Genomic DNA, 72,089 nt, shown 5'->3' on the forward strand with positions numbered 1-72,089 from the left:
GCATAAGACGTGACATGATAATGACAGGACATCTGATGAGACAGGACAAAGACAGACAATGACATCAATCACTACCACCAAATTGACCCTGGGCACCTGGCAGCCTGGGAGCCCAAGGTGCTGTCTACCTGGTGAGGGGAAGCCTGAGTGGGCAAGGCTCAATCAAGGATCTCAGGGTAGCTCAGTCCGGCTGCTTGGGGAAAGGGAGAGCCTCCACCACAGGTCACTCTGACATGTGGCCTGGGAACTGATGACATTTCTCTGGTGATTGAGAGGACATTCAATGTCACAAGCAGAAGAACATGAGTTGAGGGTCATGTCCAGACTCTGAGTTGGTGGATTCTGATGTAGGAGCCCCAGTACTGCAGGAGTTCAGCTGAGGGACTTTCTACCCTGACTGTCGGCTACAGACTGCTTTCCTATAGGAACATGGAGGTAGGAGTTAGGCCTGCCCAGCAGGGAAAACAGAGATGACAGAGGCCAGAGCTGGTGACAGCAGTTGGCTGGCAGTGGAGTGATGTCAGCAGGAACACCTGAGGGTTAATGAGCTCCTCCTCCATCTGAGTACTTGAACTGAATCCTTTGACAAGTCCATGAGGAAGGTGGAATCAACCTCCCCATTGCACTGAGGGTTTGTGAACAAGTTCCTTCTGTCTACAGAGTGGCAGAGCCAGGATTGAACCTGGAGCCTGATGGGCCTATGGGGCCCATCTGACAAGGAGACTGCACCCGGATACCACGGAAGGGACATGTCTGGTTCTGCAGTTCCACGATCTGAAGCCCAAAGAAAAGTTCATCCCACCTGCAAATAAGCTGGTCCTGATAAAAGGAGAGCCCAGGGTCCAGGGCTGGCCCATCCCCATACCAGTGCCCTGTTGGATTTGGTTCATTCCTTTAATCACTCATTCTCACATTCATTCATTCAGCTATTCATGGCCTCTGCACGTGGCCAGCACTGTAGCCTTCCCAGTGAGCCTGAGCCCCATGGTCCCAGCCCATGGAGTTCATATCCTCTGTGTGTTGTAAAAGCCTGGCCAACAATCAGTAGTGAGCACTGGAGTTTAAGCCAGGTCTCTCTGAGCCAAAGGCATATAGGTACTTCCTCCTCTTAGGTACCTCCTCCTCTTAGCTTTCCTTCCCTGGGGAACAAATGGGGTGGGGCTTAGCAGTGACATTAGAGGCTAAGAGGCATATGGCCAAATGTGCACTGACTGAATATCTGTGATTACCACCTGGTGCAACCAGCCAGGAGATAAGGGGACAATTATCCACCACCTATCATCAGTGTGGGCCATTGGCTTGAGGGTGGCTCAGTTCCATCCTCACAGGAGCCTTTGAGGGACTATGGCTCCCCCATGCTCTGAGTGGGAAATGAAGGTGCCAAGATCCCTGCTGGCCAATAAGTAGCTTAAGTCAGGTCCTGCTGGGACAAAAGACAAGGATCCCCTACCCACCGAGCTTCCCCTCCCTGAGGGACGAGGGCTGCCAGGGGCCAAGAGCCATCTGCAGGTATCGGGACTAACTTAGCCCTAACTCCTCCCCATTTCAGACACACCTGACTAGTGTGGCCCTTCTGCTGGTCTTTCTCCTGGCCTGTCTCCTCTCTGAAACACTTCGTGTCTGTGTCCTCAAACACACACAAGCACACAAACATCAACAGTCCACACAACACTGGTGTTGCCTGGGAGGCTGATCTGCAATGTCTATTTTTTTTGCACTCCAGCCTACCCCACTAACCCTGTTTGTGGTCCATTATAGAGTCCTGGTGGCAGTGTGAGGAACCTCTGTCATTATTTAAAATGACTTCCACGTGTTCCCTCTACCAGGGACTACTGGATACTGAAGGTGTCCCACAGAGACAAGAATCCTGTCATGTAAACTATGTTCTTATCTCGTTCTTTCTGCTGGCTTCTGCAAGTAGGCAAACTGAATGACAGATGACACTGGCCCAATTGCTGGGTCACCAACCAGAATTAACTGCTGCTGGAGAGTGAGCCTCTGCCCCCCTCAGCCGTCCCAAAGGTTTTTAATTTCAGGAGCTTGGGGATAATCACTTCAAGTTTGGTAGGGGAGAAATGGTATCTCACTTATCTCATTTCCTTGTCCTGATAAGTTGAGAGGCTAACTTTTCATCTTTTTGTCATTTCAGTACAGTCCCTACCCCAAGCTCCCACTCTTCCTTGAGCCACTGAACACTCCTTTTCTGGGAATGTCTGTCATTAGGGCTTGGTTGCAGCAGAGTAAGGGAGCACCTCTCCTAGGTGCTGGGCTCAGGTTTCATCCTTCTAGCCTCTCTACTCCCGATTTTGGCAGTCTGTGATCTGTCCTGGGGACTCTGAATTTGCTAGCCAAGAAATATACTGGGATCTTCTTGCATCCATCCAGGGTAGTGCAGGATGTAGGCTCTAACATTGATCCTGGATCCTGGTAGATTCTGGGTGGCCATGTGTATGGGCTGCAAACAAACAGGCTAAAGAGGAACAGGCACAAAGAGCCTGGGGGACATGGGTTCCCTGGAGCCCACTAAGCCTGTCATATTTTTCTTTTAGCATTTTTAAGTTATCTCTTTTCTTGTGACTCCCTTTGATACCTTATTTGTTCTCTAACCTTTCAGTTGGGAATTTAATACATAAATTTCATCTTTCATAGTTGATACAAAGTATGCCTTTCCTCTGCTGATCACTGGGTGATCACCTGGGGTACTATACAATTCTGAAATTTCAGTTCGTACTTTTCATTTCACACAAGACTTATTTCTTTTTTTTAGCTGTACTGGTATTTGAATTCAGGCCTATTAATTACTAGGCAGGTGTATCATACACCTCTGCCCATGAGTTTCTGATAAATTCCATTTTTTGCAACACTGGATTTAACTACCACCTTTTTCTGGTCTCTCAGTACCTTCTACCATTGTTCCATTTCTCATACGGTGAGTTTTCCTGAAACAAGTTTTTGGTTGGTTTTTATTTTAAGGGAATACAAGTGCATTCTTAATAAGAGCGTGCTTTGATGACAGTAAAAATATTTGACATCTAACCACTAACCAGCCAAAGAAATAAAATATTTATGCTACCTTCAAAGTTAATGACACCCAGAAATCTTAACTAATCTATAAAAAGAGTAGGGAGTAAGGAAGACATTTGAAGCTTCAGGTGACCAGACAGAAAATGCAAGCTATAAGCTAAAGAATGAGTGACAGAGAACACCATGTTTTATTCATTAAGTACTATACATAAACACTTCACATATACAAAGCCACAGCATCACAGTTCTCTGGGCTATCCATTATATAAGCTCCATCCATTCAGCCATTATAATCTATTAGATCATGGCTCTCCTGACTTCATAGTTTTAGGCAAATATGGCAAGATAAATTTAGCAACTGCTATAAGCAGAGTTTTCAGGACTACATTAGATGCTAATGATACACCTACATAGGCTCATTTAAAAGTGCTCATTACAGGATAATACATCCTGCAGAAGTTTCAGTTTTATAATATCAAAGGTTAATAGATTTACAAATTAAGATACATGAAATTAATATGGAACAATTTAAAACAGAATAAACTCTTCACAAGGCATCTAGTTTCTTATAGGCTTCTTCAATGAACCTTGACATGTTCTCCATCTGGGATGAATTGTGAAGAACATCCAAATCCTTTAGAAGAGCATTCTGGTTTGGAATTAGTGTCAAAATTTCTTCCTGTGAATAGGAAAGCATAATTATTTTTTAAGAATTTTATTATGAAAAATGTCAAATATCTGTCATTTAGACAGTATCCTGTAATAATCTCAAGAACTTACCATTTTAACTTCACTATCATCACCTCACTGACATTTATCTTTCAAATTTACCTTTTCCTCCCCATTTCTGCTCCTCTCACCACTGGTGGATTATAGGTAGGAAAATAAATATTTATACTACAGTATCTACTGGGGCCTTCTGAAGATACATTACCCGTGTAGAGTCCATTACAAATATGACAAGGCTATTTTATAAAGAATTATATGTCACTGTTAGAAGCATTAACAAAAACAACTGTCAGAACTTACTTCCAGAAACTGTCCTGCAATTATAGCTACACAAATATGTAGATATGGATAAGGGTGTATCCAGGATTATCTTTAATATGAAAATTATTTCCATCGTGATTTATAATTATCGTACATCCATGCACTGGAATGTTATGGAGCTTTTAACCAGAATGAGATCACTACATGAACCAATAAGGAAAGATGTTCTCCAAACAGTCAAATGGGAAACGATTAGATTTGTTTTATGAAAGAAACAGGACATGATTTTATATACTCACCTGAAGCATGGGGGCTTTGAGACTTTTCTGAGAAAGTTTTGGAAGACAAAGGACCCCATTACTATCTATTTGAAGCACCTAAAGTAGAAACAAAAAGCTAGAGATGATTTCAAAAGGCTGATTTTGCTCAACTTACTATACTCATAAGTTGTCTTAGTAAAATTTAAGCATTAAAAATTTTATAAAGGCCGGGAACTGCTCATATCTATAATCCTACCTACTTGGGAGGTGGATCTGGAGGACTGCATTTCAGGCCAGGCAAAAAGTTTGTAAAATCCCATCTCAACCAAAACAAACAAACAAAATGCACACACACACACACACACACACAAAAACTACCCAAAATTTGGGTGTGGTGCTGCACACCTGTCACCCCAGCTACGTGGGAAGTGTAACTAGGAGGATCAACAGTTTGGGCTGGCTTAGGTATAAACCTGAAACTCTATTAAGAAAAGGGTTGGGGGCATGGCTTAAGTGGTAGAGCACCTGCCTAGCAAGTGCAAGGCCCTGAGTTCAAACCACAGTATCACCACCAAAAAGGAAAGATTTAAATATTTTATAATAATTACCTGTTTCATCTTCTCTTCCTCCTCTTCTACCTCATGTGCCAGAATTTGAATTTTATTCTTTAGGCTCTGAATATTTCCAGTCACCAACTCTGCATTTTCTATTATTTTATCTATCTCTTCCTGAGTCAGAAAGAAAAAATTCAGTATTTTAAATATATTACTAAACCCTAACATCTTATGTATAAATAACACCTCATAAACTAAAACACTTGTGGAAGAAAATGCTGAATTTATTTTTGTTTTTCTTTCAAAAAACAGATTTCCTAAAAACTTGGTTTGCCAATATAATAATGCATTATAAAATTTTTTAATTTTATTGTAATAAATTGATATATTCTATTTCTGTGAATGTTCCCAAAAACTTACCAAAGCTACTAGTATCAGAGATCCTGGAAGACCCAACTGTGAGTTTTGCAGAGCCTAAGGACTGAGGACAGTAAACACGCAGCGCTGCCTATGTAGCATCTAACTTCAAGCAGCAGCAAATCTCTAACGTGTTCATTTTAGCTAAAACATTGCTTTAACTTGCCAAAAGAAAGCACTGCTGGGCACTGGGGCAGGAATAGTAATAGAAACAATGAATGACAGCTTCCCATATTAACGGAACACATAATTTCTAGGGGAAAAAAAAAGAAAATGAGAAACGAATGAAATGAGTTTAGAAACATTAGGGATGTGCTGGTTGTAGGCCGAGTATGGAACCGGTAAGCTTTCAGGTTTCTAAAGAGCTGTTTGTTTTCAAATCTAGTCTTACTTAATGACAGCAAAGCCTCTGGGGATTAGAGAACAAGTGAATACATCGCAGAGAAAATAAACAGAATAATGCTTAATGCTGCTCAGCAATCTGGTCTGTGCTATATGTATGTCATTCTCCAAATACTGGCAACTATGGTAATTTTCCTCAAGAAATATAAGATTTCTAGCTGGGTGCTGGTGGCCCGCGCCTGTAGTCTTACCCACAAGGAGGCAGAGATCAGAAGTATCTCAATTCAAAGCCATCTCAGGTAAAGTTTGTGAGACCCTATCTCAAAAATACCACAAGACTGGGCTGGTGGAGTGGTGGCAAGTGGTAGAATGCCTGCCTAGCAAGCATGAGGTCCTGAGTTCAAACCATAGCACCACCAAAAAAAAAGAAAAATATATGGTTTCTAAATGTTCATTAAAAAACAAGCAAACAATCCAAAAAACAAACAACAAAGGATACCTGCAGGGGTCAGCAGCTGCCCATGAGCTACTTCGTTCTTAGTTCAAGAACTAAGAATGACTTACATTCTTAAAGGATGGTTAACAGCACAACAAGAGCACACAACACAGACAACATATGAGGAAAGGGGAAAATATTTATTGCCTGGTGTTTTACAGAACAGTGTGCTAACCCCAATGCCTTAGCCTTTGGGACTATGAGCTCCACTCAGTAGAATATAAATTCCATAAAGAAAGATTTTAAAAAATTGTTATCATAGGCTATTTCAAACACATGCAACTGAAAGACTGTTACTACGAACCTTCGTATACCATCACCTATTTTCACTTATCAATTCTTATCATATTTCACCTCTTACTCTGTTTCTCCTCTTCTTGCTCTACTTTGAAGTAAGTCCTATATATCTGACCATTTCAGCATGAATATTTTAGCATGTAGCTCTAAAGACTTATACATAAGACCGTAATATCATTATCACATTTTTTTGGTAGTACTGGGATTTGAACTCAGGGCCTCATGCTTTCTAGGCAGGCACTCTATCACTTGAGCCACTCTGCCAGCCCCTTCATTATCATATTTTTAAAAAGCAATGAATTCCCCCCATCCATCCCTTTTTTCGGTAGGTACTCCTGGGGTTTGAACTCAGGGACTTGCAGTTTCTATGCAAGTGCTCGAACACTTCAGCCATGCTCCCAGTCCTTTTTGCTTTAAAATTTTCAGGTACAATCTCGCCTTTTGCCTGGGGCCAGCCTTGGACTGCAATCATCCTACCTTCGCCTATTATGTACCTGGATTTCAGGCATGGGTCACCACGCCTGACTTGATTTTGAGATAGGGTCTCACTAGCTATTTCACCCAGGCTGAACTTGAATCACAATCTTACTATGTCTGTCTAAAGACTCTTTAAAGACTGTGGGGAAGACTGCCTTTTCTCTTCCAGTTCTTTGATAGCTGTCATCATTCCATGTAGCTTCATCACTCCAGTTCCTACTTCACATGACATTCTCTTTGTGTCTATATATCCTTTTGCCTCTTACAAGAATATTTGTCATTAGATATAGGAACTACCCATGAAAACCCAGGATGATCTCATTTTGAAATCTTTTATATGATCTACCATTTTCTAGGTAAGGTCACACTTAGCTTGCAAGAGATCAGGACTTAGTATGTTTTTAGAGACCACAATTCAACCCATTCCAAAATGGAATGTACACAGCACTGAATGAAGTAGAGTAACATAAAGCAAGGAATAAAATTTTTTTATTACAGTGCAAAGGCTTGGTTGTGCACACCTGCAATCCCAACACGTAGGAGGCTGAGGCCAGAGCATCTCAAGTTTGAGACCAGCCTTAGCAAGTTCCTGTCTCAAAACATAATAAAAAGGGTTGGATGTAGCTCAGTGGCAAACTGCTTGTCTAACGTGTGAGGCCCTGGGTTCAATTTCCAGTGTGGTGAAGTTTTTTTTGCAGTATAATTTTTAAAACTTATTTTATTCCATTGTTTTGGGTTTCTTGGGGTATTACTACTGTATATTCTTCACCAAAATAGTATGCTTTGCTTTTTCTCAATTCTTCTTGTCCAGGTTGGCCTCGAACTATGTTCCTTCTGATCTCTGCCTCCTGAGTAGCAAGGATTACAGGCATGAGCCCCCTGGCTAGCAATGTTTCTAAGTAAGACTAAGAGAGGACTAATGGACAGTTCACAACCTATTTCATGTACCCACTGAGTGATTACCACTGGCGGGATTACCAAGCAAACCAAGACTGTATTTATGCTTCCGTAACACTGTACAACTTTAGCTCTAAACCAGAAACACCTCCCAGTACTACAAACATCACACTATCCTTTAGTGCTACTGACACTTTTAACTGATTTATTGAATAGTAAATGTTAAAACACCATTCACCAATATTAAATTCTAATGTGTTTTTAAATGACCTGTATTGATGCCAGCTAAGCATTTATCAAGTTGTGGAGTAGTGCCCGTACTGAAAAGATGCTCTGAAAAGTAGCAATATTGGAATGATAATTACAGTATCACACTACGAACAGAGTAGGGCAACCACCAAAAGATCAACTTACTAATTTACAATGTGTGTCAACTATAACTTCAACTTTATTCTTAGTACTGTGAAAAAAACTGGAATGAGTATTTGTGAGTTCAAATTCTAGAAATTCTTGGGGATATATTCTTTGCATAAATTACAACAAGCCTGCACTTACTGAATTGCTAACAAAGACTTCAGCACACATCTACAAACTACTTTAAAATGTCTAAGAGATGTGTGGTTTAATTTCTTTTACATTTTGTAATTAATTGATAATTAATTTTCATAGCTGTTCAGATATTAACTAAAAACTTAAAGTTAATTGTAACACTAATGTATTTTCTATTAGGATGCAATATAGCATAATGATTAAAAATTATGCTCTGACTGGGTATAATCCTAGCTACTTGGGAAGCTGAGATAGGGAGGACTGTGTTCCAGTCCAGCCTGGGCAAAAAGTTTGTAAGACCCCCATCTCAATGGAAAAAAGCTTGGTGTCGTAGTGTGAACCTGTCACTCCAGACCCTGTGGGAAGTTAAGATAGGAGCACTGCTGTCCAGGCTGGTCTAGGTGAAAAGCTACACCCTATCTCAAAATTCACCAGAGCAGAAAGGGCTAGAGGCATGGCTCAGGAGACAGAGTACCTACATAGCAAGCTTGAAGCCCTGAATAATTCCAGTATCACCAAAAAAAAAAAAAAAAAAAAAAGATAAAAAAGAATCATGTTCTGAAATCAAAATAATGAGGATTAGCATCTCAACTTTTAAACAGTTTGTTTAAGGCTCAGTTACAAGCATGTACTTTTTTCCAGATTTGGAAAATGCGGAAGGATAACTAATGTTAGACTCTTTAACCAACTCATTGTAAGGACTAAGAGATATAACTATGAAGTGTTTAGACATAAAGTCCACAATGCCATTAGTTATACAGTGTTTAACAATCGCAAGAAAAATCTTGTCATATACAGAATGGAACTAATACATTTTGGAACTGTATAGCATTCAATGATGAGTTTCTAAGACTTGATAATTAAAAATATTAGGACAGTTCAGTTAAGATAGTCTAATAAAAAAACAAGGCTACGTCTTTACTACTTTACCACAAATGTATTAAAACAGCCCAACTTTGGAAGCTCAAAGCTCAGGCAAAGTTTTGCTTTTATTAAAAAAAAAAAATAGTGAGAAAACTGGTCTAAGATCTATTATTTATTACTGGAAGAATATCATGATGACTGGACTCTTTTCCTCTCCTCTCTCTAATTATGAATTCCTTGTTCAAATTTCATACCTGCAATAATGTCAAACCTTCTTCATTAGCTCTGGCCTGTGCTCGTTCCATGTTCAGTAGATTTGACACATTAGCTAAACTGTTCAGCTTTCTGGGAGGGACTTTCAGAGTTTCACACTGTTGTAGCAATCTTAAGAACAGAATAAAACATGATTACCTTATTTTTGAGTACGATTAATATTACTTTTGTTTCAGAATAGTTTTCATTTTGTTCCTGCCCTCATATTCGTAAGGGCTACAACATTCTTTCATTAACAGTGGCTAACTATAGTAGGAGGTCCTCCCCAAAACAGAACTGACAAACTATCACTTAACTTTTTAATTCATTAGCTTCATCTCAATCTATGGGAGATGCGGCTGTTTACTAAAAGAACATTTTCTATTCTACATAAATTTACCACTGATTGTGCACTGTTAGGTAAGATAGAACACTAGTTTAGAATCTTAACTATGATGCTGAATCCCAAGTCTCAGTCTTAAAGAATGCAACCAATAAAGGGGAACTTCCACATTAGTTAATCTAAATGCTTACAGAGAATGAAGCTCCACAGAGTTTAAGGCAAATGACACTAAGATTAAAGTCTTTTGCTCTAAAGTACTGTCAATATGAATGGTATGTGACATTAAATAAAAAATCCTCCTCCAATAATGGTTGATTAGATCACTAGCAGAAACTGATCTGTTTCTATCTCACTTCCAGTAGAGTGAAACAGCTTTCTCAGATTTGGTTCATGAATTCTATGAGGAACAAATCAAGGAGGAGAAACTAAATGTGGTTGCTTCTACCTGTGAATTCTAAAAAGTTCTACTCTTAATCTAAAAATCTGAAATCTAAAATTCTCCAAAATCTGAAACTTTTGGGTGCCGACATGAAACCACAAGGAAAATTCCACGTCATTAAACTTTTGATTCATGCACAAAAGTACTTAAAATGTCATATGAAATTAATCCAGGCTCTATAGATAAGTACATATGACAAGCAAATGAATTTTGTATTCAGACTTGGGTCCCATTTAGAAGATTCCTCATTGTATAAATATAAATATCCCCAAGTCTAAATAAAATCCAATATCCCAAATACTTCTGCTCCCAAACATTTTAGATTACGGATACTCAAATTGTCCTTAAGATTTGAAGGAATCTGAACAAGATTTATCTTTCTGAGACCATGTTCAAAATCTTAGTTTTTGTAAGGAAAAAAAAAAGTTGGCATCATAAACATTACAAATTGTAATTCTCATTAACCTATTAAGACAAACTCCCATTGTCCAGAACATCATCATTAGTCTATCACAACAAGCAAAAGCAACTTATCTGTAGAAATTTTAAGAGGACTAAGGTTTAGCGTTCTAATTAGCATAAAGATTCTACTCATAGGTTTCCTCCGAAATTTATTAAATTAATTATGTGAAAGGGTCAATTAACTATTCTAGTGATTTGGTTTCTAAGAGTCTTATAAACTCTTATTAAAGTAGATTTTGAATATATACTAGTATATTAACAACCATTAACCACCATTTATAACACTGTTTCTATAAGAAGTTTTCTCTAGAAACTAGAGTGGCTTTTCTGTCTAATAATAAGGGTAGACATACAGCTCAGTTTATATCAATCATACCCACGGGAACTCTTGCCACATAATCAGTTCAAGGGTCAGTACATTACCTAAGCTAAGAGACCATCTTCCAAAATTTTCTAACTGAAGATAAAAGGACAAGTTTTCTTTTTCCTCTTTCTTCACAAGGCTGAAAAGATACGTACATACAGGGAGCTGCCTATGTCTATAGACTTTATCTATGAGAACAAACTTAAAAGAATGAAGCCCATATGCAGAGTAAAGCAGAGGTGAGACTAACATATGAAAATGAGTTCTTGTGGTAAACATCAATTTGGGAGATGCTTTCTAGTGCCTGAGATATGAAATAGACTTTATAGTGCTTCTCATATGCAATGAATATGCCACACTTACTTCATCACTGATCCCTTTTATTCAGAGTTTCAAATACTTCAAGAAATACTGCTACAAAAAAATTTATTTAGTGTTCCAATTAGGATCACATGAATCCTAATGCTGCACTCTTGAATAGGTAGAATAATATAAAGAAAATGAGCTGTGAAAGCCAAAATGAGAAAATAGGCAAGTCTTCATGTATCTCCTCAGTTGCTACATGATGAAGAGACATATGTCTACTTGCTGAATATAACTTAGTGTTTTCTAAAAACCCAGGGTGATCACTATGACAGCAACTACTCTGTACTACACTATGCTCATTCATAAACTAAATACTACTATTTGGCCTATATTAAGAAAAAGTCTATTCGACTACATTTTTATTATATTTGTATTAGCTTATTTATGGTCTTTGTGTTCTTTAATATCAGGCTGTCACACCTCTAAGCATTTTATAAGCCTGTTTCTAGTACTATTTTAATCTGTCCGCTGCTCTCAACAAACTTCCACCCTCATCTACCATATCCTATTCCATCACACTCTTTCTATTTTGCTACCCTGGGTTAAGGATTATACTTAAAAGAAAAAGCAGGTAGAATTTGTACTCAAAGGACTTCCTGCAAATAAAATATTAGGCCACAAACATTTCTTGGCAAACATGAATCTGAGATATAAAACATTCTTTTATGAAAAGAAAAAGTCATGTCAGTATTACAGAAAAGTAATCACTGAAAATCATGGGCCGTGGTGGGGCTTTAAGAACACTTGAAAAGGAACCTCCATTAATGACTTGCTAAGATGAAGTGAAATAATACCTTGGCACATTACACCTGTGCTTACATAAATAATGAAACACAATATAAAGTGAAGGAACCTGTAAGGATAAGTAATAGTGATAGGACAGACATTATGCAGACAAAGTTGTTAATGATTAACATCCAATATCTAAAAATGAACCTTGAAGGAGTTAATGTTTAAAGGGTACTTTTCAAAAACACAAAACAGTGAAATGTAACAGTAAGGGTTTTGTAATTTTCTGATTTTTTTTTTTTTTAATAAATTTTCTGAAACTTTGGTAACATATGCAACAGTTTAGGGAAGATAAAATATATTATTTCCTAACTGTTAACTTACTTAAAAAAAAACTTATATCCTATAAACATCTAGTTTTTGGCAATATAGGAGTAAGATTTCTTAAAAATTATAATTAAATAATTTTCAGTTGCATAATTACATTACCTTTTCTTCAATGAGTTGAGATGGTATTGAATTTGTTCTTTTTCTTTACTGCTGTTGCTTAAAATTGTTCTAGGGAAAAAAGAGATTGAGTAAAGATAAATTTGAAACACAAATTATAAATACAATGTGTTTTTTCCCTGCTGAATTCCTTCAAGTGTTCCTCCTTACTAGGTAGGCAGAATCAATCACTTTCTCTTCTGTCAAATATATTTTAAATGAAACTTTTTTTTAAGTCATACTTTATTGTAATAATTTAAATGCCTGGCTGTCCTGATGCAGTTCAGTGTCTCTTATAACATGGTACCTTTCATAAAGCATTAAGCTGAACTCAGCTTCTTCCTGAAGAATACTTATTGACAGAACAAGTTAAAATTTTTATAGATAGGAGACTAGGCAACACAATCAATTCCACTGATTTTTATCTAATGGAATCCCAAGTTCCTAAAACTAATAAAGAGTTTTTTTGCTGAAGGCTATTGCCACCACAAGACATTAAATATATCTTTTTCTGAAATAGGAAATACTTATGACTTTAAAATATATACTAATATTTAGAAAAATGTCTATGGGCAACACGTAAGTGGGAACCAAAAGAATGAAAGGGGAAATATTTACACTCACATTATTACTGGTTCCATCATAGTTTGTAAATGGGCTCTGATATTCTTTGAAAGGGGTTGCCAGGTTTTTCTCTTGTTGGATGCTATCTTTATCTGTTTTAGATTAATATGTTCCATTTGTCCTGTTGTTAGTGATAGAAGAGACCGATTAAACCAGAAACTTACATGCTTTTACTTAAAAAGTGAATGGCCCTCTGAGAATAAACTATCATAAAGCTGCATAAACCATTTAACTCACTTTTTACTGCACTTCTATAACAGGCCAGATGTTGAAGACGAACTTGTTGCCCATTTTTATGCTAACTGAAATACTATTAAATGGTACTGTAATACAAATCCAAATTATTTTAAATCAATCAAGCTATATTTATTAAAGTTGGGTTCTCAGAAATGACTTGAATTCCACAACAGCTTCCGTGAGAAGACTAGGACACTATTTCTACTATATACTGGATGGCAAGTGGAACACAGGCAGACATTCAGTATTGCTTATGCTGTTGGTACTGTTTTACTTATAAGGGATAAAACAAAGGAGGTTTAGAATTGGATCCCTTAAAGATTACTGAGAAAGGATATTAAACTGTAATTTTACAGTTATGAAGAGCATTACTAAAGGAAAAAGTACTGTGTCCTCAGAACCTGGTCTCAGATGAGAGGTAGGGAATCCTTTCATGACAAAACACTGACTAAAAGAAATGACTATTCTAAAATAATTTACTAATATTAAATTACCATTTAATTAATAATGATTCCAAGCTAATCTACACATTAATATCAGAACAGAAAGCATATTTGTCTGGAAGAAAAATAAGCCAGTTCTTTTTTTATATCATAGTTCACTAATAATTCAGATTGTGGGACATCTTGATATTTTCTATTAACTTAGTGGCATTTAAGTATCCATAGTATTTTGTTAGAGGTGTGTTAAGTAAAATTTCAGTTGACTGAAACAGAAACCATTTTTTACAAAAATGTGAATGTGGCTGTTTATTTCTACATTTTTATTCTGGCAAATTTATAAACAATATGTTAAATTTTTTTCATAAATATAAATAACTTGAGAAAGACATACATTAAACAGATATAGATTTGAAATACCTTCAGAAGACAAATGCTTTGAGTGAATTTTATTTCTTTTTGCTTTGTTTCTAATCTAGAGGGAAAAACATATCCATATAGAATTAAACATCAGATTAAAAAAATCACTTTTGCAATAGATTTTTTTTTCATGTATTTCAAAGAGTATCCATGTACCTTCTGATAGAAAAAAAAGTGCATTGCCATTTCTGCAGAATGGTGCACACTTATTACAGGCAGAGAATCTATTAAGGCAATTCCTGGATAATGGTGGTAACAACAGATTTTTATTCAGTGTCAAAAGTGTTTTAAATAAATCACTACTCACTTTGCTATGAAATAGTGCTACAGATTTTACCTGTGAGACAAATATAGGCACTGCCTAATGAACAGAATGAAGCCTAGAAAAAGGTTTTGATCAACTTATTCTTTTATAAAGGGAAGGGAAAATTAAGGAGGAAGTTAATTCTTCCCAAACTGTTTTCTCTGTTAATATAAATCTCTTCCATCAGCTGACAGAATCTCCTGTCTTTTAACATATGAATGTGACAAGAATCTGTACATGTCTCTCCTAACCTTTCTATTTCAACACCTTAGCAATACCCCAGAGATCCTCTCCACCTCAAAGAATTCTAAGGCTAATACTTATTTTTAGAAACTGAAGTAAACAATTTTTTATCTGAAAACTTTTAAATCATGTTATAAATCTGGGATAAAAGTCACAGATTATGATAAAAATTACTATAATTTATAGCAAAACTGACCTTTAGTCTTTACATACTGCTTTTTTAGAATACCCAGCATTTCTAATCAAAGAATTCTAAATGATAGGCTTGAAATTCTCATTACCTTTTTCTCTGATAACTCCACTTCCTCACCAACTTTTGTTTTTGAGTTTCTTTTTAACTGTTGAGACTTTTTCTTGGAAGCATTTGCTTTACCAGGCATCTTGATCTAAAAAGTACAATTGTAATGATGTATAAAACAATTTATGAGGATGAAAAGAACACAGAAAAATGATAATGCCTTGTGCAATGTGTTGTGAAAAAGGCTATAATTCTTCCAAATTTTCCTTTCTCTTAAAAAAATCTTAAAAGTTTGGGGAAAGTATTATATGTTTTTAAAACACTTAAACGATTTTTAAAAACTCTGGCTCTTATCAGTATAAGAATATTAAGTATAATTTTATTTCTTGAAATAGCTTCCATTTTATGACTTTAAAAATCATTTAAGATGTTTTTGGATCTCTCTTTATACTCTCCATACAATAACATTATCTCCATGTTTTAAACTCCAGAAAACAGAAACGTAAAGTGGTCACAGATAAGATCAGTTCAAAGAATAGAACTTTCTTATTTTAAGTAATGGATTTATCATTATTCAGTGTCTGGTAACTCTTCATGCAGTCTCTATTCTATTCTGTGTTCCATTCCTAAAATACCTAATTCCCTCAATAAAGCCTTTTGCTACTTCAAAACCCATCCATATGAGAATGCTTCATATGTGGACTTCTAGAAGAGCTGCCGTGTAAAGCAGTTCATGGTATTCACCAAAAAACAGTGTCCAGGTGAGAGTGCAAGCAAGGGCTGAAATTTTAGATTAAAAATAGTATAAATTCCTTCTCAGCAGTAGTTAATGAGAGGTAGAGTCTATGTCACCTTTTCTTACATCTTCGCAGATTCTGCAGAGGTCTGAGTGTAGAAGGTGGTAGAAGTGACTCTGTTCCAGTTTACTGGCCTTAATATGAAAGACTGGCAGCTTCTACTTCTTTTGCTTGGAAGTACTTCCTCTTGGAACCCAGCCACCACCATATGGAAAGGCCAACAAAGAGAGGAACTACAACCCCAAGTAAAAGCCCTATCTAAGTTCCCAGACAATATAGGCACCTACTTGCCAGTCTGGGACATGTACCTAAGCCAGTGTGCTACAGCCGGCACTGCATGGAAAAAACACGAGCTAGCTCAGCTAAGTTCTTCCCAATCCCAAATTTTGGGACAAAGTAAGTGATTAAAATATCTATTTCAATACCTTTCCTATAACATCCAAACTCTTCACCTTGATATTTGTAGCCCTCAACAGTCTAGCCCAGCTTAGCTTTCTGTACTTCTCTCATACTACTCCTTAGTTGAATTCTCCTTTCTAGCAGGATTGGATTTCTTGAACACACTGAGCAATTTTTCCTCCAGTGCATACACTGTATTCTCTTTCTAAGCTGTTCTCTTCCCTAGCTCTGTCCACCCTCTCAGGTTTTGAGCCATCTTCTTCCCACAGTCTTCCTAACCACTCTACTACATTTTTCTCTAAAAAGTCTGTGAGCTCATATTTGACAGTTAAATGCTATTAATCATTTTCTTTTAATAGTCTTTATTCAATAACAATTCAGTGCTATTCTGAATCTGATTCACAAATTGATACAATCCTCTAAAGTATAGAAATTGAGAATAAAGAAGATTCTATGGCAATTTGACAAAATAATTTTATGTATTTTGACAAAATAATTTTATGGTCTTATTTTGTCAATGTCGTTTTCTAGTAATAATTAAAATAGACTTTTTCAGATCAGCTTTGGGTTTCTAGTAAATGTGAGTGGAAAGTATAAGAGTTCCCATAGGCTCACTGTCCATCGCCACCCACTCCAATCTCCTGGACAATCAACATCCCAAACCTAAGTGGAATAACTGCTGCAATTGATGTACCTATACTGAAACACATCACCCAAATTCACAGTTTACATTACATACACTGTTGATAGTGTACAGTCTGTGACTTGACTAATAACTTTTACATTGTATTTTACAAAGGCATCGGTTGTGACTGATCAGAAAAACAAAGACAAAATAAAAAACCAAGATTGGTCCTTTGCCCCAATTTTGGGAAGTACTGATTTCAAGAAACCTACTTGCAGCTAATAGACCATAGTGCAGAAGTTTCTCGACCTCAGCCCTGTTAACATCTTGGATGGGACAATCGTGCTTTGCTGGGAGAGGCTGACCTGTGTGCTGAGGTCCATTCCTGGACCCTACTCACCAGGTGCTGGAATCCTCCCACTCCCAAGGAATGACAACCAAGGTCGCTTCCGGACACTGTCACATGTACCTTGGGGCAAAACTGCTCCAGGCGGAGAGCCCTGGCACGGTGGTTCAGAGCAAGCCGAGGATGGGGACAAACCGCCCGGGCTTCAAACGCTGGCCCTGTCACCTCTCTAGTTAGGCTTCGCACAGGGAAATTCACTGGATCTCCCCAGCGGGAAAACGGGCTAATAACCGTCCCAACACCAAAGGCGTTTGCCAAGCTAGATGACTTAAAACCGAACATAGAAGGTACCCAGAACAGCTCTTGGGACACAGTAAGAAATCAATAAAAACACAAAAAGCCACCATTTCGATCACTGTTGTGATGGTTGCTGTTTCTAGAAAAACGAAATGCCGTAACTCAAAGCGGGCAGGAAGAGAGCGATATAAAAACAATTATTATGTGCAGTGCGCTGCAGGAAGACTCGAGTGCCTCTCTGTCACTGGCAAGTGCGAGAAGACACAGTATCCAGAGAAATTACCGGTTTGAATTACTTTTTCCAATTTCAGTCAGAAGGAAGAAACACCAGCAAAAACCGGGGACAACTCGAAAGAAACGGGCGTGTTGGGAAACATTCAGCGAGGCTTTTAGTTGTAAATACAAACCACGGAGTTTGTCACAAACGCGCTGGCTGCAAAACCAAATCCCCTAACCTGGACCCACCCGGCAGGTGAAGCGCTTTCAAGACTTACGGGTCAACGATTCTCCGCCGCTCTCTTTAGGAGGTCGCGATCGCAACAATTCGCGCCCAAACAATCAAAATCCGGGAGAGCGGCAGTAGGCGGGAAGAAAGCCGGAAACGCTGGTAGCAGGAGGCGGGCTTATGGCGCTGAGGCTACGCCATAACCGCGCGCCCTCAAGAGTGCTATTTGATTGGCTGGGAGGAGGGCGGTGTCGGCCTGCGCCCCCTGATTGGGCTGCCTAGGGTTTGCGCTTGCTCAGTTGCGGATCCGGCTATGTAGGCGTCGGAGGAGCGTCTTGCTGGGTTCCAGGTCCAGCCGCGCTCTCCCACAGCTAGGTGCGAGCTGGCCTGCCAGTGAGTACGACTCTGCGCCTCGGGGCTCGTCAGGCTGTCAGATCTCTCCGTAGTTTTCTGACTCATTTCTCTTCTCTTCCTTTCCTTGTTTTTACCTGTCCTTCCGTCTTTGCCTCCCCACTATGTCAGGAGCCCATTCTCCTCTCGCTTCACCTTGACCGACTTCCCGCCTTCGGCTAGGTCCTTAGGCTTCTCCGGTTCCCCGGTAAAGAAGGTGCGCTTAGCACCTCTGTCCACCCAAGCACCCGTGGGCATAGTCGTTTCTTGCACGATTGCGGAGCCCCCTCTCTTCCACCTTCGGCCCTGCTGTGCAGGAGGCGGTGGGACGGAAAGTGGACGGGTAGGAGCGAGAGATGGACTAGGAAACACGGGTGCAGACGGAACTAAAGGTGTCAGCTGCTAACTTGTTCTCGGTTTTGCCTAGAAAGACAGTGGTCTTTCAGAAGCTTGAAGCCCTGGATAATGTATGCATGTGAAGTTTAAAGCAGTTGATGATTTTCTCCCAGCATACTGGTTTTTTTGTTTGTTTGCTTCTTTTTTGGCTTTATCTACAGACCATTTGCACTTATATTAATTTGCGTGCCCTGTGTTGGCATCTACAGTCCAAATTGGTTGATCACGAGGTGGCTAGCCTTTGGTGACATGACAATATGGGACCACATGTAAACTGTAAACTTGAAAGTTATTTGGTTTAAAATTTGTTTTAGATTTTTTTTGACATGTGGGGATGGGCTTTATGCTTTTTTACTCAGTCTTATCGCCGGTAGCATATTTCCTTTGTATGTTACGTCTTTGAATCTTCCAAGCCTCTCTTGATGCATCTTTCAGAAAATTTTCAGAAATCCTTTGCCAACATCAGTAGTTATACTCTCTGTTTCCAGCATTCCCCAATTTTAAGTTTGATTTTCAGGAAGTCCCTGTTATAAAGGACTCTTTCCTGTCATTTTTCCAGGCTGAGGAAAGTTTCGTCAGGGTGAAACGGGTCTGATACTTCCTGTCATTGGTCAGCTTTCAAATTTCCTCAGTTTTCAAATTGCCTTTTATATTATCAATACAGAAATGGTTCAGTTGTAACTTCATTATTTTTCCCACTCATCTCTTAATTAGTAAATGTAAGGATAGTTTGGAAAAAAGTACAACGGACAAGGACACCATGGACTTAATAAAAATCATAATGGCCTAAAAAATAATGGAAATTGCTTTGGTTGTATTTCTGTTTAGACTTTTTTCTATACACTTTTTGCCTCATTAAGTGTATTTTATTTACAAGGATGTATCCTGATTCTTTCACCATTTTGAACCTGTCTCCTTGTATTTCAAAACTATGCATAGCATAGTTGTAACTTTTTATTTATGTGTTATATACTTACAGAGAGTACACACATCACAATGCAGTTTATAAATTTCTACAACGTAACACATATGTGTTCAGATCAAGACCATCATTCTAAATGTTTCCCTTTCTGTACTAGCTACCATAAGCAACAGCTCTTATTAGCACCAATTATTATTTTTGTCTGTTTCTCAAATATATTTAATAGCTACACAAAATTCTACCATTTGTAGGCCATATGTTCCTCAGTGGAAATGGTGATTCATTTTATATATAGACATATAGATATCTCTCTCTATATACCTATATATATCTATAGATGCATATACATGTGTATAGATATATATAGGTATATATCTGTATATATGTATATTTATAAATGTATATGTATATGTGTATGTAAATATAGTAAAAATAGTTAATACTTCCAGTTGATACTTCCACCAGGGGTTTGTTGTTTCATCATTCCATAATAAATGTTGGATAGTACTTTTTAAAATTATTCACTAAATTGATAGTTAAGAAATGATATAGGAAATTGAATTTTAAACACATTTTACTTATTGCCTTATTAGTATAAAACAAAATGGTTAAGTGTTTGGAACCTTCTATGTGCCTAGAATAGAAATCTTATATATTGGAGATAAGGCCTTAGCTGAATTATCTAAAAAAGAACAATTTTCTAGGCAGAAGAAAGAGCAAGAGCAAATTCAAAATCTTTGGTGTCTGCAGCAAACAGTAGATATTCAGTATTTCTAAAATACAAAATGTGTAATGTACAAAGGCAGGAATGAGTTTGATGGGCAAACAGAGACCATGTCATGGAGGCTTTGGATTCCTGCTTGTTTTGTTAAATAAGAAGTCAGTGTTAAATAAATGAATTTTAAATGAAATGAATGATTTTCGAATGATGCAGAGCCTTTGAAAAGTTTTGTGGGGAGTTTGACTTAGATTTGCCTTGGTGTCAGTGTGTAGATTAGAGGGAGCTGGGGTTAGATTAGAGGGGGTAAGACTAGTGAATAAGATAAACTAAGCTTGGAATTAAAGCAGCAGTAATTGTGGAGAAGAGGGGCCAGTGTTATAAAATATCAGGTTCAGGAAGCAGCAAAGGGAAAAAAATGAAACCAAACTAATATACCCTCTTCTTTTTTCCTTTCTCACCAATGGCTCCCATTTTTCCTCTCTTCTGAATGTGTTTTTTCTTTTTCTAGGTCAGTTCCTGTTCCCTTTGGTTATTTCCATGCTTCACCATGTTGAGGATTAAAAATCACCTTTTTTTACTTTCACCCAATTACCTGAAGCAGCTGAAACAATTATCAGGCTCTAGGCTTATTTGGCAACGACTTCTACACCAGAAACAACCACTTCATCCAGAATGGGCTGCACTGGCCAAAAAGCAGCTGAAAGGCAAAAACCCAGAAGATCTAATATGGCGAACCCCAGAAGGGATCTCTATAAAGCCCTTATATTCCAGGGCAGATACTAAGGACTTAGCTGAAGAGCTTCCAGGAGTGAAGCCGTTCACACGTGGGCCATATCCCACCATGTATACCTATAGGCCCTGGACCATCCGCCAGTATGCAGGCTTTAGTACTGTGGAAGAAAGCAACAAATTCTATAAGGACAATATTAAGGGTAAGGCTTTAAATTGAGACATGTTTATGATGGGACCTGTAACTCCTAATCTTTCCTTTTTTTTGAGGGGAAGGTGGTTTAGCTCTTAAAGACATTATTCACTTTATAATTTTATAAAGACTATACTATAAAAAGTGGTTATTTTTCATCTGTGCTCAAAAAGATAAGTGAGTCAGATAAATAGTACAGAATACTTGGAAGTAACCCATACGTTTTCTAAAATGTGTAAAAAGAATTAGGTAAATTTGTATAAAGAAAAGAGACCTAGGCATTGCCTTTGAAAAGCTTTCAACTGATATTGTTGAGATAGGAATTGGAGGGGAATATAGTTTAAATGAGCCAAAAGAAAGAAAGAAACAAGCGAAAAAATGATCTGACATTTCACTCTGGAGATTGTATATAGTATTTCTTCTTTCTGATCTATAGTAAAATCATATTGTTTGAATGCTGAACCTGAGGATTTCTTAGTTTGTATTGCCCGTGGAGGACTGAACCTCCATTTAGCATAGACCATTTTAGATGTTTAGAAATGTTGGCTGGAAACTGGAGTTGTAGCTCCATGGTAGAGCCCTTGCCTAGCATGCTCAAGTAGCTGGGTTCAAACCCAGTGTAATTAAAACATGGTGGGGGTGGAGGGATGTTTTATCACATATTAAATATTCTGTTTCTAGAATATTTAAATAGCCAAGTTGTCCTGTTATGACCATGTTAGATAAATAACAAAAAAGTGAGCATACAAATGCAAAATTATATGAACTATATATGAACAGCCAGATCTTTTCATGAATTTTAGAAATACTTTAATCAAAAACTTTTGAGAAAAAAATAATTTGGTGCTTGAGCTTAGGCAACAAATCTTCAGATAGACATGAGATAAGAGATAAGTGAGATATTGTGTTCTTTCTGTTCTTTCTAATAGTGAGACCTGGAATTAAATTTGTGCCATTTTACCATATTGGAAACAGCTGACATAGGAAGTGAAGTATCTACTTAAATTTCTTGTCAAATATATGAACATAAAAATTTTATATAAATATACTATGATGAAATAGGCCAATGCTTTCAGCAATGTTGAAATTAAACAGTTTGCTGCCAGACTCTTTAATCTTATGTTATTTTTCTTTACATATTTAGCTGGTCAGCAGGGATTATCAGTTGCCTTTGACTTGGCAACACATCGTGGTTATGATTCAGACAACCCTCGAGTTCGTGGTGATGTTGGAATGGCTGGAGTTGCAATTGACACTGTGGAAGATACCAAAATTCTTTTTGATGGAATTCCTTTAGAAAAAATGTCAGTTTCCATGACCATGAATGGAGCAGTTATTCCAGTTCTTGCAACTTTTATAGTAACTGGAGAAGAGCAAGGCGTACCTAAAGAAAAACTTACTGGGACAATTCAAAATGATATATTAAAGGAGTTCATGGTCAGAAACACTTACATTTTTCCTCCAGAACCATCCATGAAAATTATTGCAGACATCTTCCAATATACAGCAAAGGTATACTTTATTATTTTAGGTTTTCTGTCATTCAAATGTAGGAATTTCTACAAAATTCTGTAACCTATCTTGAATTTAATAATTGAGTCTGAGTAATAGTTTTAATATAGTCAGGGTGTTTTACTGTTAGTTCTTAGGTTTTTGTCTTTAATGTACCAATTTTATTGTCTGTCATTACCTGGGCAATATACATTTGCTATATTTTCTCTGTTTTTAATTGTCTGATAATGGTTAGAATCAGGGAAGTCTCACAATTTATATTTCTTTATTTCTCTGCATAATTCAGATGAAGTTAAAGGAGACATTGGTGTCAATATAGATGGGGATCAGAATATCAATTTTATTTTTGCTAACAGTTGAATTGGAAGATACAACTTGCATCTGCAACCTCAAAGAGTTCCCTCACATTTCTCTACCAGAGTAGTGGGAGAAGAAGATTCCCCAGGGTTCTTAAAGAAGCAGCAATTCCTCCCCAGGAGAACACCTTCCTTCTTTTTTCATTTTTCTTTACACATATATACAAAATATGCATATATATTTATGTGTATATATGTGTAAATACATATAAATATATAAATATAAATAAACTATATATATATATATATATATATTTCCCCCATTATTTACATTTTGCTTTTTGCTAGCAATCCTCTCCTCCTTCTCTACCTTAAAGTTATACAATTTAATGACAAAGGGAAATTCTGTTCTCCATCAAAACTTTTTATCTTTGTCTTTAATCCTACCTTTTTTTTAATCTTACTCACCCATTGTAATTACTGTTATCTCAGAGCTCTACCTACACTCTTTGATATTTAGTTTTTATTCTTGGAAATATTTTTTTTCATGTGTTGCATCTGCCCAAGTGAATTGTATTTCATATAATTGTATACTTCCATCACCTTTTTAAATTTCAGGACCATATACACAGGAGGTGTGTGTTTATTGCTAACACACAAATAGCAGTAGCTTAAACTAAATACACTCATTTCTCTTTCATCTTAAGAAGTCAGAAGATATGCTGTCAGGTGCTTGCAGGTATGGAAGCTCCACATTCATTAGAGTTCCAGGTTCCTTTTGTTTTGTTTGTCCTCTGTTGTTAGTGTGTCAGCTCACCATAAGGGAGGAAGGAAGTGGGCCAGGTCTGGGTCAGAGGGAGAGGAACCCAGCTCATCTCACTTAAAGTGAACTTCCAGAAGGAGTATGCTAAACTTGACTTGTACCTCATTGAACACATATAATAGTAAGAGAAGATTGGAAATGTTGGGCTTATACTTTGCCACTCTGAATTTTTGATTCAGCAGATAAAGGAAGAAAGTGAAGAATAATTGCTGGAGTAGCTAGTATAAGTCTCTCCTGTTACATACTTGAGTATTTCACCTTGTAAAATATGCTAATGTCATCTAAAAGTTCAAAATTGATTTACATAATCCTTCGTGTATCTTAATCAGTTTTAAGTGTATAGTTCAGTGGTAGTAAATACTTTCACTTTGTCGTGTAGCCCTCACCGTCTGTCTTCAGACCTTTCATCATGTAAAACTCAATCTCTACATAGCTGTTATACAACAAGTCACTATTCACTCCTCCCCCAAGCTCTTGGAAACCATCATTCTATTTGCTATCTCTATGATTTTAACTCTAGGTACCTCATATAAATGGAATCATTACCAGCATTTGTCTTTTTGTGACTGGTTTATTTCATTTAACATAGTATCTTAAAGGTTTATCTATGTTATAGTGTGTGTCAGAATTGTCATCCTTTTTAAGGTTGAGTAATAATTCTAGTATTCTTATATCTCTATTTTTTTAAATTCTGCCAGTAAACTCCTTTGCATAGAGAAGCACCTTTTCTTTGCTTCTTGTATGTAAATTACAAATATACATCATTAGTCTCAATTCCATGTGATTTCATCCCCTTGTTGTTTTTGTGATAGAACATTTTAATGAGATATTAGTTAGTTGCAAATAGAATTCTAGTTTTCAAATGTAAAATACATAGCTGTATTTTAGATACAAATGTATGGTGTACAAATATATGGACTACTTAATCCATGTCATACATTAACAATGACAACTTTTTTTGAGTGCTTACTATATACTGGAGTAACACTAAGTGTTTTAAATGAATCATTTAATTCAGTCCTAACACAATTCCATAAGGAAGGTGCAATTATTATCTCTACTTTGTAGTTTAGGAAACCAGTGAATAGTTAGGTTGGGAAATTTGTCTATAGCCTGAGCCACTGAAGTGACATAGCTAGAGTTTGAGTTCTCTGACGACAGAGCCCATGTTTGTAGCCACTGTACTAAGATTCTTTGATTTAGTTTTTATTATTTTCTGTTTAGTTAACTTGGATATAATAATGTATGTAATTATGACTGTATATAAATGTACTCTACCTAACATGTATGCAATTATGTATTATACCTAACATGAAATTTTAGGAAAATAGTAGAATGCATTATTATATGTATTTGTTGTTGGGACTGGGGTTTGAACTCGGTTTTGTGCTTACAAAGTAGGCACTCTACCTTTTGAATCACAGCTTCAATTCATTTTGCTCTGGTCATTTTAGAGATGGGGGTCTCATGAACTGTTTGTCTGGGCTGGCCTTAAACCATGATCCTCTGAATCTCTGTCTCCCTTAGGATTACAGGTGTGAGCCACCGGGGATGCCTGGCTTTCTTAGTGATTGTGTACAAAGACCCTACTTGGGATTAAGCATTAAGTACAATACTGAATCAAATTTGATTTTAAGGCATGCATTGTATGGTTTTGTTTCAAAATATAGCACTAAGGATCTTTTCTTCTTTTGACTCTATACTTACTCAAGTTGATGCCTTCATTTAATTAAGAAAATAATTAGTAAATATAAATTTATGTGTCTTTTGCAGATTAAAGAAAAGTTATAACGTCTTATGAACTCTAATAAGGACAGAATATTGGTTTGGAATTAAAGATGTCTTCTTTTGGTTAGCCCTAAAATATGATAAGGGCATATTCTTTCTACCAGAAGTAATCTTGATGTTAGTTCATGGACCAGCCATTTAAATTAGAGTACAGCAAACACCGTTTTCAGCTAGTGTTATGAACTGTCAGGGGTACGTGAGTTGAGCATCAGGTAAACATGCTCCTTGTTTTCGAAAATGGGTTTAATATTACCTTTTAACATTTTCCACCGTTGTATTTTTTAATACAGCACATGCCAAAATTTAATTCGATTTCAATTAGTGGATACCATATGCAGGAAGCAGGTGCTGATGCCATTCTGGAGCTGGCCTATACCATAGCAGATGGGTTAGAGTATTGTAGAACTGGACTCCAAGCTGGCCTAACGATTGATGAGTTTGCACCCAGGTGAGTAAACAAAGCTGAATATGGTCTCAGCATTAAGAAAATGTATAGGCCATTTTATGCCCCGCAACAAAATATAATGATAAAATGAATTTGTAAATATAAATTTTATGCGAGATTTAGATTGTCTTATGTTCTGAGTGATAATGAGAAAATAAGTCAATACTCTCTACTATAAAAAATGAGAATTAAATTTGTCTATACTTTATAAATTAGGGGGATATAATATCTACAGCTATTCAGAGGACACAATTAACTTACATATTTAACAAATATTAAAAATAAACATCGGGTAAGATACTTTAAAATTTTTTTTCATCTGAAAATTTGGAAATGTTTTCATCAGCTGTACTTATTTATGTAATGCAGTGTTTTGGGATGCACAGTGCTATATAAACCATTTTGTTTTAAAGCACCTGGTTAACAAATTTGTATTAAATGTTCCAAATATGGGAACATTTAAATAAAGTTTGTGAAATATTTGAACTTAGGGGTCAAAAATCAGTCTGGGGTTTACTCAGTTTAGCAATTGCTCACTAAGCTTCTTGCTCTGAGCCAAGCGCCCTCCTTCATGCTGCCAGGACAAGTGCTACATGTGACTCTGTCTTCAGAGAGTTTAGAGAAAGTGAATGTTCCTTTATCCCAGGGATATTTTGTATCCATCAAAATATGGCCTAGGGAGTCCTGGGATTGCTGAAACCCTTCCTAGGGTCGTCAAGATCAAACTATTTCCTGATTATTTCAAAACTTTACTTGCTTCTTTCATTTTCATTCTCCCAAGAGTTTATAGTTGTCTTTTCCAAAAGCCACATTGCAACTAATCAAATGCAGAAGGAGATAAGACTCCAATTGTCTTCTCTCAGTCACACATTAAGGAGATTTGCAAAAATGTAAAACAGTGATTCTTTGAATATAATGTTTTATTAGAGTAATTATTTTTCATAGAAGTGTTACATATGTTTAGGTTTATTATTGTTAAATAACAATGCTATTCAAATAAAAAACATTCTTTAGTATCTTTAGCACTTTTTAAGAATGAAGAAAGATCCTGGGACCAAAATACTTGAGAACTGCTGTGTTAAGAACTTCTTCCATGTATATATCAAGAATTTTTAAGTTTTGGTGTCTTAAGGTTCATCTTAAAGTAACCTTTGTAACTTTAGAGATAGTTTAGCAGCATAAATGTGTAAATCAGATACAGAATATAAGGTAAAAGGAAGTAGTGAGGTTAGGGACAAATTGGAGAAAAATATGCCAAGATAGATCATTCTTTTAAACAAAAAAAGAAACCTTTTCTCTGCCCAAATAAAGCAAGCTTGTCAATTTATTCCCTTCTTAGACAACCCCTGCTCTACATACTATATGTATCTGTGTGTATATAGATCTTTATATATATATATATATATATACACACATATAGAGATCTATATATGTACATATATGTGTATATGTGTATATATATATGTAAATAATTATTGATACTAGAGGGATACTGCTGCATGCTTAAACTGCACATTTATATGATAGGCTTACAGTTACTAAAGTATATGTGCATTGCTTTTAATTCAAATTCAGTTGTTTGATATTAAAATTTGGACATTGATTTTTCTATTTTTGATGCAATCAATTTTATTTTCTGTTTTATATTTTTACATTTAAGCAAATTCTGGACTTTACTGTTTTAGGTTATCTTTCTTCTGGGGAATTGGGATGAACTTTTATATGGAAATAGCAAAGATGAGAGCGGGGAGAAGATTGTGGGCTCACTTAATAGAGAAGATGTTTAAGCCTAAAAACTCTAAATCCCTTCTTCTACGAGCACATTGTCAGACGTCAGGCTGGTCACTCACTGAGCAGGTATGTACATCATTTAAAGCAGGAATTTAATAAGAAACTAAAGTAACTGCTTTCTTCTAAGTGATACGGCATAATCAGGAACTGTGCTTAATAACCTATCTGGTAATATTTGAAAATCATAAATACTATGAAGCATAGAACATGCTTAGGTGTGTATTTACATATTGAATAAATAGAGTTGGCTCCATCTAGTGGTCAACAATATAAAATCATTTACATCTTAGCTTATGGTGCTATTTTACTTTTTGAAAAATAAAAAACAAATTGATGACAAGTAAAAGCCATTTTAATTAATCTCATATATAATTCTAAGAATTATAATTTTAGCATAAAACTGCCTAATTAAAATTTAATATACACTCACATATATATGTTATTTATTAAAATTGTGTTCTAAATAAGCATGCAAGCCAACATACCATTTAAAGACTTTTATCACTTAAGTAACAAGTTTAAAGTTTCAAAGTTGCATTGATCCTATACATTTAAAAGTGAGTAACAATTGATTTGCTCCATATGAAATATAATTTCAGGTCCTTATGAATGAAGAAGTAGAGATTTTGAGGTTGGAAAGAACTTTAATAATCTTTTTTGTCTTAATCTACTATTTTAAACAAAGGAAACTGAAATTCAGAGAAGCCCAATGACATGCCCAAATCATCATTAGGAATATGTAAACTACAACCCTAATTTCCCACCTCATAATTCAGGGTTGATCTGTTTTGTTGTTCACTATGAGTGCTTGTTTGGTGCACATCATTGTGGTAGATAATTTGAGGTATACAAAATAATTTGAGATGGTAAGGAGATATAACCCAAGTAGAAAAGCTGTACTTTCATGATATATTTATGGCACAATATTTGGCAATATAAAAGTATGCACCACAAATACTTTATATTTCAAGAGAATTATAAAAGACAGTATTTTAGTATTTAAGCGTAGACTAGACACTTTGGTTCTTAATTCTTTTTTTTTTGGTGGTACTGGGGTTTGAACTCAGAGTCTCATGCTTGCTAGGCAGATGCTCTACCACTTGATCCATTCCATTAGCCCCCGCCCTCCCTTTTATATTGAGCCAGGATCTCATTATGTAGCCCACACTGGCTTGAAACTTACTGTGTAGCCTAGACTGGTCTCAAACTTTCAACCCTCCTCAGTAGTGGGATTAGAGGTATGCACCACCATACCCAGCTGGCTCTTAATTCTTATTCCAGCTTGTTCACTAATTTGTCCAAGTTCATTAAGCCTAATGTGGACATTGGCATAGACAGTAAACAGAAGTCAGTGCTTAATTATATCATCTTTTATAGCTGTGATGTCTATCAACTGTTTCCTTGTTTTGTTTTTCATTTTTTGCCAAATGTTTTAGGATCCTTACAATAACATTATCCGGACTACAATAGAAGCAATGGCAGCTGTGTTTGGAGGGACTCAGTCCTTGCACACAAATTCTTTTGATGAAGCTCTGGGTTTGCCAACTGTGAAAAGTGCTCGAATTGCGAGGAATACGCAGATCATCATTCAGGAGGAATCTGGGATTCCCAAAGTGGCCGATCCTTGGGGAGGTTCACATATGATGGAATCACTCACAAATGATGTTTATGATGCTGCTTTGAAGGTCAGTTTCTCCTCTTTACAACCTGCTTTCAAGATTTTTAGATTCATAAAGATTTATTGATTTATAAATCTAATCATTTTTAAATTGATATCAAAATTTTTAAAATGTGAGAAAAAAGGAACATGTAATTTGATTTTATAGTTTCAGTACTGAAATTTAAAAAATATATTTGTATTAAAATGTTTTGGTCAGAGTTAAAAAGACAACTTTGTTAAAAAGCTTATGCAAATAAACAGTAGCCCTTAGTCTTCCATTGTCTTCTTCCTGTTTCCTGGAGCAAGCTACATACTCTTTTTTTTTTGTTTGTTTTTATCTACAAACTTTAAAATCATACATGTCTACTGTTTCTTTTAATTTTGTCAATTTTAGACATTAGACATTACACTCAAACATTATCTATTGTTTTCCTGGTATGGAAGTTTAGAATTTTAGCTGGTTCATACCTCTTCTTTCCCTCTTCTCTTCTTCTCAATGTAATTATCCCTTAATACAGTCCTTTCCATGGTGTTCTACTATTCTCACTGGATTTAAACAGGTTTCTCTCTAGGCCTTCTGGCTATGGTGAACCTTTGACTTCTCTTGGCCATTATCCTGGAAGTAACTTTTTACTCTCCTCTGTTGAATTCTGAAATCTGAATCGAATGTCTATCTCTTATTTTGAAGTACTTCTCTTAGCAACCTCCTAGAAATAGCTCATGGGAGACAAACTATTTAGAACTTTACATGTTTGAAATTTTCTTTATTCTCTCCTACACTTGACTGATAGTCTGACTAGGTTTGAAGTTATTTCATTAAGAAATTGATAAGCAAGTTTGTAAGCACCAGTGTGTTCTTTGTTCTAGCTTCTTATTCTAGGTTGCAGTATGTCTGACCAGAAATTTTATGCTGATCACTCAAGGTCTTTCTTTTTGAAAGTGTCAGTCTCTCTTCTTTTTATGTTGATATATACCCTGCTGTGTGTATTTTTCCTGCATTGTACTGAATCTTTGAGTCTTTTCCATCTTACCCTTTTAAAAATATTTTCATAGCTCTGGGATTATTTCTTGTATTAGTTCTTTGATAATTTCTTCCTGATACTTTTTCCATGGCTTCTCTTTTCAAAACTCCTAGTCATAGGTACTGGACCTCCTTAAATAATGTGCTAATCTTCTTTTCTGTAATCCCTCTCTGACTTTTGTTCTGTTTACTTGGAGATACATGATCTTTCTACTTAAGTACTTTAGCATTAACATGCCATTTTTTTTATTTCTAAGAGCTCATTTTGTCTTCTAATTTTTCCTCTTGTGTATCATGGTATTTTCTTTCAATAATGCAGAATCTCTTCCTATCAATAGGATGTTAATGATATTTTTGAAAGTTTTCTTCTTCACTCAATGTTGTCTTTTTTCCTGCCCTTTTCTCTATAATCTCACCCATCAGAATTCAGGCTTTTATTTCAATATTACATTTTATCCTTTCTTCTCTTGTATTTGGTGTTTGATAGTTCACTGCCTTTCTAGATCTGTTCTGCAGAGAGTAAACTTTGATTTTCCTGACAGATGTCGGGGTAATTGCAAAGTTACAAGTAGCCCTCATCTTTTTAGCTTTCTTTGTTACCCTTTTCTTCAGTATACTCTGATACGGATTCTTCTTTCCTGAATTCTTCAGAGAAAAGCAAGTTGGATCTTATTCCTTTTTTCTAAGCCATACATCATTCCAACGTCTGTTTTCTACTTTTATATATATGGCTATGATTGATGGTTTAAATACTTCCTGGTTTAGTTAAAGATGGAGTGATATGATTTCTCTTGCTCAAATTAAAAGTACAATTGCTACTGAGAAAGAATGTATGAAAACAATTCCATTTACAATAGCCTGAAAAAAAAAATCAAATACTTAGGAGTAAACTTAACAAAGAATGTGAATGACCTCTACAAGGAAAACTATAAACCCCTGAAGAAAGAGATTGAGGAAGACTACAGAAGGTGGAAAGATCTCCCATGCTCATGGATTGGAAGAATCAACATAGTAAAAATGGCTATACTACCAAAAGCAATCTATATGTTCAACACAATTCCCATCAAAATTCCAATGACATTCATCAAAGATTTTGAAAAATCTAACCTAAAATTCATTTGGAAACACAAGAGACTGCAAACAGCCAAGGCAATATTCAGCAAAAAGAACAATGCTGGAGGTATCACAATAACCAACATCAAAGTATATTACAAAGCAATAGCAATAAAAACAGCATGGTATTGGCACAAAAAGAGACATGAAGATCAGTGGAACAGAATAGAGGACCCAGATATGAATCCACACAACTATACCCAATTTATTTTTGACAAAGGTTCTAAAAATATATGATGGAGAAAAGACAACCTTTTGAACAAAAGCTGTTGGGAAAACTGGTTAGCAGTCTGCAAAAAACTGAAACTAGATCCATGTTTATCACCCTGTACTAGTATCAACTCAAAATGGATCAAGGACCTTAATATCATACCCAAAACTCTGAAGTTAGTATAGGAAAGAGTAGGAAACACTTTGATAGTAATAGGTATAGGCAAGGTCTTCCTCAATGGAACCCAGCAGCTCAGCAACTAAGAGATAGCATAGATAAATGGGACTTCATAAAAGTAAAAAGCTTCTGCACAACAAAAGAAATGGTATCTAAACTGAAGAGACCACCCACAGAGTGGGAGAAAATATTTGCCAGCTACACATCAGACAAAGGACTGATAACCAGAATATACAGGGAACTTAAAAAACTAAACTCTCCCAAAATTAGTGAACCAATAAAGAAATGGGCAAGTGAACTAAACAGAACTTTCTCAAAAGAAGAAATTCAAATGGCCAAAAGGCACATGAAAAAAATGCTCACCATCTCTAGCCATAAAGGAAATGCAAGTCAAAACCACACTAAGATTCCACTTCACCCCTGTTAGAATAGCCATCGTTAGAAACACCACTAACAACAGGTGTTGGCAAGGATGCAGGGGAAAAAGGAACCCTCGTGTACTGCTGGTGGGAATGCAAACTAGTACAACCACTCTGGAAAAAAATTTGGAGGCTTCTTAAAAATCTATACATAGATCTGCCATATGATCCAGCAATCCCACTCCTGGGGATATACCCAAAGGAATGTGACATAGGTTACTCCAGAGGCACTTGCACACCCATGTTTATTGCAACACTATTCACAATAGTCAAATTATGGAAACAGCCAAGATGTCCCACTACTGACGAATGGATTAAGGAAATGTGGTATTTATACCCAATGGAGTTCTACTCAGCCATGAAGAAGAATGAAATCTTATCATTCACAAGTAAATGGATGGAACTGGAGAACATCATCCTGAGTGAGGCTAGCCAGGCTCAGAAGACCAATAATTGAATGTTTTCCCTCATATGCGGACATTAGATCAAGGGCAAACACAACAAGGGGATTGGACTTTGGTCACATGATAAGGTGAGAGCACACAAGGGAAGGTATGAGAATAGGTAAGAAACCCAAAAAACATGAGAGTATTTGATGTCCTCAATACAAAGGAGCTAATACAGAAACTTTAAAGTGACAGAGGCCAATAGGAGAAGGGGACTAGGAACTAGAGAAAAGGTTAGTTCGAGAAGAATCAACTTAGAATGTAACACATATGTACAGGAAAGCAATGTGAGGAATCTCCCTGTATAGCTATCCTTATCTCAACTAGCAAAAACCCTTTGTCCTTCTATTATTGTTTATACTTTATCTTCACAAAATTAGAAATAAGGGCAGATCAGTTTCTGCCTGGAAGCAAGGGAGGGGGAGAGGGAAGGTGCGGGAGGAAGAGGGGAGAAATGACCTAAACATTGTGTGCACATATGAACGAAAAAAAAAAAAGTACAATTGCTAGTGGTGCACTCTTGTAATCCTGGCCTTAGGAGGCAGAGGCAGGAGGATCATGAGTTCCAGGCCAGCCTGAGATACACAGTGAGATCCTGTCTCAAAACATCAAGACTAACTAGATAAATAAATATACAATTACATTTTAAAATACATTTTTCTTAAAGAGTTTATGTAACAGAATTTTATTTATGTAACTAAAACTGAAGGTTAGAGACTTGATACAGTCTTTGGTTTTCTCACTTGAGTGAGAAATTTTGTGTTTTTTAGAATATACTTACTAGTTTTTTCATTATCTTTTCAAGTAACTTTAAACACACAAATTCTAATTAATTACCTTGCTTATTAATTTCTTTCTTATGAAATACTAGCATTTACCTTACAATTTTATTAATACTACTAGTAATTATATAGCTTTCAGAACTAATTTGCATACTTAAAATTTTTCATATTCTCTTCTAGTTTTTTAATCTGCTTTTCTTTTTAGCTCATTAATGAAATTGAAGAAATGGGTGGAATGGCTAAAGCTGTAGCTGAGGGAATACCTAAACTTCGAATTGAAGAATGTGCTGCCCGAAGACAAGCTAGAATAGATTCTGGTAAGAGAAAGTAGGAGTGTTTGTATATGAAACTCAGTATTTAAAAAGAAATATTAATTTCCATCTGAAGGCAACATGTATAATTGATAGACACTAATTAAAAGTAAAAATAATAAAACAAAAATAATAGAAAAATGGAGTTTTTTTCTTATATGACTATCCATATGTCTATACTGGATGCACACAGGCAAGCATATGTACATATGTGTGAATGCACATCCATCATGTACGTGTGTGTATGAGTGGGTATGGCCTATGATGTTACTGATGGCCACTGTGCTCTGGGTGGGAGTATTCATTCAGTCATCGGATGCTTTTTAGTGTGTGATTGAGTTACTTACTATGCCTGGGCAAGCATCTGTGAACAGGATACATAAAGTTTGTGCCCATAAAGCTTTACAGTGTAGTAAAGAGAGAAAATGAACAAGTAAACACATAAAATAATTATGGCATGTGTTAAGTTCTATGAAGGTAGTAAGAAGGAATGTAACCCCAGCAGAAATAGTGGTTCTCTTTAGATATGAATGATAATCTGATAGCTTGAGGAAAAATAGATTCTTTATCATGTAAGGAAATAAATTCAAAGTTTTCATTTATCACATAGATTCTGAAAGTATTTGTCATTTTTTGTTTAAATGTGATTAGCTCTAAGAGAATTTCAGAAATTATAAGAAAAGCTATTGGGTGTCAGTTCTTTCTCTACCATCTAACATGGTAACTGCTCTGATTGTTTTCATTATATATAGTGCTATAAGAAAGTTTATCAAAAACTATAAGAAAATGTGTAGTTGGAAGAATAGTAAAGATGCTCCCTTAGAGAGATTCTGATGTATAACTTTTCTTTCTCCTCACATGCTCCTCCTAGATTGGGAGTTTTCTTAAGAGTTAAGAATACTACTTAAAAATATTAAACTTTTAAGGAAAATATATGATAATCATAATATTACTGTTAGGCTACTATTTGGGAATAAAGGCTACATACTGTTTCCCTCTGGGAAATTAACAGGTTCTGAAGTAATTGTTGGAGTAAATAAGTACCAGTTGGAAAAAGAAGAATCTGTAGAAGTCCTGGCAATTGACAACAGTTCAGTGCGAAAGAAGCAGATTGAAAAACTGCTGCAGGTATTATGTAAGAGCTATTATTTTATAAGTATTTTCTGTATTCTGGGTTCTAAGTCACATTGTTCTACTTAATCTTTACAATAACCATATCAGGTGGGTATTATTTCTCATCATTTTAAAAATAAAGATAACACATTGAGAAAACCTGCTTGGAATAAATAACTGAATAGCCAGGATTCAATCTAGTCCTGGTATTCTATTGAATACTTACTGTGGACTCAGTATGCTAAGTGCATGCCTAAATTGTTGTGGCTTTGTGTATTATTTTATTTAACACATAGTTACTGTTTTTACTTCTGAGCAGATGTGTGAACTGATGATTGGAGAGTATCTTTTAGTTGTTCAAGTTTACACCATAACTGGAAGAGCTGTGATTTGAATGTGGGTTTCCTGACTCTAGTGCTCGTTTAGCAGAAATGGAGGTTCTGATGTAACCTTTTCCTGATTTTTAACCTAGAGTCACTTCTTAGGATCAGGACCAAATGTAGCTTCTTCTATTATAAAAGTTTACTTTCACCTTAGGTAAAAACATGAAACAGCTTTATACTGAAATACATTCCTGCTGTGGTGCCCTGAGCACTTTTCAATGCTGAGCTAAAGTTTAGATTTTCTAATGTTTTTCTTTTACAAGTGATTATAACAATACTTTCTCTTGTAATGTTAACATTTTTCCCTCAAACTGAACCACCTCAACAGTAATTTGGTATTAAGTTGTTTTACTCCAATGCCTAGCTCCAGTTAATTTTATCATGTATTATTTACTTCATGAATTTTAGTAATCTGTTGTTCTGATAATTATAGCTCACTACTTACTCTTAGAAAGAGTATTCTTATTGATCCCAGAGAGCTGTACTTTGCAGTCTCTGCTCCAGTGACCCCTACTTTACAATGGCACCCTACTCCACTGCTCCAGTCACTTCTTAGTTTAGTCTGCATTAGTTTTCTGTTAAAGTGGATACTTTTTTGCTCATGTGTTTATTGTTTCTCTTTCTTTTAATGAATAAAATGAAAATAAACCTAATGAAATGAAAGGCCACAAAGGCAGAATTTTGCTTTACTTACTGTTATATCACTATGACTACAACTGTGCTTCCATTAATAGTGCTTAATTAATGCATCAATTTAATTAGAAAATTTTTGTAAATGATAATTATTGCTTGAGCTGAATATCTTGAAATCCCCTATAATTAGGGATAATCCTTTGTCTTAAACATATTTGTAAAGCTACATGGCAAGGGTTGAATGATTAACTGTATAAATGTTACTCTGGCTGTAAATAGAGATGATATTTGCTAAAGCTCTTGTTTCCTAAAAGCATGACTCTCTTAGTTCTTGTTATTACTGTTACTTTTATAAATACAAGTCTAGTCTATGTCACAAATTGCATTTTCTGATATGCATTTTCTCATTAAATCCTTTCTTCAGACTTATTTTCAGTACTAAGGCTTGAATTCAGTGCCTTGCACTTGCTAGGCAGGAGCTCTACCACTGGAACCACACTCCCAATCCTTTTACAGTTATTTTTCAGGTAGAGTCTTGTGTTTTTGCCTATGGCCAGCATCAGGCTTCATTTATCCTGTCTACAGCTTCCCATGTACCTAGGATCACAGGTCAATGCTACAACACCAGCCTGTTGGCTGAGATGGGGTCTCACTATTTTCTTCCCAAGGCTGACTTTGACTATCCTCCCCATCTCCTCCTTCTGAGTAGCTGGGATTGCTGGTGTGTGCGCCCATGCTCGTTTAATCCTCATGAGAGCTCTATTTATTCTTTTCATCAATCCAGTTTGGCAGACAATTAATATGGGGAGATGATACTAATTTTCTTATGTCTTTAGCTAACAAATGTCAGTGCTAGAAATTGAACCTCAGTGTGACTCTTTGTCTATGTTCTCTACTCTATAACAATGTAATTCCAACTTCTTTGACCATGAGTCACAGTAAGGAACACATTTTATCTGCATGCTTATTTACATGCACATGTAAAAATGCACTCATAGCCAAGGTAAAAGTTTCACAAAATAGTACTTTTGCAAACTATCCTGTGCGCGTTGGTATTTTTATTCTATTCTATCTTGTAAATGCTGATCACTCCAGTAATTCTACATTGCTGTTTTGTAATGGGTTAGAACTCATACTTGATGAAAACCATGCTATACTGTATTGCCTTTCCTTAGGACAGAAATTTTAGATTTCAAAATCTATAACATATAAAGAAAAATGTACATTTTCATAGAGAATCTGCAGTGCAGTTTTTCCTGCTTCAGCATAAATTTCCTGTTCTACTTCTGGTTGCAGAGACTCTGTGATACTGGTGGCATTTTGAGCAGTGTCCTAGTTTGCCACTGGTGCAGCTTATAAAGTGTTGGTAGAGCAGAGTAGAGCTTGGACCTGGGGGAAAGTCTTTTTAGTGCTTTTCATTGTCTCTTTCTTGGTTTCCCTCTCTCTCTCTCTCTATCCCGCCCTCCCTCCTGTTGGGATTATTTTTAAACACAAACAATAGCAATATATGTATATGCATAGATATGTATTATTACCAATGTATTTTTAATTAGTTAAAAGAAACAAAATGCAATGAAACTGTTCTCTAAGTTCTGACCTATTATTTTTTCCCTCTGACTATTAATCTCTCTGGTTCCTTTGAGGTGCTTCTTTAAGAGAGTCACTTGCCTTCAATGTTTTGATACTTTTTAAAAGCCTAAATTGTTACTTAGAAGATCAGCAGGTAATATTTCCCTGCTCATTTCTGATTTATCAGGGTTACACCAAATTAGAATTATTTCGGGAAATTCTGTGTGAATGAATTAAATTCAGGAATGTACTTCTTAGGTTACATATTATTCTCTTCATTTTTTTCTCCTATGTTTGAAGTTAGGATTACAGAAGAAATTCAGTACAGTATATATTAAGGCTTAATCTCTTGTTATGTATTTTACTCCCATTTCACACAAATTGTCCATGTCCTTGGTTTTTCTCATAAGGTCAAATCCAGCAGGGATCAAGCTTTGGCTGAACAGTGTCTTGCTGCACTAACCCAGTGTGCTGCCAGTGGGGATGGGAATATCTTGGCTCTTGCAGTGGACGCAGCTCGTGCAAGGTAAGGATAGACAAGTGTGGACATTTCCAAATACTACAAGTTTGACCAGTTTAGCTTTTTCAGAGTATATCCAAGTGAAAGATTGATCCTATAGGCTTTTTGAGCCCAAAAGAGAATAATGGAAACTATAATAAATCCAACTCTTGTTCCTGTGCATTTGAAACATTCATGTACTTTGTATAGGATATTTAATACCTGTGTATTCCACTGTAACTCAGAACATTTCAAGCTGCTATGATGAATCTGTTTCATGGATTTACAGGTTGAAATCTGATATATTCAAGTATATCATCAAGGTTATACATGCTACCTTGATACTGATAGTCCTTGGTAGGGGTGTGGAAGCATTTATCTGAAAATTGATAAAACTTATTGTCATTGCTTCTGAATTATTCTTAACCATGTAGTAACCAGTAGAGCAACCCCCTGCTTTGTCCCAATCTTTTTCCCCTTTTGCTAAAGCCATGTATTGTTTTAAGATGAAAGTAGGGTGAGAAGGTGGGGGGGAACGTGATGGTAGGAGAATAATTTTCAAAATTGTTCCCAGTCTCCTCTCTTGTTGACATCTTGACATACTTTATTTTGTTTTCTTCTGTAATATATAACTAAGTTCATCAGCAGCCTCCTTTTTGGATGGAACATACTCAAAGACTTAACCTCTTATAAAAAATATCAGTGGGAGTCTTCCTCTTCATTTGTATTGTTAAGTGGGGAATTATTGAGTAGCTTTCAGGTACTTGTCTATTTGTAATTTTCAGGTCATTTAGTCATTTTGTTTTGGTTGACAGATTTTGAAATTGGACTTGGAATGTATATGGAAAATGCTTTCATGCATTAGAAAATTCTTGTTTTAAGTTTTTGACAGTCTGTTTTCTATGTATATAATAAAATATGTCTAATTGTATTGACCATTATGATAAACAAATATCTATTATTTCAAAATAATGATCTTACTGGAACCTGTGTTTAATATTTTAGATGCACAGTTGGAGAAATCACAGATGCCATGAAAAAGGTATTTGGTGAACATCAAGCTAGTGATCGTATGGTAAGTGGAGCATATCGCCAGGAATTTGGAGAAAGTAAGGAGATAACATCTGCTATCAAAAGGTAATATGTAAGATTCTTAAGCTAGAATTTCTTTTGTCCATTAACACAATTCCCTTAATTCTACTCTAGGCTTAGTTTTCTCACATACAACTTGGGAAATATTTGAATTGTCTTTTCTATTAGTCTGTGATTCTCGTAAAACTGAAAAACACTAAATTAAATACTGTTATTTTGGTTGCATAACTAACATAATATGTAATGGCATAATATATGATTCGTGATATATGTGGTATATAATTTATTTGTCATGTGTAATATATGATCATAAATATACAGTCATGCACCAATATGAATATTGACATTTTGTTCAGTGTTGGACCATGTATACGATGGTATGATTATAAGATTATTTCCTAGTGATACAGCAATAGACACAGTGACATGGTGGTACAGGCATTATTCATGTGTTTGTTGTGATGCTGTATACATGTGTTCACTGCCAGTCATACAGAAGCATAGTACATACAGTCATTATAGAAGGTAATTCTTAATGAAAACAAACAGCTCTGTTACTAGGATGCTATAATTTTTGTTGTTATTGTAAGGTATATTCTTTCTACCGATTTAAAAGATCTACTGTAAAATAGTATGCAATGTTATGTAGGTAGCAGCCCCGTAATTTTGTACTTGCAGTGTATCTTGAGTATATCATTTTCTCTTGTATTTGATTTAATCTCATTGTTTTGTTCATCATTGCTATAAGAGCAATAAGCTATACCATATGCATCATAGAGCCTAAGTGTGTAGTAGGCCATACAGTCTAAGTGTAAGTAAATACACTCTATAATGTTTACACAATGATGAAATCACCTAATGATACATTTCTCAGAATATGTCCATGTTTTAAGCATGACTATATATAATTGTATGACATATATTATTTACTAATTATTAAAGAGTAAATTAAATATGAAAACTAATATTAGTTTTAGTAAAACTGATAATATCTTGAACTTTCCCCATAGTCCCCTTTAGGAGTTTCCCATTTAAACAGATGTTTATGTAACCCTTGTATTGCTCCATAGCTTCCTGGTGATACAGCTGTCAATCTGCATACTGTGGTAGACTTTTATATTTTCTTAAGTTTGTTCACATTGTTCAATTGCTTGAATAACTACAATGACAGAAATCTTAGGTTCCTTTTGGAAATAAGATCAGTCTTCACTGACCTGACAATAACATGGCCACAGCATGACATGGAAATATAGAATAATGTGATTGTGTTTCTCAGATGTTAAAACTGACTTCTTGATGGTTGGTTTTATCAACCTTTGTAATAAACTTCCTTTTAAAACTTTGTGTTAATACTTATACATTATATAAATACTAAAACAATCAAGGTAAAAGTTATCAAAAGGAATATTCTTTTTTTCACTTAGCAAAAATTAATGTAGTACTTTTTCATGTTTGGTAAAAATTTGTCATTTTAAACAAGAGTTTTGGTTACATGCCATTATAAGAAGACATTGCAGTCAGCTGGGAGATTCATTCTTGCAAAGGGTGGGTGATTTAGGGACAGCTTAACACTGCTAGTGGGTCACATATATGTATAAACACTCTGAAAGGGGCTTTGCTTTTGCTTGTGCTGAGGGTTTACTCAGGGCCTTGCACTTGTTAGCCAAGTGTACTACCATTCGAGCCATGCCTCCAGCCCAGAAAGGTGCTTTAACATTTATATGTAAGTACATCTGCATGTCATATTTGCTCAGGAAGGTGGAAAGTGATCATTTTTATTTTCATGTTGCATATTATGATATTCTCTGTGGTGAGCTTTCCTCTAAGTGGGAGGTAGTAAATATATCTGGGTTTTAATGGTGTTCTCATTTTAAAATAGAGATATTAGCAAAAAAATACAAGTAAACAGATTAGGTATTCTTGACAGATTTACTGAAATTTTACTGTGAATAAACTTATGTCCTACCTTTGGACAGTTAATATTTAACCGTTGTTGTCTTTTAAAATGTTCTTTAGAGTTCATACATTCATGGAACGTGAAGGTCGCAGACCTCGTCTTCTTGTGGCAAAAATGGGGCAAGATGGCCATGACAGAGGGGCAAAAGTGATTGCTACAGGGTTTGCTGATCTTGGCTTTGATGTGGACATAGGCCCTCTTTTTCAGGTACTGAAAATTGTTGGGACAATTTCAGAGTATGACTTAAGTCATGTTTAGAAAAAGTAGAAAAATGATGACAGACCAAGATGATTTTTTTTAAAGTCAAAAAAAGAGTATGTTCCAAAATTCTCTATTTTTGAATGCATATAACCCAATTAATTTAAAAAAATTAAAATTAATGTTAATTCAGACTTTGCCATAATAAACATCAGAACTACAATTTTTATTTGGCATTGGAAGCTGAAGATTACTTTCAAAGGTCTTACTGTGTTCTTTGAGAGTTGACTAATCTTTTGTGAGAGGAAGCCCACATGGAATTGATAGAAAGTGTTTTGAAAAACAAAGCAAACATCAGAGTAAACTTAATTCATAAGGTTTTCTCTTTTCTTACTTTCTACTAGTATTTTATTTAGTTACAGAAAGAATATCAGACCCAGACAAGAAAATAATTTCTCGGAGGTCAGTGAAGTAGAAATTCTCTCTAGAATGCTAACACTAATTATTCAACTACAAAAAAAGAAATCTTTGACTGAAAAATACATTTTAATTTTGTACTGTAAGCTTTATCTGCTAAACATATACAGGTTACTTACCGGATGCTAGGCTCCGAATTGAGTATGATAAAATTTTGTCCTCAGAGAGATAACAGTCTTCTAACAAGAGAGATTTACATACCAGTAATCACAGCAGAGTGTGATAATTATTATAATTATTAGGGCCCCTAACTTATTTAAAGTATCTTAGGAATCCGTGTCCAAGCTATGCCTTTGAAAAGCCTAGAGAACAAGCAGAGCAGGGCTAGCTACGAAGGAGGGTTGGCTTGAGCAGAGGTACAGAAGTAGGAGAAAGCATTGAGCCTCAGCTAATGGCAAAAGTAAAATTAGGATGCAGTTCATGGGATAGGGACGATACATTTAAGAGCTCTTAAGTTTATCTCTGTCTCTTGTGTCTATGTGGTGGAGATACTGTGTCATGGGAGCTACTGTACATCTTTTCCTGCTTAGCTTGCAGTAGTGTCAGTTGGTAGATTGACATTGGGCAATTTGGAATATTCACACCATGCAAACTAGCAAACACTAAAAATGAGCAATTGATTTACTATTTTCTTGACTATTGAAATGTGTAAGTGTGATGAAGAAAATGTAAATAATTCAAATTAAATTTAAAATTTGTCAGATTTGTTGCCATTATTTTGTGAAGTGCCCCAAAATTTCAGGTAATATTCTTCTAGTATTCAAAAAGTATTATGATTTAGCAAGCAGATCACTCATATTTCTTGTAAACAGATGAAGTTCTGATATATGTCTGTGGTTTACTTTTTGCTCTCGAAGCAAAAGTATCAGTCAGTCCATGTGAGAACTACATTTACTCAATGATGCAGATATCTTCTTTGCTGAATCAGATCATAAGCATTTATCCATAGTCCAATTTTGTCAAATCATGGTTGAATTGTAGCTGCAGGCTGGGTACAAACAGCAAAAGTTTCACAAAAATTAATGAAGTTTTCAATACACATCCTTATATCCTCTACCTTCACAGGCATAATGCTTTATAATATTACTGATGCTCTATCATTCTCTTTTCCTTTCCCTCTTTCCCTGAATTCCGTATCCTAATAAAAATTTTTTTTTAAATAATGGAAGTATTATGTGTAAGCAAATTGGCTATTAGTTATCTAAATAGAGATTAAAAGCAGAGACTAAGGAGATGCAGCTACAAACCAAGAAATGCCAAGGATTGTTGGCATCCAGCAGAAGTTAGGAAGAGGCAAAGACTTTGGCTAGAAGTCTTGTTGACACCCTGGTTATGGTTATGGCCTGCTAGACTCCAGAACTGTGAGAGAGTATAATATAGGGACTGAGTTTGATTTTGGACATGTTGTGTTTGAGTGCTTCTAGAACACTAAGACTAAGGTGACCTTATAAGTTAGACACACATCTGGAGCATAGGAGAGACTCTACTTTAGAGACAAAGTTTTGACACTTTTATCATTATATAAATGGATGTAACTTTGCATGAGGAATGTGGACAGAGATGTAAAGAAAGAATCTGAACATTAAAAGGAAATAGTGGAGAAGTAGGCAGTGACAGATTGAGATGAAATGTGATGCATAGTGGGAAAAGAAGTTTCAAGGGGAAGGATGTATCATTATTTTACAATTATTTAGGTCATCCTAGATAAGTGAAGTAGGAAACCTTCTTGAGAAACCCAGTCTTTGGGCAATCTCCCTCCAGAATTTTCTCCTTTTAAATTTTAAAATACTAACTTGAGAGAGTCTAGAGGAAATTGTAACTAGGAAGAATTAGCCCAAACTTCTGGAGATATGTCCTTGAACTGTTTTAATATATGACTGTGTAAATGTATTTAACCTTAACATTTATCGCAGATTTTGTTAAGAATCTCAAGTGTATATATTTTGGTTGCTTTTGTTCTTCCTTTAAGTTGAATCTTTTCCCATTCCATCTTTTTCAGTTAAAACAAAGTTGCTTTGCTTGACTGAACTCTATATTCTGTTACTCTTGTACTTTAGTTTTGTTTTTGATTTCAAATATAATACACTTTTGATTTTAGTGATTTAAGTTTTAGGAACTATTCTTTCATAAAATTGAAGTATTTTTAAACCGTTATTGCACTTAAAGGAAAATTTCAATAAACTACATGTTCATTTCATTTTTATATCCTGTGTATAAAACTGTAATTTGAAATCTTAGCATTTCAAATTTTGTTTAAAATTTTTAATTTGTTACATAAATATATGTATACTAATGTTAATATTAATTAATGCCTTTTGTGGATAAAGTTACAATCCTATAGTTCATTGATGACCAATTTAGTCAAAACTGGATTTGAAGTTTAAAATATTTTTTAACATTTATTAATATAAAATACAGTTTAATTTATATAAGCATAAAGCATGGAACTGAATTAAATACAAGTTTGAACTAACCTATTTTGGTAGCATGGATTATATAAATGGCTGTGATGCTTAGCTGAATTTCTCACCTCTTCAGAAATTAAATGCAAGAATATGTAATCTTCTTTCAAGTCACATGCTGTGTGACTTACCTGTGATGTATTGATATGTGGTTCCATTCCTGAGAGTATAGAATCTTCTGGTTATACACTAAAATTATGAGCCTTAAAATCTTGCCAAACATGGAAAATTTACAGATTAATGAATTTTTTGTGGTTATAATTGTACAGTGGTTTCTGTGATAATGTCATTCTTCCTAAATTTTACATTTACAGTGACAAATTTGTAACTATCTTTTATACAAAATTATTTTAAAGCATTGTGAGAAACTCAGTGCTGAGAGGGTTATAATCTCGGACAGCTCCATTAATGATTGAATACTTAAAGTATCCTTTATGATTCTGTGTGTTTAAGTGGGTAATTCCACTTAATGGAGGCAAAGCCTCCACTTACCTGGGTTCTGAAGCCTCACACCTAATTTCTAGCATTCTCATAAAAATGTTAGTCCATATACTGCTGTTGATTTGTTGTGTTTATGGGAGAGTAAGAGTCTGGAGCTCCTTGTCCTCTATCTTCCTGACCTCATTCTTTCCTGTTCTGTTTTAAGACCTAAGTTTTAATTTTTTATATTGCATTTTGAGTTTAGTCCTTTACTTCACAGATACTGTACATGTTGCCTGGTACTGTATAACCATTCAGTAAGTGTTGGTAATGAGGATAACAGATGCATTTTGAAGAAATTGTAGTAAGAGATAATACTTTTCTACATTACTTCTGAGTAGTCCTTGGGGGGCACTAATTTTTGATCTAACTCAGACCTAACATCAAGTATACTATTGATGTTCATTACAGCAATAGTTTTTGTGCTGCTTATAATATTAAGAATGAGGAAATACGGACTGATATTCACAATACTTTTTTCATAGGGGTACTGGAGTTTGAACTCAGAACCTCATGCTTTCTAGGCATATTCTCTACCACTTGAGCCATGCTCGTAGCTCTTTTCATTTTAGTAATTTTTTTGGGTTGTGCCTCTGTTTTTGCCCTGGCTGGCCTGGACCACGATCCTCTTATTTATGCATCCTGCATAGCTGAGATGACAGGCATACATGTCAGACCTAGCTTATTGGTTGAGATGGGGTCCTGCCCAGGGTGGCCTCAAGCTTCGATCTTTTTGACCTCTGCTTCCCAAGAAGCTGGGATTACAGACTTGAGTCATCATGACTGGCCTCACATCAACTTTTTATGACTGTTCTAAAATTGACTCTTGTGATGGTTGCACAACTGTGTAAATATACTAAAAACCAGTGAACTGCAAACTTTAAATAGGTGAAGTGTATATGAATTACATCTCAATAAGGTTTTTTTTTAATTAAAGATTTTTAATGAGAAAACTATTGGAATGTTGACTTAAGTGGCAGAACACTTGACAACAGGCTTTTCCTAGTAATTGCTCATTACCTAATAACTGACAATGATTTGTACCTTTTCTTTCTGATCAGACTCCCCGTGAAGTGGCCCAACAGGCTGTGGACGCAGATGTGCATGCAGTGGGCGTGAGCACACTTGCTGCTGGCCATAAAACCCTCGTTCCTGAGCTCATCAAAGAACTTGGTGCCCTTGGACGGCCTGATATCCTTGTTATGTGTGGAGGGGTGATACCACCACAGGTAGTTTCCTTGTCCAGTATTTTTCTAGTACTGTGATGGGAATTCTGAGTAATGATAATTATAAGTAGTTCTGAAGATGTAGATTTAGAGCCAAATTATTGTCTAGTGATTCCACTAAATACATTCTGGAGAGATCAAAAGTGGGCAGTGTTATTTTCTTTTAATTGAGTGTGAATAATTTAACAGGTTACCAAGATCCTATGAGAAAGCTACCTCCTTACAAACAGCAACTTATGACAGATACCTACTTTCTTTATATTCAGTAAACTATCCGCTGTGTTGCCCAGGCTGGTCTAGAATTCTTGGGCTCAAGTGATCCTCCAGCCTCAGCTTTCTGAGTTCTAGAACTACAGGCACACACTACCACACCTGGCTAAGGGCTGTTGTATTTTTTGTTTGTTTTAGGTCTGTTGTTCTTTAGTGCTGTCTACCTATGAACACATGTGTCTTGAAGTTATGGAGATTATTATGCCCTAAGCTCTTAGACAATCCAAACATTTTCGGCTCCCTAATTATTTCGGTTCTTACATTTAATATCATACCCAAAAGCTTGGTTACCAGTGATCTAAGACCTCCCTCCCACTTGGTCCCACCTCCTAAAGGCTCTACCATCTCCTAATAGAACCAGGGACTGCGACTAAATCTTTAACATATGGGCATTTAGGGGACACTTATCCAAGGCACAGCTCATTGAACATATAAAATACTAGTATTCAATTGAAAGTCACTTAGTTTTAAAATTAGAAGACATCAATATGCAGTGTTTAAACAGATAATAGCCCCTGCCTCTGTGGAGTTTATACTCTCTGTAGTTCAGTTGAATAACTATGGTCTACCCTCACTAGTATGTTATTTTATAGTCAGGATCTTCTAACCATCTTAGTAGCAGTATCCCAGTGTCCCCAAGTCTTTCAGGTAAGTTTAGCAAACATATGATGCCTGCTTACATCATGAAATAGGATATCTGGCCCAGCTATATGGAAGACATTTTAAAATGATAACTTTTTATTTGGAAATAATTTCAAACTAACACATAAGGTACACAAATAAAAACAGTAAAAAGGACAGCCCTTTACCTATATTCACTAATTTCTGATATTTTACTGTCACACTAAAGTACATTTTAAAAAATTACATAAGTCTTAGTAAGTAAAAAACTCTTTAGTTTCAATATTCCATGATTTTCTCCCACTTGAATATACCATTCCAAATCCATAACTCAGATGTTAGGACAAAAAGCACATTGCATTAATAGGAAGAAAAGGAGGTATCTTTATCAGCTGATTCCCTGTTGTTAGATGACTGTTACTATATATTACATTTGGTTTTTTTACGCAGTTTAAAAATGTCTGGCACCTGCTCAAGGACAATGACGTGTTTTGAGTGCCTTTGTGGGTCAAGTGTGAGGTCAAGCTGATTGGACATGATCTCTACTCTCGTGGACACAGGCTCAATAAGATGTGTTAAATGTCATTGCAAAATTAAAGTTCTACAAGAATATTACAAAGATATATAGAGACAGAAAGGAATAGTTAGAAGATAATTAGGAGGACCATATAATTTATCATCCAATTATGATCATTTGAGAATGAAAATGGGTGCTGTTATAAAAGGGTGCTCTAAGGGGCTAGAAACATGGCTGAATGCTAGAGTGCTCACTTAGCAAGCCCAGGGTCCTAGGTTTGATCTCTGACTACCCTGGGAGGTAGAGGGTACAGGAGAAGGAAACTAAAATTGGGCCATTCTTGTCTGCTTTCTTCTGGCTCCATTCAGCTCCAAAAAATGGAGACCATTTCTCCTTCTAGTTCAGTTGTTCTAGTCACTGCACTCTGGTTCTAAACATTTGCTTGTTCACATAAGAAACAACCACTTCTCATTTCAACAATTCCTAAGCTACTTGAAAGGGTTTGACTTTACACAAATAAAAACAAAACAAAACAAACAAATGCTGCAACAGTAATATACAAACCAGACCATGCTGTCATACGTGATAAGGATTAGGGACTCGAAGTGTGTCCTGAACTAGATATTACAGCTTGAAATGCTCTGATGTTAAAACAGCAGAAAGTCTGGGGCAGTATTTATGCCTTGGGAATTCTTTCACTAAACTTTATCACTAAAATAACCTAATAAAATGTGGGCATTGGTGGCTCATGCCTGTAATTTAGCTACTTGGGAGGCTGAGATCAGGAGGATAGTGGTTCAAAGCCAGTCCAGGCTAGGAGTTAACAAGAACTCATCTCAGCCAATAGCTAGGCACACACGCCTGTCATTCCAAAGTAAGCAGGAGGCTGAGATCGGGAGGATTGCAGTTTCAGGCCAGCCCAGAAACCATCTCAACGGGGGCAAAAATCTGGGTGTAGTGGCATGCACCTGTGATCCTAGCTGCAGCAGAAAGTGTAAAATAGGAGGAGCTGGGTCTAGGCCTGCCCAGGCAAAAAGTGAGACCCTGTCTCCAAAATAACCAGAGCAAAAAGGACTGAAGGCATAGCTCAAGTGGTAGCACTCCTACCCCTACTTAGCAAGTGCAAAGTCCTGAGTTCAAATCCCAGTACCACCAATACATATAATAAAAACAATAAACTAATAAATAGCTTTAGCAACAGAATGAAAACAATGAACTAGTCTTCATTTATAGAAAATCTGATTTTATCATGAGGCCAAAGTACCACTATTCACTAGCTGTAGACAAAATACCTAAGAGGAAATAAATAGCCTTGTAAACTTAAAGCTATAATATGATACTAAAACTTAACACAAATAATAACAAGTCATGAAAATTTAGGTGAGAGAAAATTACGGTTTAGAGTTCAGAAGTTCTTAGTTGGGGCCATATAACTTCCCACCTCAAACAGCATGTGGGCACAGTGGCAACTGGTTATTATTAGCAGTGCCAGTCAAGGAAATATGTTTTAGCCTTACATGTCTGAGAAAGTTTTGGGCACTGGAGACAAAGGAAAAGGTGTATTGCTTTTGTTTGTTTATTTCTTTAAAATTGGAAATGCTGTCCTTTCATTAATTAAATAAATTCTTTCAACAGGACTACAAATTTCTATATGAAGTTGGAGTTTCCCATGTATTTGGTCCTGGAACTCGAATTCCAAGGGCTGCTGTTCAAGTGCTTGATGACATTGAAAAGTGTTTGGAAAAGAAGCAGCAATCTATATAGCATCCTTATTTTGTTTTGGCTTTTTTCTGAAATGTTCTTTCAGTTATGATCAAAGAAGAAAGGAAAGCCATGTCTTCAGTTCATTTCCAACACCTGATAGGTACTTTTCTTGAAAGCCTCACATTAAAACACCTTAATTATAAATGTGTTCTCATTCTCTAATTATGTATGTACAGTTACTTAAAAAATAGAAATTGTCCTTAAAACCCTCCATACCAATACCTTGTTAAAAGTATTGTTTTAGAAAAACCATAGTGCAAAATTACTTAGAAATATTTCTTATAAATCTTCTTCCTTTTTATTTTAATAATTAAACTTTATTAACATTTGACTAGTTCTGTTCTTTAGCATCAAATTGACTTATAGAAAATAAAATCTATAAATCATTAAAATAACATCTATCTTAGAAGAATAGAGTGGACATTGATTATATTGGACAGTAGATTGTGGTGGTTTTCCTCCACCAAGATCTGCATTAAATTGGACTTTGTAGGTTGGAGTGGAGGATGAGTGGCAGAATATTTTTTCATCTTATTTTACTTTCTTGCTTTGCATGAATATGTGGCCTTATTAATGCTAGGCTTGCCTCAGCCCAGGAGAGTGTATGTTTGTGAGCATTCCCTTAAATGAAGTGCTTGGGTTGTTACTATGGCTTCTTCCAGAATAGTGATGTAAGCCATGAGTGTAAATCTGTGATATAAAACAAAGTAAGTTTTCCAGATCTGGAAAGATGCTGCCTTCTATAGATTTTCTCATTAAAGATAAGTTGCAAAAAATAAAAATAGCTCAAAGAACACTTGTACTTTGCTGTTAAAAGATTTATTCATTAAAGAAGGAAAGTTGCCCTTTCTGATTAATACATTAAATGAAGCTAAAATAAGTAATAGTGATTTTTTTGTAGTGAATTTCTGCAGTATTTTATTAGGTCAGAGAAAGTATAATCATATTTACTATAGAATTTATAATTACATTGTAACAACCTTCAGAACATGACTTTTAGGAAGGTATTAAATCATGAATATTGTTCCTAGTTTACAGATGAACAATTTGATACCGAGGTCAGTGATATATTCACTATGCCATTTTCTTTACTCTTCCTTGTAAAGAAATACATATCCAATAAGTATTTGGTTTTCTGATGCGTTCTGTTTTATACTGGGTGGCTAGGGAAAAATCATCCTGTGCATATTTACAATTCTTGATGTTCCTCGCCTTTGACTAGGCCATTTGAGGAGGAAGGATAGCGCCCAGACACTACCAGTTTCAGATCCATTATGTTTTTTTACTGGAACCTAGAAGTATTAGCTTCAAAAACCCCACTATTTGAAATCCTGTTTGCTAAAATAGCAAGTGGCAGGATTTCTTAGGAGTTAAATTTGGCTGACTAGATAAAATTTTCATCATTATCAGATCCAAAAAATGTCAAAATTTAAGCATTTTAGTATTATTTAGGTTCTAAAACATTCCAAAAGAAATTTTACTTTAACTTTTATTACTGTTCTCATTTTTTATCAAATCTTCTATGCCCACCAATGAATAGAGTTTGGAAAATGGTCAGGACCGTGACCAACATAACAAAAACGCAAATGTACGTTTTGTGTAGGTAAGGTGTCCTACTCTCACCAAGTAGTTGTATAAGACAGTAGGGCATCATGAAGACAGGCACTTCCCTGTCTTCCTGAGGAAAACAATTGGAAAGAAAATAGAAGATTCTGGTGATAATCACAAAGCACAATGAAAACCTACTCCAGAGAGCAGTTTAGCTTACTGAAAAGTGTGTTGTTTCTCAAGTCAGCACCCTCAACAACCTGTTGAAATGTTTAGATTGGTTTTATGATTCATGATGCCAGCAAGGGCAAGATTTTGAGTTCGTGCCAAGTGTGACATAGATATCTTTGTTTGCTGTATGTGTTTATAGGCTAATGATGAGTTGATTTGTGAGAGAAACATGCACACACACACACACACACACACACACACACACACACACACACACACACTTTCTGAAGAAATAAGGAACTCAGGCATACCTAACTAAAAACCTCTGTATCAATTAGGGATCAACAAGAATTATAGGGTGGGTATGTGTATGTGTTAGATGATTTTTTATGAAGTGTTAGTTGTGGACTCCTTCCAAGCTTCCCGAAACCCATCAGTCAAACAGAAGATCACAAGAAGGCTGGAATCCCACAGGCAAACTCTCTGCAAGCATGCAGTCAGGATGATAACAGAGTGAAGGGAGAGCAAATGTACATCCAGCTTCTGTTTGGAGTCTGGGCTTAGGACAAGTTCAAGTCCTCTATTTAAGGACTTCTAGTTTTTATCTTCCCAATTCTTGTATTTTATTCGTGTTTTAGTTTGCATTTTCAAACATTTATGAGATGTATATTTGCTGTGCTAGTATCTTTCAGATAACTGTATTTCTGTCATTTTGTGGTATGCAACTATTGAGGGTTTTTTCCCCTTTTGTTTATGGTTTATTTTGTTTCTTTATAAAACTGGTAAGTTTTTACTAGATGATAGACATTTTGAGTTATATGATGTTAAGTGCTGGTTTTGTTGTATTTCTTTAAGAGTATTGAACTTTGTTCTACCACAGTTATATCTATGTAAGTTGATTGTTCTCTTGCTTTTAAGCTTTGTTAGGGTGGGTCAAAGACAGCCTTCACATTAGGGCCTTAGGTTTAGATAAGATCATTGTGAAGTCTTCATGATGGAATTAGTGTCTTTATAAGAAGAGACCAGAGAACCTCCTCCTTCTCTCCACTTCTCTTTCCCTGTAATGTGAGCATACAGTAATAAGGCAGCAATCTTCAAGAGATTCCTCACCAGTAACTGAACTGGCCGACATCTTGACCTTTCACTTCCCCGCCTCCAGGTACTCTACGTAGCACCTAAACAGACTAAGATATGACTGTTTATAATAGCCAAAGCTGGAAGCAATCCAAGAGTGCACTCTTGATGAATGGAGAAGCAAAATGTGGTATACACTTCCAAGAAAATATTTTCCCACCTAAAGAAGGAAGGAAATATTAATGAATGCTGCAATGTGAATGGACTTTGATGACATTATGCTTGGTGAATAAGCTAGTCACAAAAGGACAAGTATTCCACTTACATGAGATTCCTAGAGTAGCCAAATTTGTAGAGACAGAAATAGAATGGTAATTGCCAGTGGCTGGGCAGAGGGTTGACTAGGGAATTAGTGTTTAATGGGTATGGAGTTTCAGTGGAGGAGGATGAGAACATTCTGGAGATGAATGGTAGTGATGGCTGCACACCAGTGTGAATGCACCTAAACCCATATAACTGTTTACCCGAAAATTATTTATATGGTCAAAGTTATGTTATATGTGCCATAATAGCGTATTTATTATAATACCTGGTATATGGTGTGGGTTCATAAGTGTTAGTTGTTAATATTCATATTATTGTATTTTTATTATTTCTATTAATGTTTTTATTCTAATGAATGAATGGTAAAGAAAGAAACACAGAAGGTAGGAAGACCACATCATTTAGTGGCTTGTATGGTTAAGGGATGTGAGTTTTTATCTTGAAGATTATAGAGAACCACACAAGGATTTTTAACTTAGTGTGTTTTAATTGTAGAAAGTAAGGGGTATTACATAACTTTTCCATGTATTCATGTAATGTGCTTTGATCATACTCACCTCTTCTTATTACCCTTTTCCCCTCTCCCTCCCCATGATTCCTTTCCAAATCCCCTTCTGCTTTTATGTCCTTCCCCTGCTCTGCCCCAGATTCTATACATGAGTGAAAATATGTGAGACTGACTTATTTCACTTAGGATGATCTTCATTCTTACCCATTTTCCTATAAATGATATAATTTAATTCTTTATGGCTCAATAAGCCCCCACTAATATATCTACCTATCTATCTAGCTATCTATCTATAGATAGATAGCTATAGATATAGATAGATATAGATATATCTATATATAGATAGATATATAGATAGATATATATATAAACACATTTTCTTTATCCATCCGTTAGTGGGTACTTAGGCTGATTCCATAATTCCAAAGGATTTTAAGCAGGTAAATACTCTGATAAGATTCATGCTTTGGCACAGCAGCTGTCTGGGGCAAGGCAAAATAATAGTTAATATAAGGATCTAATAGAGAAGATCTAAGTATGTAAGCTTACCTGCTTAGGTGCTGCTTAGATATGGAGTGGTGGAGAGAATATGATTTTATTTTTGAGACTGACTTGACAGAAAGTGATTTCATCTTTAAAAAGTCTGTTGATCTTAGGGTAGAGGTTTGCCTCAAGTGGGTGAGCACCTGCCTAGAAAGCCAAAGACTCTGAGTTCAAACTCTAGTACTGCCAAGACACAAAAGAAAAAGTCTGCTGATCTTAGGCATTTTCTGTGTGGAATCTGCCGTCTCCCCTCAACCTCCTTTGGTTGTTCATCTGTGGACTTTTTGTTATGTGCAATTATTTCAGGACTGAATATTCTGGTACAGTTTCAAAATCACCTAAAATTATGGGTTTTCTCCAATCATATTTTTGTAAATAGTCCAGCTTTTGCTTTCTTACTTTGGAAGCACACTAGAACAAAGTCTTTTGGGGCCACTGGAGACATCAAAACCCTTTCCCTAAAATTTCACAGAAATTTAAGTGTTACATAAAAAGGAAGTGGAGGAGAGATTTAATGAGACATTCTGGTCAAAACCTGAATGGAAGTAGTCAATATAAACTAAAGATAGACAGCAAATGAAGACTTGTTTATCACTGCTTCCTTTTCTATTTTCAGGAGTAGGGCTAAGGTGAGCTTTTAAACAGTTCTATACTTTCTATCCACAGATAAAATCATGCTATATATCATCACTTCCACTAATATCCTTAAATTCTCAAATTCCCATATACTTTATACTAGTTGAAAACCTATTCTTAAAAAGAGAATCTAATGTATTTGCATGGTTTTTTTTAACCTTGGTGGTGTTGGGGTTTTGAACTCAGGGCTTCATGCTTGCTAAGGCAGATGCTGTACTACTTGAGACATGCCCCAGCCCTGATCTATTGTATATAAAGGCATAAACGTCTATTAATGTGGAATATATTTAAATATGTTTAAATATATTTAAATATCACGTTAATATTTTTCAAATATATTTGGTGCTACTGGATGGAATCTCAGAAAAAAATGATGATGAATATAATGACAACCAATGTAATTTCTGACAGTAGGTAAATCCTGACTTCTAAAGAATTATGGGTCTTTCTTAGGCCATTAGATAAAACTCCATTTTAGAAGTATACTAAAGTTGAAAGATAAAATTGTGTACATATATGTATATATGTTACTTAAGTTTTGTTGTTAATATTGTGTTTATCATTCTGAAAGATGCTCTCAGCATTTAAAAATATTTTCAAAGAAAAAATTACTTTTGTTTTCCTAAGCACAGCGGTATTGTTTTCTGCAGTTCCTGTAGGGGTCTCCCTAAGCTCAGAATCATTCTATTTATCTGAAATGATGCTACTTTAGAAACCTATAGGTGCTATAGGCACTCTCAGAAAAGCCATGTCCGTTAATAATACTTTGATGCTCCTAATGTCCTCTTTTGTGATTATGTTTTGTGTTCAATAAAACTGAACACTGATGATTGTTTATGAACTATGTAGCATATTTGCCAAGATCAGTTCATTAGCAGTGAAACTAGAATATGAGATTAATACTGAATTCTCCTCTGTAAATCCACCCCCAACACAGTCATGTTAAGTTACTGATTATTCATTACCTGTGCCTTCCCTCTGCATCCTACCCTCTTATCATTTTACTGACCTTTTCTTACTATTTACCATGAGATCAGGACATAATATTTAGGGTACTTTCACTCAGAAAACACAATATGCAATTCCACTAAAGTCCTTAAAACAATGAAAATGTAAGATTTAAAAATTCATTTCAGGACTATTCTATGACATCTGATTATGAGATCATGGGCAAAATATATATAAATTCTATGATTTCATCATAATATCCATTGTTTTGGTTGACTTATATTTATTAAATTGTAATATAACTAGAGGTTTTACTGTGTTTTATGCAGAGCTACAAATGTCCAATAAGCAGTACATGTCTCTATAGCAAACAGCTGTTCTGGTGGTTCATTTTTTTTTTTTTCTGTGACTGTAAAGTTCTGCTAGAGCTTGCTTAAGGAAATACAGAAGAAGAGCAACAGGAATGACATTCTCAGGTTTCACAAGCTATCCCTACTCGACTTCAGATATTCTGTCCTACTGTCCCTTTAGTTTTGTCAGTCTCATCAGACCATATGCTCATCACATCAACATTAGTGACAATTTTCTGCCTGACAGAATAAATTGTTATCTAGACATTAAGTATTGGAGGACACTAGACAGATGGTCTTTTTTGCCTCTAACATGCTCTATTTAAGGCATTAATGCCTCTAAAATATTCTTTAAATTTACAGATATACCTAAGAAAACCAAGTACTAAGTTGACCATTTTGATTTAATTCTAAAGACACTAAGAGAGCCATTTTTAAGTGTGCATAGGTTGTCTTGTTTAACTCCAGAGAGAGCCATTTCTTTGTCTTCATATACTGTCTTAGCTCAGCATGCTTTTTGATGCCATTTTCCATCTTAATAAAAGGATAATAAGAGAACTACCAAAATGTTTATTATGAGGATTGAATGAGATATTGTATGTAACCTCTTGGAACTTTGTATTATACAATGTAAACAAAATTATATGTCTGCCATAGAAATTATTATTATAATTTATAAGAGCCTTACTTCTAGCCCTTGAATATATATATTCATGCAACATAGTTTTTCTTGAGGATGTGAACTTACAAAAAGACTTTGGCCACATGTCATAAAGGAGGTCTCCACTGTGCTGTGAAAACACAAATGTTGTTGGTAATTTCCTCCTGTGGGAGGAGTGAAAGTTTCAGAGAAGAGACTACATCTGGAGCCTAAACAATGAGAAGAAATAAGTGGGCAGAGCTACTAGTGGTATAACAAGAGATATGCGGAAATACAGCATGTTCAGGGAAAAGGGTGCAATTGATATGGCAGAAGCATGAAAGAAGACAAGGGTGCAAATGTTGGATAAGGATTTTATCACTTATTAGCATCTTACTCTGAGTTTTTCTTGGTGGCTTGCTAATTTCAAGTGGATGATATGTGTATATTACTGATGTAGCCAAATAATTCTATATTCTTTTTTAAAACATTTCAGCCTTCATACTTTCTAGTCTTAGACGTGCTTTCTATATCTAAGGCCTTTGTGACTCACAGAAATAGAATGAGACCATTTTGCTTTGCTTTCCTACAGTTGACCAGGACCTTCAGGATTACTTGTTGCATTCAACCAACCTGCATTGGAATTCTTTCTTAAACTCACAGAACATGCTTGGTTCAGAGTACCACCCTGAGCATCAAACCATTTTGTAAACATCTTGGTTAAACCCAGGGTAACTGTAGAAAATGTTTTGTTGGTCACAGAGGAATCTGACAGCTAGACAACTGGTAAGATTCCAATGTTTGGTGGAGAAAATAGACTTTTCAGACCTTTGTACATGTTTGGATCAGCAGCATCCTTCATGTAAAATGGTTCAGAGAGATGGTGTCTGCAATAGGCCTAAGAACTGAGACAGCTTGTGCTTGCTACCTTGTTAGGTGAAACAACTTAATTGCCCTTTTACTTGAACTGCGCAAACAGAAAGATACTTCTTCCAAAAAAATAATTGTCTTTTTTTTAAGCTATGACATTTAGTTTGATTACCAAATGAAGAGTCCAGGGACAGAAAGGGATTTTTTGGAGAGTGTGGTCTCAAGATTCAAAGAATCTCTCTTCCAAAATGTCAGATCTTAGTATACCAGACATAATTCTATGTCTATGAGGTACTTTTAGATTTCCATTTGCTAAGAACCAAGTGAAGCCTTCTCTAAACTCCAACTTTTAGCCAGTCTATGACTTTTCAGTGGAGGAGAAATAATCAAGTGGTATGATTTCTAAGTTATGCTGGAAATTCACTTCACATTGACCACACATTTTTTTTTTTAGATGGTGCTGCAGTTTGAACTCAGGGCCTTCCACTTGTTAGGCGAGCACTCTAACACTTGAGCCATGCCCCTAGCCTTATTTGCTTTGGTTTATTTTTTAGAAAGCATCTTATTTTTCCTTCCGGCCTCAGACCACAATCCTTGTACCTGGCCCTCCCATGTAGCTGACACCACAGGCCTGTGCTACCATGCCCAGCTTAATTTTTGAGACTGGGTCTCACTAACTCTGCCTTGGCTGACCTCCAACCATTGTACTCCCATCTTTATCCCCAGCATAGGTGGGATTATAGGTTTATACTACTATGCCTAGGCACTCAAGTAGAAACACATCCTTAATTCCAGTTAGACTGAGAATAAATTAAATCACTCTGGGAGAGGTGTTAGCAATCCATATTAAATCATTTTACTCACAAGAATTTTGATCTGGTGGAAATTACAACGAGCTAAATATATGAAAAGGCAATCTGTGTTAGTGAAAGAATAGGGGAAGGAAGAGAGAAGAATAATTAAGGCTCTTTCTTGCAATGGGTTTTACTGAATGATGGGGAATTGACGGTAAAGATAGCCTTTAATTAGTATGCACAGCTTAGGTTTTTTTCATATGCTCTACTGTCCTAATGTTTAGTCTTGAAGAAAATATGGTCTTTGTGAGTCCAAATTTGGTTCAAGAATCAGGAGACCCCAATAATGCATGGTAAAATGCTTCTCGAAGAGAATGTCAATAGGGCTTTGTTCAGTAGAGAACTAAGAGTGGAAAGAAGTGTGCTAAGAAAAGCTATGTGCATATCACATAGCATTTGTGTGATGTACAGTCTTTGTAGATACATTTCCTCCATCGAATTCTTTATTCTAATTAAATAATGTATTTTAGCACTCATAAATGTGCATATTTGTGTGTGTGCATATGTAACATGGGCCAGCCTCAAATTTAGGATTCTCCTGCCTCAGCCTCTTTACTGTAGGGATTACAGCTGTGTGTCACCAAACTTAGCTCTCTAGGCTTTCTTTTTTTTTTTTCTTTTATTATTCATATGTGCATACAAGGCTTGGTTCATTTCTCCCCCTTGCCCCCACCCCCTCCCTTACCACCCACTCCGCCCCCTCCCTTGCCCCCACCCCCTCAATACCCAGCAGAAACTATAGGCTTTCTTGATTGTACCCCCGGGACATAGCATTCCAGCTCAACCTCTGTGGACCATATTGAGTTATGGAAAGAATATGGATTTAGATAATAGATAGATGTAGTTTTTAGTTCTACTTCAGTTTCTTACCAGCTTTTTTGATTTGGGGCAAGTTATCTACTTGTTCTGGTGAGCCTGTTTTCTTAATACTTTAATATTCTCCTTGAGAGCTCTTTATATGGATATGGGTCTCAGCCAGAGTAAACTGAAGAAATGTTGGTTTTATTTCTCTAGGGAGAGAGAAAGCAAATCTGTGGGTTATCCAATTACATAATGCACAGTTTTTTGCTCAATTAAGACTGGAAGAAAAGCAAAATCAGACTTTCCATTTTACATTAACAACCAAAGATGTCAGAGGACAGAAGTACATAAGGAATGATTTTTATTTAGTCCATTTCCAAGGTGTGTATTTGTGATATACAGAAATCTAGAGCAATATATCCCAAGTAAGTTCTGCAAATGGATTGGATTTGAGTCACCTTGTCAGCTTAGAAACAACATCATAAATATAAATGACAAACTCCCAAGGAAAGCAACAGACATGCCACTTTGCTAGCTTTCACAAAACCTAATTTTTTATGCAATCCCTGGTGCATTAAAAAAAATGTAGCATGAGTGTTGAAGGCTGATTCCAGATGGCCTTTTATTAGCTGCTAAAGAGGAAGCTACTTCTGTTTCCCATTAACTGCATACGACTCAGCAACAGTTTACACTCTCCTATGCAGTAAACTGTTACTGCAGCATGGCACAATGCTAAATGACACTTGGCATACTGGTCCTTGAAATATTAGTTCAGATGACCACAAATCTGGATTTGCTCTATTTATCAGAAGATCAGACAATGCCAGTGAATCATCTGTCCCCTCAGCCCCCTTTTCTTCATCAATTTTGCTTTCAACCTCTCTTATAAAAGTGCTATTGAATGTAATATATCACAGGAAGATTTAGATAGGCTAAAAGAAATTAGTTTTTATGAGTTTATTAAACTGAGGACATTCCAACTCTTCAAGAGTAGAAATTACTTTGTACAGATCAAGTTAATTTTATTAAAAAGTATTAAAGATAAGGTTAACTCTGAACCTCACTTTACATTAGTGTAAAGAAAATTCTGCTTTCCATGAATTTCTCTGTCCTTTCCTAGGGCCTCCCTACTCTTCTAGTTGCACCTCTTTCATAAAGATCATCCTAAAGCTGGCTGCTGATGACTCATGGCAATAATCCTAGCTACCTGGGAAGCTGACATTGGGAGAATTGTGGTTCGAGGCCAGCCTGGGCAAATAATTCAAAAGACACCATCTCCAAAATAAACAGAGTAAAATGGATTGGAGTTGTGGCTTAAGTGGTAGAGCCTGCTTTGTAAGCCTAAAGCCCTGAATTCAAACCCCAGTCCCACAAAAAACAATAAAACAAAAAAGATCATAGTGAAACAAACTCATTCAGAGTTCCTTAGAGGCACAGATTTAAGACAAAAAATGTAAAAAGTATAAAATTAGAGTCAGGGTTTAGTAAATATTGTTAGGCCTCAACTTGACATCACTTATGCCATCTTAAACTCTGCTTGACCCCAGAGTTGTTTGGCTCCAGTAGAAATCCCGCCCCCGAAAGAAAACATCCTATTTCACTGCACCTGTACCAGAGCACAAGACCTAGTTCCTTGACTACCCCTAGCAATGGACAATGGACAAGCCACATGGAAAAACTTCCCCCATCCCCTACCAGTTCCTTCCTTTCCTACAAAATACCCAGTCTGTAAGTAACAGTGGCCTCTGGCTCTCTTGCTGAAGACCCCCCTCCATAGGTTTCTTTTGAATAAACCTGTGCTCAAGTTGAGTCATATCTTTGTCTATCTCTCTGTGCTTTTCAGTCTATATATTTCAGGCTAAATTCTTGGTTAGACCCTAGATCCTAACATGATTTCATGATTTACATTTAAGAATGTGAAGGCCATGATAAGCCTTGATCTGAACAAAAAGAATTAAGAATCACCAAGAGCAAAGTCGAACCTAAGGAAGCCAAGGACTTTGCTGACTTGCTCAGTACTGCTTTGCAAGAAACCCACATGAAGTCATGGAGTGTAGCTCTTACTCTTACCAAAAGAATGTAGGGCATGAAGAATATGGCAAATTGGCTAACATTCATCCTGATTGATTGTTGTTCTTGTCAAATCACCTGGGCACCAAAATAGTTCTGAAATAAATGAAAAATTTCCATTAACAATGAGCACTTCAAGCTGAGGGAGAAGAAAGCGGAATAAAATATTGTGGTATGCTGTAAAAAACGAAGCCCTCAGTCAAAAAGAAAGATGGGAATGCCAGGTGCTGGTAGCTCATGCCTATATACCTAGCTACACTCAGGAGGTAGAGATCAGAAGGATTGTGGTATTAGGCCAACCCAGGTAAATAGTTCCTAAGACCCCATCTCCAAAATAACTGGAGCAAAATAGCCTGAGTTCAAACGCCAGTACTGCCAAAAATGAAAGAAAAATAAAAAGGAAAGGTGAGGAGATCGAGAAAGAACTGGAGCACAGGTAAGACAAATGATATTTGTCCAGACTGCTCTGGTTATTTTACATTTACCTATCACAGTGTGTCATGACTCCCAATTACAAATGAGAAATGAGGCCCAGAGTGCATAAATGGGTTTTTGGTCAAGCAGTAAAATGAACACTTGAAACTAGGGACATCACCAAAGTTCATTCCATTTCCACAGATGGCTGCTTCATTCTTTAAGCTATCCCGTCTTCTCCCTTAGAGCTATTTAGTGCCCCAGCCAGGCTGTTTCAGCAGAAACAAGAGACACTCACCTCTTGGCCATTTTTCCTGTTTCTGTTCAATTGAGGATTGCTTCCTATGTACTTATAGAGTATAAAACCTGCTGTCCTCTCTCGTTGTGTGTTCCAAATGATCCATGGATCAAAAGCCTCTTATTCCAAATTAAAAATTATATTCCAATTAGAGGCAAAAAGAAAGCAAGCATTTGCTCATCTACTCAGTTGTCTAAAATGGTCCATCAGGATGCAGGTGAAGGGAAGATGGTCCAGAGGATGGCAGAAGCTGACTGAAACCTGCTCTTTTAGACTCCCTTCTCCAGTCTTCTATACAGTCCAGTCTCTATTGCTAGTAAGCTTTGCTTCCCTCTGTGATGCACTTTTCTCCTAATCGCAATCTTTTATTCAAGGGTAAGTGATGTTGATGCCTTCTCTCTGAAATCTTCCTCCATTGTTTCTCTTTCCCTATATGTTCATGGAATATTGAAATTCATATTTCTGTTAGAGTGTTTCCCAATTAGTGTTCTACTTGGTACTCTCTCTGAGTGTAGAAACTTGATCTTCTCTACAGACTAAGTCCTGCACGTGATAGATGCCCAACAAATACTGTGGAGTTCAGTTCTTTGGCTGGTCTTGCTGTCACCACTTGTGTCTTAGAATGCAGCCACTCATAGAGTGCTAATTGTTTCCTGTTTGCTGATTTCCTCTTTCCCTGCACAATTAGCTAATTTGGATAGCTCTCTTGTATGTAGTAACTCTTTTCTCTGACTCAGTCTCTGGCCTTAAATGTCGCTCTTCCAGTTCTAATTGAGATCCATGATTTCTAAATTGGGGTATTACTAGTCTTACAAGTCTGATGAATTAGTGCGTGCTAGATTGCTAAACTATTTTATTATGGAGGCTAACTCTATAATAAAAGAGTTTGGAAAGAGTAATCCACTTTGCAAGGTAATATGAAGATGAAATAAGGGTAATTTATTTGAAAGTGCTTCCTGAAATACCAATCACCATTCAAAATAATACCAATCATAAATTGTAAGTCTTTTGAGAATAAAATACATCGCATATTGTGTTAATCTCCCACACTTCAGCTATCTGCACCCTACATGCTCCTTAGTACTGACTTGATGACAGGATCCTGGTCCTTCAGGAGGGTCTGAAAAGTGCCTAATGAATGCTCTCATTCTTGTACCTCTGATATCTAGCCCCGGGTAGTAGGCCGAATTTCAGTCAGTAAGTACTGAGTGAAAATTAGCTCTGTGGTTTCTGGAAAATATTTTAATTCCTTTTTAAAAATTTCATGCTAAGAAAATTCCATTTTCCACTTTACTGTGATTGACTGATGGCTATGTTGCCACTCCAAAGAGAAAAGCCAAAAACTAGAACCAGTAGTCTAAGTGTGGCAGAAAGGAAAGCTGTGAGTAAGATGTGTCTCTGGTTCTATTGTTGAGCTACTGCCTAGACACTGAGCCTGCTTTGTCTCCAGGATTTTCATTATAAGAAAGAATACTGTTTTTATATTTTTTACTAATTAAAGCACTTTTACTTGTGTATTTTGTTCCTCATTCCCCAAATCATTCTAACATATTTCTATTGTCTCCTTCAATTTCAAAACAAAGTTTAAGTTCTTAAAAACTTTCTATTTGAATAATATTATTTCTATTTTTATTGCATGTTTTATGAAACAAGTCCTAATGTTTGTACTTTGCAAAATTGAAGAAAATTGCACCCTAAGAAGACAAAAGCAGATTGTTCAGATCATGTGACTCTGCCATTATCACAATGTCACAGGGCCAAAGCCTGATATAAACAAGACTTAAATTGAAAGCAGATATGCTGTAGGCAAGACAAAAAAATTCAACAAAAGTTATACCTCTCCCAAGACCGTGCTGCAAACTGTGGCTCCCCAGACTGGCAAAGCAATCTTTTTTCTTTTGTGTAAATAGCTCTCACATTCCCTTTGTGCTAACTGCTTGACTTTCTTTTACTTCCCTTTTCACCTTTTTCTCATTCCTGAGTTTGGTGTATCAAATTTATATAATTTAATGGTCTGTATTATAATTTAAATTCAGAAAGACCACAAGTATTCTCAGAAATGCTCAAAGTCACGTGTATACTTTCTAAAGGAATTGCCCTTAGAAAACCGTAATACTGTTATTAAAAACCTTTGTCACTCAAATGATTCATCTAAAATTGTTAGATGATATAAATAAATTACAACAAATGCCCTTTATCAGTTGGATCATCTTCATTGTTAAAGCTTTTCTTTCTAATTCTGTCTTAGCCAATTAACTCTTAGCACGAAGGGAAAATCTTGCTGGAATGACTGATAAATTCTTTAATCAAATGATTGTTCTGGGCTCGTCAGTAGTGGGTTTGAAATTTTATGGCCCATGAAATTGTTTAGTAGGGTAATTGTTATCCATAGAAACACAATGAAGGCTGTGTTTGTTGTCAACCATAGCTGTGGACCTCTGGAGTCTCTTTTCAGTTATTGGGACACAGTCCCTTGCAGTGACAGTTACCCACAGTGACATAAAGAATTTAGGACACTGAAGGGCCCAGCATTCCTTCACCAACCATTTATATTGCTGCCAAATTCAGTAGTTTTAGCATAGAGGGTCAGAATTATCAGATTGAGGCACACTGTTCAGTTAGGCAGGAGTAGGCTGCAGGTGTGGGCAGAGTGTGAAACCAGGAAACAGATGAGAATGAGAAAATTCAAGTCAATGACAGAAACCCAGCTTGGCTCTAAAGTGTCCACAACAGAGGAATCTGTTGTCTGGTGCTGTTTGGTGAGAGCTCTTAGGAGTGCCCATCTACCACAAACTCAGATTTGGATAATGCCAGGAGTGACATAAAGGAGATTTAGGATTATTGGCAGTGTTAGCCTCTCAGGCACCCCTGGTCATTTCAGCTCATCTGTAACAGAGAAGAGAACAGGTTGACAGTTGCCTCAGTATTAAGTGGATCATGTAGAGCTGCAAAAACCAGAAATGGCCAGGAGAGGGTGGCATTCAGGAAGCTATAACAGGACTCAGTGCTATTTGGGAAAGTTGTAGCCACTAGCTACTTAGAAGGAAAATGTTAACAAAACATGTATCTGATAAAGTGTTGATTTTTCCAATATATGAGAAAAATCTTAAAATTCAATAACAGAAATATGAATAATCTGAAAACAATGGACAAAAGGCTTTAACAAGTGTCTTTCCAAAGACATAAAAATGTCTAACAGATATATGAAAACATGCTCATTAGATATCAGGGAAATAAAAATGGAAAGTATAATGAAATAACATGCATTCTGTTGGAATGTATATTACCAGAAAGCAAAAGTGTTTATGGATGTGGAGAAATTGTGACCCCCATGCACTGTCAGTGGGAACGTAAAATAGTACAGCAGCTATGGAAAACACTGTGGAAGTTCCTCAAAAATTAAAAACAGAAATACCTTATGATCCACAACCCCCAAATCTGGGAATGTATCCTAAAATTCAAGCTAGGGTTTCTAAGAGGTAGATTGACTTCAGTGCTTATTGCAGCATTTTCACCATATCCAACGTATGCTTTTCCACATGACTGTTGACAGGTGAGTGGACAAAGAAAATGAGACATTGCGCACATAATGAAATATTATTCAGTCTTGGGAAGAAAATTTTTCTTTTTAGGATAACATAGATGAACTGGAGAATACTTTATGAATGAAAGACAGACGCAGAAGGACAAATATTGCCCAATTTCATTTATATTATGTGTCTCCAATACTCACATTCACAGAAGCAGAGAATACAGTGGTGGTTGCCAGGGGCTTCAGCTGTGATGGGTAAATGAGTCTTAAATGTGTGCTGTCTGACACAGTATTATAGCTAATAAAATATGTAGTATTTATACTACACACACGCTGTAGATAGCTAACAAAGTGGTACAGTGCACTTCAAAGTACGTTGAGGGTAGATGCCATGTTAAGTGCTACTACCACACAAAAACAAAGAAAAACCCGGAGGGACACAGTGAAAGTGTGAGAAGTGGTGGTGACTTCAAGGCCATTGTCCTTAGGAAACAACAAGCTAACATACCTGCTGTAATTGCTTAGAGGACAGAAAGTCAAGGAAGAGGCTGAATATAATAAAAGTTGTCTTAGCAACCTGAACCTGAATTTCTAGCTACAGTCTGTAACTTTTAACATTTAGCTTTTCTCACATTTTAAAATGGGGTTAAGAATGTATGTCTTATAAATTTATTATTAAATCATAATGGCTTTGTGGAATTGAGTCAGACATTGGGAAAGCAATAGTTAGAAAATGTTTAAAAAATGTTAAGAATTATAATGAAGTTTCCTCTTCTAGCAAAATGGAAATAAGCAAAATTATCAGAAGAGGCAGCAAAACCTGTACAAGCCAGGGTTCAGGTTACAAACTAAACAAAAATGCTCTGACTAAACGGGATTTAGTGAGAAGAAATACATAGTTCTCTAAACTTAAGGGAAAACTGAAGAAATAGAGTTGGAGAGTGTATCATAGTTTGGAACCATGTCACTTTGTGTGACCCATCTTCTGTGGATGCTCCTTGCCCCGTCACCACTGGGTTCTGGACCCTGAGATGTTGCACCATCATCTTCATGACTGTTGGCTATTGCTTGACTCTTAGCTTCACCACAGATATCCCAAATAAATGCTAATTCTTTGTTTCTTTCAACAAAGTTTCTCTAGTTTTCAGAGTACGCATACTGACATCCTTATGTAAACTTAGTTCTAAGTATTTTACTCTTTTTCATACTATTTCAAATTAATTGTTTTCTTAATTTCATTGTGGATTATTATGACTGTATAGAAATGTAATTGTACTGTACATTCACATTTACAAGTATAAAACATGATTTGCTGAAAGGGCACAAATATTTTTACTTTTTAAATAAATTGAACGTACTCAGCTTTGCATTTTCACTTTGATGTATAGCCTCTTTGATGTCTTTGTGCTAGCAATGTGGATTTAGTGAGAGGTTTACTGTACTACCTAGTTTTCAAATACCAATGGTAACATGATTTTTGGTGAAATATGTTTGAACTGGTAAAAAGCCTCTCCTTTCTAAATTTTTTTTTTCTGGTAATGGGGTACTCAGGACCTTGCACTTATTATGCAGGCTGTCTACAACTTGAGTCACACCCTAGCCCTTTTTGCTTTTTGTTATTTTTGAAATAGGGTCTCACATTTATGCCTTAGTTGGCCTGGACAGTGATCCTCCTATTTACCTTTCTAGTCTAGTTAGAATGACAGGCATGCCACCTTGCCCAGCTTTTTATTGGTTGAGATGGGATCTTGCTAACTTTTTGCTCAGGCCGGCCTCAAACTGTGATCCTCCTGATCTCCATCTCCTGAGTAGCTAGGATTACAGGCATGAAACTCAGCTCTATTTTTCTTTTTTAAAGCCATTTCCTGCAGTTGAGTGAACGTGGTAACAACTGACTCAGCTCCCATGCTTTGGTATTACTCCTTCGTTCACCATCCTTCTCCCAACAAACACACACGTGCACCGGCAAAGCAAGTGTGGAGACCCTCACAAGCCCTGGCATGAAATTTGGAAGATGAATCAGAAGGAAGCAGGTGTAAACCCTATTTGTTCTAGGACAGGAAGAGCTCACCAGAATGCAGGTGTTCAGTATAGGCTTGCGAACTGATTATCTTAAACTCCATGGATTAACATAATGCTGACTTTCCAGGACGTTAGGGAGAGTAGAAAATTTCACATTGTGCTGAGTGGAATTAGTTTGTAAGTTTAGGTCACTGGCCCTGGAACTGAAAAGCTGTCTTCCCTTAACCCTTCAGTTTACACTCTAGAGAGTGAGGCATCACCGAAAATTGCATGCATTAGTCTTTTGGGGACAGGGTGATGTTACTTAATGTACAGCTTGTCGCCTAGTGTGCTATTCAGAGTGAGTGAGCTCATTCTTTGATTACAGCGGGATGAAAGATAAACATACTTGTGCATTTGAAATGTAATCATGCATTTTTTCCTTGGAAATTAAGACAATCACAGAAATGTTTATTTGACTGAGGAAGTGTTTCTGAATCTTGCTGGACAGATAATTAGTAAAGATTTCATCACCCAGGTAGAGTAGGGGGACAGGGCGATCACGGAGCTCAGAAGATGCTCAGATGATAGCTTGACAAACAGAGCCAAGTTCATGGTTAGGCTGACGGGAGGCGCTTGTTTCATAGAATAGGATTTGAAAAATGGTCTTTGACTCTGAAACGCCCTTAGTATCATTAACCATGCTAATGCCATCACTAAGAGCCCTTTTGGTGAGTTTCAGGCATGGCTTTTCACTAATGCTCTCTCATCTTTTGTTTTAAAGCTTTTCACTATTATTTGTAAGAATAAATTTATATCTGAGGTTTATAGCATAATGTTATGGGATACAGACAGAAAAATGATTACCATAAATGAAACCAATTAACATAGCTGTCATCTGGCAATTACATTTTTAGAACAAATATAGCTAAAAATCTACCTATTTTTACAAAACTCCCCAATACAATATGTTTATCCACTAAGGTGTTCATGCTGTGAGACAATAAATTTCTAGACCTTATCGTCTTACATAGTTGCTGCAGTGATGCCCCTTTGAAGTGAAAATATTCCTGAGGAAGGAAAGATGTGAAACCACAACCAGCTCTTCTCTGCTTAAGTTGAGTACTTTTAACTCTCATTATGACATCATTATTGGCATCGATGATATAGGGTGTTCCTCATATGTGTATGTGTGAGATAGAGGGTATGAAAATGATAAGACTGTTTCTGTGCCTAGTTAGGAAAATGATGTATTGGCATAAATGTGAGAGACATAATAAATAATATATGCCTCAGGAAAAGTAAAGGTAGATTTCAGAGGGAAATGACCTTTCTTCATACATCTACTGCTTAATTTAAAACCTTTATTAAAAATATTTATTAGGTCATACTATTTGTCAGAAAGTGTGCTAAGCACACAAAATAGTCACAATCTCTTTCTTCATAGAGCTTACAGTCCAGGTAGAAGATAGAAATGAAATACACAAGGGCGCCATTGCTTATATAATTACACTATTTATGAACAAAGCAAAAGAAAACACACTGCTATGAAAGCAGATAGTAAGATGGCTTTATGTAATGGGATGTTGGGAAGTTTCTCTGTGCAGAAGTGGGGTGGAAGGAAAGATCCAGTACTGAAGAAGAGTTGCTAGAAAAGACTGGAAAGAGAGCATAGGAAACAGCACCTGCTAAAGCTTAAAGCAGAAGGGAAACAAAACCTTCCCTGGTAGGAAATTTGGCCAGGAATTAGGGAAAATTAGAGCAAGGTGAGGCTGGAGACCAGCTAGTGGTGACAGGTGGACACCAGATGATGCATTATGGCAGGAAGTAATAAAAAGGAAGAACTTCTCCCTTCATGACAGCTAAGGTAGAAGCACTAGTAATAAGCATGAAAGTGGAAATTACATTTTCATGAAGATATTTGAGGGCTTTATTAAAATGGGTAAAATACCTAGCAAAGACTGTTGTATACAGCCAAGCTGACCATTTTACTGTGGCCATAGGGGAGGAAGAACACAGAATGGTTAAGACTATAGGATTTGGAGTGTGGAACTTAGGTTTGGTTTCTGTTAGCTGTGGGATCATGATAAAATGAGCCTCATCTTCAAATTATGATAACAGTGTCATCATTAGTTTGTTTACCAAGGAACAGTATCTATACGTATCGCACGGTATTGTAGCTATTTGTAGCTTATCTGGGAATTTATCCTTTCTCATGGATGTGCTGCCTCTTTTGATGAGCTACCATGTTCTTCCTTCTTGGGTCCTTCTCCACAGGCCTCAGGAAACTCATATCCCAATCCTATGTCTTCCAAATTGCAATAGTCTGAGCAACTGGATTTGAGGGAAAAAAGAGAAAGAAAGAAGGAAGACACATGGTAGGAAGGAAGGTGAAATTGCTTCACATTCTGTTTTAAAATTTCAGGGGTTTTATCTAAATGTACTTTAAGTGAAGTCTGTATTTTATAACAGTTTTAGACTTACAGAAAAATTGAGATGACAACAGAGAGCTCTATTTCCTCTATCATTGATACTTTACATTGATAGAGTACAGTTTTATAATTAATGAATGAATATTGATGCATAATTATTAACCAAAATCCATTTTGCGATCATATATTTTATTTTTATTTATTTATTTTTACCTAACATCCTTTTACTACTGTGTAAGCCTGTATAGATTATGGCATGACATTTCATTGTCATGCCTCCTTAGGCTCCTCTGAACTGTGAGACTTTCCTAGGAGTTGTGCTTTACTTGTACATTTTGCCTGGGGGTGGTGGGAACTCTGGAGTAGACATGTTCTTGTCTGCTATTTATTGTTCTCATCCTTCTTTGCTGCAACATCCCAGGTTACTTCTGAACACCCCACACTCTCAACTCTGGTATATTTTCAGGAAAGGGTTCTGTTTGGTTTAAACATGTCAGGGTCATTCCTCCCACAGTTACACTGATTGGATATGAAAAGTCAGTTTAAAGGTTCCCATTACAGTAAATATGAGGAATGTTATTTGGAAGGATGAGAATGAGCTTCTGGGATTGAAACAGTTTACAACTACCACAGCAACAGAAGAGCCTGGAATTATGAACTAGGGGTGGGGGGCTTAGCAAGAAAACAAGAATAGAACCAGTTATGAGGAAGGAGAACAAAGTGGTAGATTCTAGAGGAGGTTTTTTGAATTTTAGTTCAAGTTGGTTCTTGAAGTCAGATATCAGATATGAGGAAACAAGCCAGTTTTTTTTTGTTAAGACTTTCACACTTATTTATTATTTATTTTTAAATGGTATAGATTTAAAATCTATAAATCTATACCTATATTTCTAAATGATATAGATCCCCAAACCAGCCATAAAACAAAAATGAGTTATGGGGAAAATGAGAAAAAAACTCAGTATAAAATTCACGCCATGTGCAAAAGATGTATATGAGACACATTTTGATGTCTAGCTTGGGGATACACCTAAGACCCTTCTGCTTTGCATGCACTTCTTCCAACCCAAGGCAGAACAAAAGAGGCAAGATAAAATTGATCTACTAAGGAGTCAATAAGTTCTGCTATGAAGTTTCCTATAGCTGGAGAGAGAGAGAGAGAGAGAGAGAGAGAGATCGGAAACAGGCATCAACAGCTACACACCATTGATATGGAGTTGGTCAGGTCCTGAGAAGAATAGCAGAGGCCTGAGATTGGAGGAAAAGCAAGACAGACTTCAGTGTGGAGAGACCGCAGCTCTGATTCTATGGGGAAGACACACCTGGAGCACTCTTGAAGGGAAGTTACCACAAACAATAGCCTAAGATGCTGGGGCACATGCTCCCCAGGTATACATGTGAACATCCCTGAATGACAGAAAGTACTTTGAAAGTGAAAACCCTAAAGGGGGGAGGACATTTTTTTTTGTCAGCAGAATAGGACAGTTATTTATCAGTGAGAGAGCTTGGGATAAGGCAGTTCTATGTCATCACATGCATCTAGATACACTCAGATCCCAAGGATCCACAGTGGAATTTGGTGTTAGCCTTATCCTTGTGTGAAGGTGCTGAGTATCTAGAGATGGAGCACTTCTAGGTACATAATCATTACTTGAAAATGAAGGCCCAGAGGTTGAGTGCAACATGGATCTTCTGGTTTGAGAAACTTCAGATTTTTAATATTACACCTTTTTCCACATTATGAATTGGATACTGCTCATCCAAGTTCTCTGATATTGAGGAAGATGCTCAGATTTAAACACAAAAGGAATAAAATATAAGTAGGTAGTAAAATCTTCAATTAGTCAAAGGCATTAGAAAGAGTGCTCCTTTCATAAGACTTATCAAATGAAGTGGGTTTCTTGTCTTAATGAAGTTTTTTTTTTAAGAATAAAGACCCGAGAGTAATAGGTAAGGTTCAAAAAAATCAATGCTAATTAAACAAGAACAGACTGCTCTTTCTAACAGTACCCTTGAAGAAGAAAGCCTGACATTCCCTTTTGTCAAAAGACAGCGACATGTCGAGGTTTAACACAGGAGATGACTGCACAGGTGTTCTGGACGTCCACAAAGAACCAGTGCCGTAAAGCATTTGTGCTGCTGGGTTGGCATGCTTCCCTCAAGAGGAGAAAGGGCACGTTCCAACCCTTAGGAAAAACGCTCTGTTATGTTAGGGTTACAAGGCTGATCTCTCAGCTGCTCTTTGAAACTGTTAATGAAAAATTTACTATGCCAGCCTAATATTTTGTTATATAAGGAGCAAATAATACAGATGAACCGAAGTTGTCTTTCGACATTGGGTCAGTCCTTTTACTTGTGTCACTTCTTCACTAAGAACTTTGGGGCTTTAAGGCTTATTCTACTTAACTCTTAAGAGAATTCTTAAGAATTCTTACTTCTGGACCAATGATGTAACTATGCGGCTTCTTGATCCCGTTTCTGGAGGCTTGGTTTCCCTTTCAACTCTTCTACCTTTTAAGATTTCATATTCCCACACCTCCCATGGGACATTTCCTTTTTAAGCATCTCTTCTCTTTTCTCTGTCTTTAACTTTTCAATCTCTTTTAGCTTGTTTTCCTTGGTCTCTAGCTATGTCCTTCATATGA

General features: G+C 36.2%; 2 protein-coding genes across 4 annotated transcripts; one reads left to right on the forward strand and one right to left on the reverse strand.

Annotated features, from left to right (window-relative positions):
• Nucleotides 1–3,193: 3,193 nt before the first annotated feature.
• Cenpq (centromere protein Q) lies at nt 3,194–18,193 on the reverse strand. Of its 2 annotated transcripts, XM_074081980.1 has the most exons (9): nt 18,073–18,193; nt 15,158–15,262; nt 14,330–14,384; nt 13,233–13,353; nt 12,612–12,680; nt 9,422–9,551; nt 4,883–5,002; nt 4,314–4,391; nt 3,194–3,703 (listed from the first exon to the last, which is right to left on the reverse strand). In XM_074081980.1, the coding sequence occupies exons 2-9, from the start codon at nt 15,254–15,256 to the stop codon at nt 3,572–3,574; spliced, it is 804 nt and encodes a 267-aa protein (XP_073938081.1). In that variant the 5' UTR covers nt 15,257–15,262; nt 18,073–18,193; the 3' UTR covers nt 3,194–3,571. The 2 variants fall into 2 exon arrangements, with proteins under 2 accessions (XP_073938081.1, XP_073938082.1); XM_074081981.1 differs by lacking the exon at nt 14,330–14,384 and having other exon boundaries at nt 18,073–18,090.
• Nucleotides 18,194–18,296: 103 nt separating this feature from the next.
• Mmut (methylmalonyl-CoA mutase) lies at nt 18,297–51,425 on the forward strand. 2 transcript variants are annotated; one of them, XM_020170651.2, is made up of 13 exons: nt 18,297–18,416; nt 20,961–21,384; nt 22,519–22,886; nt 26,084–26,241; nt 27,924–28,095; nt 29,466–29,714; nt 34,064–34,175; nt 35,182–35,297; nt 38,278–38,393; nt 39,372–39,503; nt 41,475–41,622; nt 46,094–46,261; nt 49,302–51,425. In XM_020170651.2, exons 2-13 carry the CDS (start codon nt 21,000–21,002, stop codon nt 49,428–49,430), a joined length of 2,253 nt encoding a protein of 750 aa, XP_020026240.1. In that variant the 5' UTR covers nt 18,297–18,416; nt 20,961–20,999; the 3' UTR covers nt 49,431–51,425. The 2 variants fall into 2 exon arrangements, with proteins under 2 accessions (XP_020026240.1, XP_073938083.1); XM_074081982.1 differs by having other exon boundaries at nt 18,353–18,398.
• Nucleotides 51,426–72,089: the final 20,664 nt, after the last annotated feature.

This window comes from Castor canadensis, chromosome 8 (genome assembly GCF_047511655.1).
Source record: "Castor canadensis chromosome 8, mCasCan1.hap1v2, whole genome shotgun sequence".
In the NCBI taxonomy this organism is placed as follows: Eukaryota; Metazoa; Chordata; class Mammalia; order Rodentia; family Castoridae; genus Castor; species Castor canadensis.

Bases quoted from the DNA above. Each gene is read 5' to 3' on its own strand.
- Cenpq (XM_074081980.1), bottom strand. From the start codon at position 15,256: ATGCCTGGTAAAGCAAATGCTTCCAAGAAAAAGTCTCAACAGTTAAAA. The intron at 12,681-13,232 runs GTGAGTGTAAAT...TTTTTTCCCTAG, and splicing joins ATGATGGAACCAGTAATAAT to AACAATTTTAAGCAACAGCA. The intron at 3,704-4,313 runs GTGAGTATATAA...TCCTATTCACAG, and splicing joins TCAAAGCCCCCATGCTTCAG to GAAGAAATTTTGACACTAAT.
- Mmut (XM_020170651.2), top strand. From the start codon at position 21,000: ATGTTGAGGATTAAAAATCACCTTTTTTTACTTTCACCCAATTACCTG. The intron at 26,242-27,923 runs GTGAGTAAACAA...TTACTGTTTTAG, and splicing joins ATTGATGAGTTTGCACCCAG to GTTATCTTTCTTCTGGGGAA. The intron at 34,176-35,181 runs GTAAGAGAAAGT...GGAAATTAACAG, and splicing joins ACAAGCTAGAATAGATTCTG to GTTCTGAAGTAATTGTTGGA.